We start from the raw sequence: 72,089 nt of genomic DNA, 5'->3' as shown, positions 1-72,089 counted from the left end.
CTTTGCCACCCCAAGGGCTGTAGCACACCAGGCTTCTCCATCCATCACCAACTACTGGAACCTGCTCAAACTCAGGTCCATTGAGTCGGTGATGCCATCCAATCATCTCACCCTCTGTCGTCCTCTTCTCCTCCTGCCTTCAATCTTTCCCAGCAGACTGAAGCAAAGATGGGGGCTATTTGAATTGGGCAGTTTGGGGACATCCAGACAGCAGAGTCCTGTGGCTTCTTGGTTCTCTAAAGGACGATGTTAATAAAAGCAGGAAGATGGAAAAAGGAGCAAAGCTTTGAGCATCACAGACAGATGAACCAGGGGAAAAGGGGGAGGGTGAGAGGACAACAGGCGGTTTCTCACCATGCAAATTGACAAAAGTTCAACGAAAGCATCGAGTGATACAAAATGTTTCCATCAAATTGAGGATGAGAGGTTGGAAAATGAGTGCTCATGCAGTGTTGTGAAAGCATAAAGTGATGCAACTTTCTGAAGGACAAGTTGACACTATCTAGTAAATTTATAAATGCATGGAGCCAATTGGCAAGACCTTGCTTGGAATTTGCATTGCAGAAGAATTTATGCAATTTCACCAATATTGTCTATATGATGTTCACTGCAATAGCTTTTTCCCATCAGCCTAGAAAATCTCTTGGGCTCCTAACCCACACTACCCTTCCCCCATGTAACCCCTGTTCTCAGTTCTCTCAGTAAAGATTAGTTTTGCCTCATTTAGAACTTTCTATAAATGGAGCCTAGAGTATGTACACATGTAGTTGCTTTACAATGTTGTGTTACTTCCTACTGTACAGCAAAGTATTTCAGTTGTGCATAAGTTTCCTTCACATTTAGGTCACCAAGGAGCACTGAACATTGTTGCCCGTGCTAAACAGATAGTTTTCATTAGATATCAAGGCAGTTTTCATTAGTTATCAATGCATTATTCTCCAGAATATACAAACAGCACATGTAGCACAGTATACCACCCCCCCCAAAAAAAACCTCATTGAACTCCTTATTGCCAAATTCAGACTGAAATTGAAGAAAGTGGAGAAAACCACTAGCACATTCAGGTATGACCTAAATCAAATCCCTTATGACTATACAGTGGAAGTGAGAAATAGATTTAAGGGACTAGATGTGATAGAGTGCCTGATGATCTATGGATGGAGGTTCGTGACATTGTACAAGAGACAGGAATCAAGACTATCCCCAAGAAAAAGAATTGCAAAAAAGCAAAATGGCTGTCTGAGGAGGCCTTACAAATAGCTGTGAAATGAAGGGAAGTGAAAAGCAAAGGAGAAAAGGAAAGATATACCCATTTGAATGCAGAGTTCCAAAGAATAGCAAGGAGAGATAAGAAAGCCTTCCTCAGTGCTCAATGCAAAGAAATAGAGGAAAACAATAGAGTGGGAAAGACTAGACATCTCTTCAAGAAAAGTAGATACCAAGGGAACATTTCATGAAAAATTGGGCTCAATAAAGGACAGAAATGGTATGGACCTAACAGAAGCAGAAGATATTAAGAAGAGATGGCAAGAATACACAGAAGAACCATACAAAAAAGATCTTCGCGACCCAGATAATCACGACCCAGATCACACACGATGGTGTGATCACTCGCCTAGAGCCAGACATCCTGGAATGTGAAGTCAAGTGGGCCTTAGCAAGCATCACTATGAACAAAGCTAGTGGAGGTGATGGAATCCCAGTTGAGCTATTCCAATCCTGAAAGATGATGCTGTGAAAGTGCTGCACTCAATATGTCAGCAAATGTGGAAAACTCAGCAGTGGCCACAGGACTGGAAAAGGTCGGTTTTCATTCCAATTCCAAAGAAAGGCAATACCAAAAAATGTTCTAACTACCGCACAATTGCACTCATCTCACACAGTAGTAAAGTGATGCTTAAAATTCTCCAAGCCAGGCTTCACCAATACGTGAACTGTGAACTTCCAGATGTTCAAGCTGGTTTTAGAAAAGGCAGAGGAGCCAGAGATCAAATTGCCAACATCTGCTGGATCATCTAAAAAGCAAGAGAGTTCCATAAAAACATCTATTTCTGCTTTATTGACTGTGCCAAAGCCTTTGACTGTGTGGATCACAATAAACTGTGGAAACTTCTTCAAGAGATGGGAATAACAGACCACCTGACCTGCCTCTTGAGAAACCTATAGGCAGGTCAGGAAGCAACAGTTAGAACTGGACATGGAACAACAGACTGGTTCCAAATAGGAAAAGGAGTACGTCAAGGCTGTATATTGTCAACCTGCTTATTTAATTTATATGCAGAGTACATAATGAGAAATGCTGGGCTGGAAGAAGCACAAGCTGGAATCAAGATTTCCAGGAGAAATATCAGTAACCTCAGATACGCAGATGACACCAGCCTTATGGCAGAAACTGAAGAGGAACTAGAAAGCCTCTTGAGGAAAGTGAAAGTGGAGAGTGAAAAAGTTGGCTTAAAGCTCAACATTCAGAAAACTAAGATCATGGCATCTGGTCCCATCTCTTCATGGGAAATAGATGGATAAACAGTGGAAACAGTGTCAGACTTTATTTTTTGGAGCTCCAAAATCACTGCAGATGGTGACTGCAGCCATGAAATTAAAAGACGCTTACTCCTTGGAAGGAAAGTTATGACCAACCTAGATAGCATATTCAAAAGCAGAGACATTACTTTGCCAACAAAGTTCCGTCTAGTCAAGGCTATGGTTTTTCCAGTGGTCATGTATGGATGTCAGAGTTGCATTATAAAGAAAGCTGAGCACTGAAGAATTGATGGTTTTGAACTGTGGTGTTGGAGAAGACTCTTGAGAGTCCCTTGGACTGCAAGGAGATCCAACGAGTACATCCTTTAGGAGATCAGTCCTGGGTGGTCATTGGAAGCACTGATGCTGAGGGTGAAACTCCAATACTTTGGCCACCTCATGAGAAGTGTTGACTCATTGGAAAAGACCCTGATTCTGGGAGGGATTGGGGGCAGGAGGAGAAGGGGACAACAGGGGATGATGTGGCTGGATGGCATCACTGACTCGATGCACATGAGTTTTGGTGAATTCTGGGTGTTGGCGATGGACAGGGAGGCCTGGCGTGCTGCGATTCATGGGGTCACAATGAGTCTGACACGACTGAGCAATTGAACTGAACTGAATAGGAAAAAAGATTAAAAATAGAAACATATGGAGTCTAAACAATTTGCTTCTGAATAACCAAGAAATCACAAAAGAAATCAAAATATGCATAGAAACGAATGAAAATGAAAACATGACAACCCAAAACCTATGGCATTCAGTAAAATCAGTGCTTAGGGGAAGGCTTATAGCAATACAAGCTTACATCAAGAAATAAGAGAAAAATCAAATAAATGACATAACTTTATACTTAAAGCAACTAGAAAAAATAAATTAAGAACCCCTGGGTTAGTAGAAGGAAAGAAATCATAAAAATTAGTGCAGAAGTAAATAAAAAAGAAGCAAAGGGGACTATAGCAAAAATCAACAAAACTAAAAGCTGGTTCTTTCAGAAGATAAATAAAACAGACAAACCTTTAGCCAGATTCATCAAGAAAAAAAGGGAGAAGAATCATATCAACAAAGTTAGAAATGAAAAGGGAGAAATTAAAACCGACAACTCAGAAATACAAAGGATCATAAGAGACTACTATCAGCAGCTATATGACAACAAAATGGACAACTTGGAGGAAATGGACAAACACTCAGAAAAGTACAACCTTCCAAAACTGAACCAGGAAGAAACAGAAAATCTTAACAGATCCATCAGAAGCACAGAAATCAAAACTGTAATAAAAAATCTCCCAACAAACAAAAGCCCAGGACCAGATGGCTTCACAGGTGAATTCTACCAAAAATTGAGAGAAGAGCTAACACCTATCCTACTCACACTCTTCCAGAAAATTTCAGAGGAAGGTAAACTTCCAAACTCATAATATGAGGCCTCCATCACCATAATCCCCAAACCAAAGATGCTATAGAAAAAGAAAACTATAGGCCAATATCACTGATGAACCTAGATGAAAATTCTTCAACAAAATTCTAGCAAACAGAATCCAACAACATATTAAAAAGATCAGACATCATGACCAAGTGGGCTTTATCCCAGGGATGCAAGGATTCTTCAATATTTGCAAATCAATGAATGTAATACACCACATTAACAAATGGAAAAATAAAACCCATATGATTATCTCCATAGATTCAGAGAAAGCCTTTGACAAAAGTCAACATCCATTTATGTTAAAAGCCCTCCAGAAAGAAGACATAGAAGGAACATACCTCAACATAATAAAAGCCATATATGATAAACCCACAGCAAACATTATCCTCAATGGCAAAAATTTGAAAGCATTTCCCCTAAAGTCAGGAAGAAGACAAGGGTGCCCACTGTCTCCAATACTACTCAACATAATTTTGGAAGTTTAGCCATAACAATCAGAGAAGAAAAATAAATTAAACGGAATCTAGATTGGAAAAGAAGAAGTAAAACTATCACTGTTTGCAGATGACATGATCCTCTACATAGAAAACCCAAAGACACCACCAGAAAATAACTAAAGCTAATCTTTAGCATATTACAAAGTAGAGACATTACTTTGCCAACAAAGGCCCGTCTAGTCAAGGCTGTGGTTTTTCCAGTAGTCATGTATGGATGTGAGAGTTGGACTGTGAAGAAAGCTGAGCACGGAAGAATTGATGCTTTTGAACTGTGGTGTTGGAGAAGACTCTTGAGAGTCCCATGGACTGCAAGGAGATCCAACCAGTCCATTCTAAAGGAGGTCAGTCCTGGGTGTTCTTTGGAAGGAATGATGCTAAAGCTGAAACTCCAGTACTTTGGCCACCTCATGCGAAGAGTTGACTCATTGGAAAAGACTCTGATGCTGGGAGGGACTGGGGGAAGGAGGAAAAGGGGACGACAGAGGATGAGATGGCCGGATGGCATCACCGACTCGATGGATGTGAGTTTGAGTGAATTCCGGGAATTGGTGATGGACAGGGAGGCCTGGTGTGCTGCAATTCATGGTGTCGCAAAGAGTTGGACATGACTGAGCCACTGAAATGAACCGAATCTATGAATATAGTAAATCTGCAGGATATAAAATTAACACACAGAAATCCCTTGCATTCCTATACACTAACACAGAGAAAACAGAAAGAGAAATCAAGGACACAATCACTTTCACCATTGCAATGAAAAAAATAAAATATTTAATAATAAATCTACTTAAGGAAACAAAAGACCTATATACAGAAAACTTTAAAACACTGATGAAAGAAATCAAAGATGACACAAATTTATGGAGAAATATACCATATTTATGGACCTGAAGAATCCATGTAGTGAAAATGAGTGAACTACCCAAAGCAATTTATAGATTCAATGCAAGCCCTATGAAGCTACCAATGGTATTTTTCAGAGAACTAGAGCAAATAATTTCACAATGTGTATGGAAATACAAAAAACCTCCACTAGCCAAAGCAATCTGGAGAAAGAAGACAGAACTGGAGGAATCAACCTGCGTGACTTCAGACTAAACTACAAAGCTACAGCCATCAAGACAATATGGTATTGGCACAAAGACAGAAATATAGATCAATGGAACAAAATACAAAGCCCAGAGATAAATCCACCCACCAATGGACACCTTATCTTTGACAAAGGATGCAAGAATATACAGTGGAGAAAAGACAATCCCTTTAACAAGTGGTGCTGGGAAAACTGGCCAACCACTTATAAAAGAATGAAACTAGAACACTTTCTAACACCATACAAAAAATTAACTCAAAATTGATTACCGATCCAAATGTAGGACTAGAAGCTACAAAATTCCTGGAGGAAATCATAGGCAAAACACTCTTTGATATAAATCACAGCAGGATCCTCTATGACCCGCCTCCCAGAATAATGGAAATAAAAGCAAAAACAAACAAACAGGACGTAATTCAATGTAAAAGCTTTTGCACAACGAAGGAAACTATAAGCAGGGTGAAAAGACAGCCTTCAAAATGGGAGAAAATAATAGCAAACGAAGCAACTGACAAAGAATTAATCTAAAAAATATACAAGAAGCTCACTACCAGAAAAATAAACGACCCAATCAAAAAATGGGCCAAAGAACTAAACAGATAGTTCTCCAAGATGATGTACAAATGGTTATCAAACACATGAAAAAATGCTCAACATCACTCATTATCAGAGAAATTAAAATCAAAACCACAATTAGGTACCATCTCATGCCGGTCAGATTGGCTGCTATCAAAAATTCTACAATCAATAAATGGAGAGGCTGCAGAGATAACGGAACCCTCTTACACTGTTGGTGGGAATGCAAACTAGCACAGCTACTATGGAGAACAGTGTGGAGATTCCTTAAAAAACTGGAAATGGAACTGGCATATGACCCAGCAAGCCCACTGCTGGGCATACACACTGAGGAAACCAGAACTGAAAGAGGCATGTGTACCCCAATGTTCATGGCAGCATTGTTTACAATAGCTAGGACCTGGAAGCAACTTAGATGTCCTTCAGAAGACGAATGGATGAGAAAGTCCTGGTACATATACACAATGGAATATTACTCAGCTATTAAAAAGAACAGATTTGAATCAGTACTAATCATGTGGATGAAACTGAAGCCTATTATATGGAGAGAAGTAAGTCAGAAAGAAAAACACCAATACAGTATATTAATGCATGTATATGGAATTTAGAAAGATGGTAACGATAACCCTGTATGTGAGACAGCAAAAGAGACACAGATGTATAGATCAGTCTTTTGGACTCTGTGGGAGAGAGAGAGGGTGGGATGATTTGGGAGAATGGCATTGAAACATGTATAATATCATATATGAAACGAATCGCCAGTCCAGGTTCGATGCAGGATATAGGATACTTGGGGCTGGTGCACTGGGATGACTCAGAGGGATGGTACGGGGAGGGAGGTGGGAAGGGGGTTCAGGATGGGGAACACGTGTACACCCGTGGCAGATTCATGTTGATGTATGGCAAAACCAATACAATATTGTAAATTAATTAGCCTCCAATTAAAATAAATAAATTTAAATTTTAAAAAAAAGAAAAAAAAAGAGAAAAGAATCAAATCCACAAACTTAGAAATTAAAAAAAAGAGGTTACAACAGACAAAGCTGAAATACAAAGGATTATAAGAGACTATTATGAACAACTCTATGGCAATAAAATGGATAACATGGAAGAAGTGAACAGATTCTTTAAAAAGCTCAATCTTTCATAACTGAACCAGGAAGAAAAAAAAAAAACTAGGCACAATCCACTTAAAAGTTCCAAACCGAGGCAGTGATCAAAAATTTCCCCAAAGACAAAAGACCAAGAGCAGATGGCTTCACAGGTAAATTCTAAACATCTACAGATGAGCAAATGCCTATCCTCTAAAACTAGTTCAAAGAATTGCAGAGGAAGGAACACTTTCACATTTATTCTATGAGGCTACCATCACCCTGATACCAAAACCAGACAAGGACAACATGAGAAAAGAAAACTACAGGTCAATATCACTGATGAACATAGATGCAAAAAATCCTCAACAAAATTTTAGCAAACAGAAGTCAACAACATATCAAAAAGCTCATACACCATGATCAAGTTGGGTTTATTCCAGAGATGCAAGTATTCTTCAATATATGCAAATCAATCAATGTGATAGACCATATTCACTAAATGAAAGACAAAATTCGTATGATAAACTAAATAGATGCAGAGAAAGCCATTAAATTTAAAAATTTTAAATTATTAAATTAAAAACAAATAAAACTAAAAAAAGAGAAAAAGTTGAAATGACTCAAATGTCCATCAACTGGTGATCGAATAAATAAAACATGCAATGCAGTAGTATTCGCTCATCAAATGTGTGGAGTTCTTATACATGCTATAACATACTATAGCTCCAAAAAGATTACATTAATTAAAAGAAGCCAGGAACAAAACGCTGCCTGTTGCCTTATCCCATTCATGTGAATGCATTTGTCCCAGATTAGATAATTCTCTGAAGACAGGAAATAGAGGAGTGGATGCCAGGGCCCAGATGAAGGGGGAAATGGAAAATGTCTACCAACTGGACAGTGTTTCCCATTGGAGTGATGAAAATATTCTAGAATGAGGCAGTGATGATGGTTGTGCAACCTATGAATAAATAACAAATCAATGAATTATACAGTTTAACTGGTAAATTCATGGAACATGGACAACATGTCAATAAATAAAAAGTGTTTTTAAAAAAACTGCTGAACTTAACTTCTATGTCCTGGAATATTACCCTTGAAAAATAAAGGAGAAGTAGATATTATCATAGGAAAAAAATTAGGGAATTTATTCTCAGCAGATATCTGGTCTGTAAGAAATGTTACAAGAAGTTATTTACACAGGATAAGATAATATTGAAGAGAAACTATGAGTTAAGAAAGAGTGTCATGCTGAAGTTTGTCAGAAAACAACAAAATTCTGGAATTATCCTTCAATGAAAAAATGAATTAGAAGAAGCATAAATGAAGGAAAATTGGAATGAAGGTTTCTTTCTTATTATTAATTGGTAAAGGATAAATGCTTGTTTGGGCTTCTCCATCTCTACTTTTTACGGATTATGAATCTTCATAATTAAAATGGGTTTCATGTATATAAGACATATTTTGGCTCAGCAGTATAGGATCCCCCTGCAATGCAGAAGCCATAGCAGACACAAGATCCATCTCTGGGTCGGGAAGATTCCCTACAGAAGAGCATGGCAACCCACTCCAGTATTCTTGCCTGAGAATCGCTGTGGACACACGAGACTGGTGGGCTTACAGTCCATGGGGTGGAAAAGAGTTGGAAACGACTGAGCAACTAAACAACAACAGACACACCTTCCTAAGTAACTCTGAAGATACGAGACATAGATGAGAAAATTCTCAGCCTAAACAAAGCAAAACAAAATGCTTAGACAGTAGAACTGAATTATAAAATACCTAGAGAGTAGAGCTGAAGTACAAAAGATTTTAGACAATAAAATCTCTCCCAACAGTAGTGTAAGCAGTGTGATCCACACAACAGAGAAGAGTAATTTTTAATACCCACTCAACAGAACTTTCTAGTCACATTCAGAAATTAAAGGAAACAAAAATGCTCAGAAAATAAACATGGTATAAAATTTATTGATCATTTTATGTCTAATTATGACTGTAAGAGTGTAAGGGAAATTTTAAGAAAAAACATCTGCAAAATATGCAGTTTTAGAAACACCAATGAATGTAATTTTATTTTCTTTTTTCCATAGTCTCAAAATAACTGAAAAGTAAGAAGGAATTTCACTTTAAAGCATATTTTTCCAAATTCAGCAGGAAATTTTATGTTCAAATATAAAAAAGATTTTGTACTTTTCAAGCCAAGAAAGTTTGTACATTGCAGTGACTACTTTCTTTCACTGATTTAGACATAAATAAAAGCACATCGTGTGTCTTTACCTTGACTGTCTGTGGTATCACTATGTATTTAGAATCAACTGTTTGAACGTGGGGTGTATATTAGTACATTCCTTCAGGGACTGCAGGCTGTGCAGGAAGTGGTCCCAAGGCCTTGCAAACCATTAAGGATGCTCTGTGGAATGGAGAAATGGTAACATGGCAGCCTGTGTTGGCGACAAATGTTTAACAGAGTCTTCTCTTAATTAACCCCCTCATAGAAGACAGTGAATTTTTAAAGATAAGTACTAAAACTGTGGCCGTATGAAATTACATATATATGTACACACCTATCTACACATATGTGTGTGCATATGTGTATATATATAGACTAAAATTTTGTACCTTGTGAATAATAAATAAAATATTAAAACTTGACATATATCACAACAAACTTTTACAACTTAAACCAACAAAATTTGGTTTTGCAGGGGAAAAATATTTAATTACTGACACTATTTAAAAATTCTGAAGTATGGAGATGGTAATAAAAATAGAACCAGCTTTTACTTGGTTTTATTCTTGTAATAAAACTCTTCATGGGCAATGCCCCCCAGTATTGCCTGCACTGGATGTGGGCCACTCCCTCTGCCCGGACTGTGGAAGGCCACTGTTACATTCTAAATTCCTTAGCTAAAAAGGTCCTAATCATTATTGGCTTTGTGACCTCCAAAAACCACCATTATTTCCCTTGCTTTCATCCCTCCTTCCTGCCCCCTCTTTCTTTCCTTTTCTTTCGTATTATACAATTGTTAAAGACTGCTTTCCATTTATAGTTATTACAAAATACTGGCTATATTCCCCATGTTGCACAATACATCCGTGAGCTCATCTTACACCTAAAACTTTCTACCTCCAACTCCTCCAACTCTGTATTGCCCCTTCCCCTCCTCCCTCCTCGCTGATAACCAATAGATTGTTCTCTCTATCTGTGAGCCCCTATTTTTGTTATATTCTCTACTTTGTGGTATTTTAAGGTTCTAGAAGTGATATCATACAGTATTTTTCTTTCTTATTTTATTAAGTATTATACCTTACATGTTGCAGCAAATGGCATTATTTCATTCCTTTTATGGCTGAGCAGCATTCCATAGGTCTTCCTTGGTGTCTCCAGGGCAAAGAATCCGCCTGTCAAGAAGGACATATGGGTTCAACCCCTAGGTAAGGAAGATCCCTTGGAAAAGGAAATGGCAACCCGCTGGAGTGTTCTTGCCTGGAAAATTCCATGGACAGAGGAGCCTGGAGTGGTAGGGTCCATAGGGTCGCAAAGAGTGGGACATGACTTAGTGACTGAACAATGAGTGTCCCATAGTATATATATAGGGATTCCCTGATGGCTCAGATGGTAAAGTGTCTGCCCAAAATGTGGGAGACCCTGGTTCGATCCGTGGGTTGGGAAGATCCCCTGGAGAAGGAAATGAAAACCCACTCCAGTACTCTTGCCTAGAAAATTCCATGGATGGAGGAGCCCGGTGGGGTACAGTCCATGGGGTCGCAAAGAGTCGGACACGAGTGAGTGACTTCCCTTAATGATTTCCCTTAGTGACTGAACAACAACGACTGTCCCATAGTATATATATACCACATCTTTATCCATTCATCTGTCTATCATCTGATGGACATTTAAGTTGCTTCCATGTCTTGGTGAATGGTGTGCTTCAAGGAACATTGGGGTACATGTGTCTTTTAAATTAACATTGTGCTTTTTTTTTTTTAATATACAAGAATGACACTGCTAGGTCATGTGTTGTTACATTTTTCTTTTTTTTTTTAATTTTATTTTATTTCTAAACTTTACATAATTGTATTAGTTTTGCCAAATATCAAAATGAATCCGCCACAGGTATACATGTGTTCCCCATCCTGAAACCTCCTCCCTCCTCCCTCCCCATACCATCCCTCTGGGTCGTACATATTTCATTTTTGAGAAATCTCCTGCCGGGGTCCAGCCCCGGCTGATCCAGGGAGTTCGAAGTGGGGACAGCGTTGGCGAGGATCAGGATACAATAGCTTCAATTAGATATTAATTAGAGATATAAAGAGTAATAGAATGAGGATAGCTCAGTAGGAAAATTCAGTGGAGAAAAGAGGCTGAGTCGCTTGGTTTACGCGGGAGACCAATAAAACTTCAAGACAAGAAGTTTGCACCACTTACGTAGGCCACAGGCGTCCTTCCGTTTTCCCGAAGGAGAAGAGACACTGAGGCCTCCCCGGTCGGATCTTAGAAGCCCAGGCATAATTAGTAAGCATGGCGGGTTCTGCACTCCAGATGGAGACTCAGCCAGAGTTAGAGAGAGAGAGAGACATGGGGAGACCAGTCTTTTGAGGAACTTATCCCAATTCTTTATTTTCCATGGTCTACTTTTATACACTGAGATGTTATGCAAAAGTCACGTGGGGTCAGCAGTCCTGACTTTTATCAAAGTCAGGTGCTTCATACAAATGTATACAGAGGTCTTAGGGATGTTACATCATCTTCTGGCCAGGGGGTCTGCTGACAATTTATGACCTTCTCCTTGTGACAGCAGTCAGTCAACCAGGACACTCATTTCTCCAGGGGTGATTATTCTTAAAACAGACGCCACCCAAATAAAGTTACATTGCTATAGGGTGAGGGTGTAGTGGGTTTTAGTTAAGGAAAGAATTTACTTAGCCTAAAGTCTAACGTGATAAATATCAAAGGTTTATACTTATTTCTATATATTCATTAATGTGTGTAAGGGCAGGGGATGTGGAGACTTAGCAACAAACATTGGCTCAACAAATGAAAAACCCTTCACCAATACAATTTCTAATCAGCCCACTATACTTATACTAATAATTTTCTAACTTCTTTAAGGAACCTGTTTTTAGAAGGTTTAAAGCATCTCGTGCCTCTCACGGTTGGGAGGCTGTGAGCAATCACACGTGGCCGGACAAGCCTGTCAGGCAGGCTAGAGAACCTTCAGAGGAGTTTGTAGGTTGAAACACTCCTATCACGCCCAGGAATTTTTATTAACTGGAGCTCTAAGTTAACTCCTTCTCCGAAAGAGGTGGTGGGGCACAGCCCCCCGTAAAGTCAGAGGTGTAGGTGAGAGCACAAAGTAGTAAAGTAGGCAGGCTCTGGTTATGGGGGTAGATGCTCGAGGATTTACAGGGGGACTCCTCAGGCTCGATCCCGCCTTTGCGTATGTCGAGCCTCCTTCCTCATGACCTTTGCCACGGGTAGAGTGCCTCACGCTGGCCCCCAACAATCTCCGTACTGAAAACCACAAATATCTTACTTTTAAGAACTACCTTTTAGCAAGCAAGTTTGAGTTTTTGAGGCTGCTAGTTGCTGACATCATACCTTGAGGTGTAAAAAACACTACTGTGAGGTAGGTGCCAAAGGGGCAACTACTTTGTATGCCTTTTTTATCAAATAGCACTGCCACCCCTCATATGGCACAGCTCCCCAGCTAAGCTCCCAACTCTGCAGTCACACACAGAAACACAAAGTCTTCTTCCTCTTCTCCCATGGGAAGTGTATCTTTCGGGCTCAGTCTGGACCCAGTTCTTCCTCCTCTTTTCTGGCTAACTGGACCTTTTGGTCCCATCTCCAACTCCACAGGACACATCTCCCTCCCTCTTCACACATTTATCCCTTCCCTGTCCTCTCTGCCCCACGCACCCCCCCTCCACTGCTTCTCAGAGAGCTCAGAGACACATAATTCCACATTAGGTTGATTTTATTTAAAGTTCATTATTAATGTATGCTGTTGGTATAAGATTCAACGTCTGTACTGTTGGCCATTTCTCAGCGGCGAGACCCTTGAAGATTTCTGAGGCCTCTAGCCATGCTCTGAAGTCACTGGCTGCCCACTGGTCTAGCTGGAATGGCAGGGGTCCCCACGATCCCTGGGACCTCCTCCGGTTATTCTGATTCAGCTCCTCATTCACCTTGGAACACTGGCTACAGATTTTTGAGCCTTTGATTTTCTTCAGTTTCTTTAGGTGGGTGTTTCTGAGAAGATTCCTTGGTCAGCTTTGGTTGAATGTGCTTATTTACCCTCACGGTTACCCAGGCCACCTGGAGAAAACAAGAGAGTGAGTACAGAATGGCACTGGTTTGAGGAAGAGGGTGAAGATGGATGGGAATGATGGCTCCAGGAGAAGGGGTGTGGGCAGAGAAGAGGTATATGCCAGGCAAAGACAGGGGAGGGGTTCTTATGGGGAGGTGTCAATGGGCAAGAGGAGCTTGGGTGCGTTCAGGTCACCTTGACACATCTTTTGGACCTTAGCTGATAGGGGGTTTTCATCTTCTCCTCCTAGGTATCTGGAGTCCACTGTTCCATAACTGCTGTAGAGCCTTGTGGCTTCCCAGTCACCTTAGTCATTTTGAAAACACCCAGTGGTCTGCTCCAGAGCCCCCAAGCACCCTTATATATACCCCTACCCAGGGGGGCATATCCTTATGCTTTATGAGGTCAGCATGTCACTTCCCCAGGCAATGGTGGCCCTGGGTGAAACTTGACATCACAAAGCCCCATCCTGACAACATTAGGAAAGGATGCGGAGCAACTCAGATGATTTTGTGGGAGAAATGAGGCATTTTTAATGCCCCTTAAGAGCCCTTCAAATTCACCTCATCCTCATCTCTCTCAGACAACTCTCATGGGTTACATGACAGGGAGCATGCATCCCCTCCAAACCTTGCCTCACAGCCACAGTACTCAGGCTTTCATTCTGTTCTCTCTCACCTTTCACCATTATCTAGTTTTTAATATCTTGCCTAAAATCCCTCCATGATAATTAGGCTGTATTGAAGTGTTTACAGAAATCAGAATCATTCCACTTTCCTCCTACAAGGTGGTCTTAAAGCACCTTGAAGACCATTTAATTCTGGGCCATCTTCCAGAAACCTTTTCCATCCCACCTCCTTTTCTCAGTGTTCACATAGCTCTCCTCAGTTTTCTCGTTTCCAGTCTGAAACCCCAGTCTTCAGGCCGTGAGACTGCACTGAATACACTTGCCCTTCCTCCACTTGGAGCTGCCTTGTTTCAAGACTAGGATTCATGGTCATCTCACTAGGTGTAGCTACCCAGGCTTTGGTTTTAAGAGGGTGATTGGGCTGAAGCAGATAAATGCATGCTTCAGGTTGGGCTGGATGATCCCAAGATGGAAATGACCACCTGCGACTGACTAGTATTCCCAGGAAAGGGGTGGAGCTTGCCCAGAGGTGTGTGAGCCTGGTGTGCAAAGGTCTTATCAACGTGTGCCCTCACACATCTCTTTTCTCATCTTATTTTCCTGCTGGCATCTCCATTGGAGCTAACCTCACAGTCGAGACCACTATGGAATTCATTTCCATGAAGAGCTACCACAAGTTTCCAGCTCTTTGGAGGAAACACTGAGTAATCATGTCCTGTCCATCCAGTTCCCACGGTCTCTCATTGAGGTGGTTGGTACTGGAGGAAAGAGGAAGGAGTTGTGTGCTTCACCGCAGTCCTTGTGTTATGAATTGACAAGCAGGGTCATCCAGCCTAAGGTGTGCCCCTGGGGACACAGTTTTTGGCTTCGTGGGGCTTCCTGTGTTTCCTGTGAAGTGCTTACTTTATGGTGTCCACGGGTTGCTTATTCACCCAGGATGCATCACACTGCTTAAAATTTTATGAGGTAGAACAAACCCAAAAGAGCTCTTAAAAATTTTTTAGAAGAACCTAAAACATGATAGGAGAATGTGAAACAGACACGAGCAAACATTTTTAAGAAAGATGTAGCACTGGCCATTCACTTTATTAAGAGATGTTTAAAAGACATGAGCAGCCAACTGACAAGAAAAATATGGGACTAGACCTAACCACATTAAAAATATATTTAATCTCACTACGGTAAGAACAATCATATTAAAATTCCCATGACAAACCAAACTAACCCAGAATTGGCATAGATTTTAGAGACTGCAGACAGAGACATTAAAATACTTGGAATAGTTGTGTTTTGTATATTATAAAATTAAGTAGAGATATGGAAATAATAAAATAGATGCATTTTCATCTTATAGACATGAAATCTATAGAGTCAGATGACAAACACAGTGGATAGAATAAATGACTGATTAGACAGGGCAGCTGGAGAAAATTGTGCACTTGAAGAGGTAGCAAAAGAAAGTGTCCAGAACGAAGCACAGACTACACTAATATGTACAAAGTATGACACAGCATAATCTATTGATTTTTGTCCCCCTATGAGTCCAGCATTGGTTAAACATTTGAAAATCAATCAGTGTAATTCAACTTACTAAAGAACTAAAAATGAAACACAGTAGGGTCATCTCGATAGATGCTGAAAAACAATTTGATAAAATCAAACATCAATTCCTGGGTTGGGAAATCCCCTGGGGAAGAAATAGGCTACCCACTCCAGTATTCTTGGGCTTCCCTGGTGTCTCAGCTGGTAAAGGATCTGCCTGGCAGGCAGGACACCTGGGTTCCATCCCTGGGTTGGGAAGATCCCCTGGAGGAAGGCATTGCAACCCTCTACAGTATTCTTGCCTGGAGAATCCCTAAGGCCAGAGGAGCCTGTTTGGCTTACACTACACGGGGTTGCAAAGAGCTGGACACAACTGAGCGACTGAGCACATACTGTGAAAAAACTCTTAGCAAACTAAAATTAGAAAACTTCCTTATCCTGATGAAGGTAATAAACTGTATAACTAACATCACCCTTTATGTTAGAACACTGAGTGTTTTACTTCTAAGATCAGAATCAGCAAAAGTTGTCCCCTCTCATTATATTGAATTTCTGTCCGTGAAGTCCTATAAGACAATGATAATGAAGTTATTCAGTTTGGAAAAGAAGAATTAAATTGTTTTTATTTGTCAGTGACATTTATGTAGAATACCCAATGAAATCTACAGCAACAACAGAATAAATAAAACTAAGAATTAATTTAGGCAATCTTGCAAGATATACAGATGATATATAAAATTTAATTAATTGCTTTTTTATATGGCAGGATGGATAATTGAAAATTAAATTTAAAAAATAACAGTAACATTGGAGTATGAGAAACTTAAGAAACTGACAAAATATATGAAAGGCACAAGGCCAAATAATGGACAAAAAATTTGAACATGAAATTCACTAAACGATATACAGATGGCAATTAAGCATGCAGAGCACACCAAAAGGATGGTTCTAATGAGAGAACAGACAACAAGTGTGATAAGGATGTGAAAAAAATTGAACTTTCAGGTACTGCTTCTGGGAATACAAAATGGGACAGCCCTGGTGGAAAACACTTTCAAAGTTGCTTAAAAAGTTAAACATTGGGTTACCATATGACCCAGCAATCCCACTCCTACATTTATACCAACAAGAATGAAAAAACAAGGACTTGTACATGAATGTTCATAACAATCTTATTTCTAATAGTCAAAAAGTCGAGATGAACCAGATGGCAGAGGGGTAGGTGGATGTGGAATACATCTTGTTCCACATACATCAGGAATACACCTTCAGACACAGAAGTGTTTGCAGAACACCAGTTGAGTGTGGACAGGAGTACCTGATCAGTGGAAAAGAATATATCAAACCACAAATCTCAGTAGGATGAAGGAACTAGGGGGAAAAACAGGAGTGTTAGTAGGACTGGACCTGCCCTTGGTGGGTGGGAGAACTGAAGTAGATGTCCGATCCCGACATGGGAGCAACTGTCTGGATCAGAGGAGAAACATTTAAGGCTGAGAGTGAACCAGCTGATCTGTGGCAGCTTAAATTGAATGAGAATAAGACAGTCCTCACCACAGCCAAACACACCACAGACACAGGGACACAGGTCCCCTAGAAGGCACAGCAGCTTGGAGCTGGTGTTTGGGGAAGGTGGAACAATCCCAGGGCGAGGGCTGCTGTTGACTGTGGAGAGACAGATTAATGGGATGTGAGGGAAGAGATCAGGGTGGGAAATGCCTGTGGAGGATTACCAGGCAGAATGGAAACAAGGCGATACTGCTGAGTTGGTCTAGGGGGTGCAGCCATCATCATAGCCTCTTTCTCCCTACATGTCAGCATTGGCAGCTAAACAGTAGAGAGGCTGGCCCATCAAGCACCTGACTCACAGGACTACAGAGTAGGACCCCAGCCAGGTGGCCCCTCTATGTGCCTGGTGCCCTAATAACAGAGAATGACCCCAGGCAAGGGAGCCCTCTAAATGCCTGAAAGAGCAGAACTATGGAGAAAGTCTGGCCAAAGAGTCCTCCTGAGCGCCAGCTACAAGATGCTGGAAAAAAGACTCTGATAGGGTCATAACTCCTGCAGCAGAGGCAGTCCGTGTCCCTGCACAGTTGGCGCCTCCAGGGTACCCACAAGCCAAGAAGCTGCGCCACCTTCATGCTCAACTCTCATTAGGGCAGAGCTGCCACAGGCAAAAAAGTCTTGCGCCTATGCGGGCAGGGTCACTTCAGTAGTGCCCGACACTTTGCGACCCTGTAGACTGTGGCCTGCCTGGCTTCTCTGTCAGGGAAGGGGCTTCTACAGGCAAGAATACTGGTGCATATTGGCCAATACTGGTTGACATACCCTTCTAGAGCACTATATTTCCTGCTGCCCTAGCTGCCAACTCCCCTGAGTATCTTGTGCTGCCAGAACCCCTGTGACCCAAGCAACTGCACCTCCACATCTGGCCTCACAGGGGCAAATCCAAGTCCTGCAGGGTAGCCTCAGGAGAAAAAACCCAGGGGATAATCCACAGGCAGAGGTGGAAATAAAATCACAATTGAAACCCAGGGGCAGTGTTGCTAAGGAAGAAGACCCTGTAAAACCCGCAGATTAAGTCTACACCATCAAGTAGGCAGACTCTGTGTCTATGGAATATATAAAAAGACATTGAAAGCTCCCAAAAAAGAAAATGCACTGGTTCTGATAGCTGTGAACACTGGAGGCAAGAAGACATAGGAGTCGGACCAGATTAGAATCTGAGCTGCCCCCAAATCAAGTCCAGAGATCAGCACAGTTTTGGAGGGCATCCTAGAGAGATGAGGTGGACTGTGACACCCAGCAAGGGAAAAGACTCTGATAGAAGTGATGGAAGAAAAACAGGTTTTATTTTTATGGTTTGACTTCCTCTATAGATATATCAATAACCTCAGATATGCAGATGACACCACCCTTATGGCAGAAAGTGAAGAGGAACTCAAAAGCCTCTTGATGAAAGTGAAAGTGGAGAGTGAAAAAGTTGGCTTAAAGCTCAACATTCAGAAAACGAAGATCATGGCATCTGGTCCCATCACTTCATGGGAAATAGATGGGGAAACAATGGAAACTAACAGATTTTAATTTCTTGGGCTCCAAAATCACTGCAGATGGTGACTGAAGCCATGAAATTCAAAGATGCTTACTCCTTGGAAGAAAAGCTCTGACCAACCTAGACAGCATATTAAAGAGCAGAATCATTACTTTGTCAACAAAGGTCCGTCTATTCAAAGCTATGGGTTTTCCCAGTAGTCATGTATGGATGTGAGAGTTGGACTATAAAGAAAGCCAGCTGCCGAAGAATTGATACCTTTGAACTGTGGTCTTGGAGAAGACTCTTGAGAGTCCCTTGGACAGCAAGGAGATCCAACCAATCCATTCTAAAGGAAATCAGTCCTGAAGATTCATTGGAAGGACTGATGCTGAAGCTGAAGCTGAAGCTCCGATACTTTGGCCACCTGATGTGAAGAACTGACTCACTGGAAAAGATCCTGATGCTGGGAAAGATTGAAGGTGGGAGGAGAAGGGATGACAGAGGATGAGATGGTTGGATGGCATCACCGACTCGATGGACATGAGTTGAGCAAACTCTAGCAGTTATTAATGGACAGGGAAGCCTGCCATACTGTGGTACATGGCATCACAAAGAGTCACACACAACTGAGCGACTGAGCTGAACTGATAAGGGGAAAGAATATGAAGAAGAATAGATATCTATATCTGTACCAGACCAGCTGAAATGTAAAGGATGCTGATGGAGGCTGGTTCTGACCCTCAAGACTTCAATCAGCTGAAGCTTGGAGTCTGCCACAGCCCAAGACCCTTAATGAACATGTCTGTAAATTTACAGTGTTAGTCACTCACTCATGTCTGACTCTTTGCAACCTCATGGACCACCAGGCTCCTCTGTCTATGGGATTCTCCAGGCAAGAATACTGGAGTGCGTTGCCATGCCCTCCTCTGGGGATCTTCCCCACCTAGGGATTGAACCCAGGTCTTCTGCTGTGGGCAGATTGCTTACCGTCTGAGCTACCATGGAAGCTTGAACATGCCTGTTCCCATAGATTAAAGCTTCCCCGCCTTTGCGGTTTAGAGAGACACTGCTCTGGAAAGCTGCATGGTGTTCTCCATAGTTCTGCAAGTAATACACTTTTCCTTCCCATGAGCTTTGGCTGGGTTGTATCTTCTGGCTCAACACCCACCAAGATGTAAACTCACTTTTCTGGTAACGTTTCTCCATCCAGAGTCCCAACCACCACTAGATACTAATTCTACAGTCAGTCGTCTTGCTTCCAATACATGGAAATCAGCTTATTTTTCTGTGAGCAAATCTACCTAACGGCCAGAAACAGTGTCCCTATTTTATCTCGTGAAGCTAGTAGGTGTCAAGCAAACTCAGCTCTGTGGATCCATTGTCCTCCAGTTCGATGCCTCGTTTTACAGAAAACACTTGCAAGACTTTGAGGTTTTATTTATATCTCATTTCTGAACGCTTTTGATACCTACATTAAATACACAGATTACTCATCAGTGCCACTTCTACTTTGAGGTTAAAAATCCTCCAAGTTTTTTCTAACATACCTATTCCATGCGTTTCATTTAAATCTTTGACCATACGTTGTTTATCTTGTGTCTCATCAGAATTTAGTTAATTACACCGTTTTCCCCTGAATAATGCGGTACTCACCCCATAGGAGATCTTGTCAAAACTGGATTTGACAAGGTAGGGCACAGGTGGGCCTAGGAGAAAGTCCAGGAGCATGACTGCCATCTGGTGGAGCTGAGATTCTAGTTGAGGGCACTGGAAGGAAACATCCAGCCTGAGGACATGCCTCCCACTTGAGGATACAGGCCTAAGAGGCAATGCCTGAAAACAAGCAAAGAAAATGGCCAAAATGCGCCTGTGCGCTGGAGACTTCTTGACAGAAACGGCCCCTGAGCAGCCAATCCCTGAGCGGTTGGGTGGGGCCTCCTTCTCTCTCCACACCCTTCCAGCACCTATTGGCAGGACTGCCTCCATCACAACGCCGATTGGTTGCTTGTGCCTGACAGGGTACAGGCCAGCTGCTCGCCCTTCATTTCACCTCAACGAGGGAGGACTCCATGCCATCGAGCTCTGAACGAGCCTAGGACCGGGGTTGGCAGCGCTGCAGGACAGCTGGGAGACTTACCGGAACACACCCTGCACAACCCTCACAAACCCTTACCCTGACGGCTTCAAATTCCAGGGTGAGAGGCTCCAAATCCCATCAGCTTTGAAGAACCTGGGTCCTAACTTGAAGGGAGCTCGCATCTCGTCAGCTTCAGGGACTACAAGTCCCTTCACCCCCAGAAACACCAAATCCCCTAGTGCTGTGACCCTCAAATACCTAGAGTAACCCCAGTTCCCCTCAGGCTGCTGCTGCGTCACCTCAGTTGTGTCCGACTCTTTGTGACCCCAGAGACGGCAGCCCACCAGGCTCCCCCGTCACTAGGACTCTCTAGGCAAGAACACTGTAGTGGGTTGCCATTTCCTTCTCCAATGCATGAAAGTGAAAAGTCAAAGTGAAGTCGCTCAGTTGTGTCCGACTCTTAGCGACCCCATGGACTGCAGCCCACCAGGCTCCTCTGTCCATGGGATTTTCCAGGCAAGAGTACTGGAGTGGGGTGCCATTGCCTTCTCCTCCCCTCAGGATGAGGCACCCTCAAAATAGTACCCGCAGAGAGACTAAATTTCCTTGACCTCGGAGACCCTGAATACCTCAGCCTGGGAGCTCTTAAAACTCTTCATCCTCAAGACTCCCACTGTCCTGCCTGTCAGAGACCTAAAGCCCCTTAATAAGAAACCTCCAATTTCCTAAGCCTCAAAGATCCCAAGTTCTCTCACCCTGCACATTCTACATCAGCCAAAACATCCCCAGTCTCCTCTGTCTGAGGATCCCAGTTCCTTCAGCCCCCGTGTCGCAGATCTCCTCAAGCAGAGCGACTTGTCTCTGAAACGTAGAACCCATGTTATGCCCAGATTTTTCCGAGTTCCCAGGCGGAGATCTTCAAAACACTTCTTGGAGAAATATTCCCTCTCGTGCACTGGAACAGAGCCCTGATTTCAGCCTGACCCCAGTCCAGCAGTTATGGGCTTCTAAGTCTCCTCAGGACTCCCTCTGTCATCCACAGACACGTCCCTCCCAGTGCCTTTCCTCAGAGGGCCTGAATTGTAGGGAACCATAGAAACCAAATCTAGTTCACATTAGGCTGGCCTGTCATAGCTGGTCAGGATCCGTCCCTCTCACCAACACCCTCACTCCGACTTTCCCCACACCTTCCTACCCTGGACACTCCACCCAAGGAAGACAGACCAGGCTCTGGACAGTGGTCTGGGCCATCTCAGCATCTTCTTCTCCCACAGGCACCTTGGCATTGAGGCAGTCCCATGGCCATGAGCCCAAACAGGTCTCCAGAGAACAGCACTGAGGGAGATGCTGGGAGAACAGAATGGAAGCCCATGGTGAGAGGCGGAGGTGGCAAAGCTGGGCTCTAAGCCAGCTCTATAGGAAGGACATGGCGCTGGTCCCTGAAGGATCACAAACTGCTTGCCTGGGCAGCTGAGTGAACTTCTCTGTGAATGTACACAGGATGGGAATGCCTGGTCCTCTCTGAGATGGTGGGGAGGAGTGGGACAAAACAGGACACTAGCATCACCAACTGCTCTGTGTCCAGGGAGAGTTAGGAAAATGCTCAGTGTTTGTTCAGTTAAGCAGGACACAGGCAGGAAGGAAAGTCTTCATCCCTGTCTCAAAGAGACCATCCAGTAGCTTCAGGCTACTCCCTGCACAAAAGGTGGAGGAGAAGTCAGCTCTAAGGTCTGACATATATTAGTAAGTCACTGATGGAATCTACTATTTTCCTTAAGCCAAAGATGCTTTCAAAGACATTTCCATATACTTCACCAAGGAAGAATGGGCAGAGATGGGAGACTGGGAAAAAATCCGATATAGGAATGTGAAAAGGAACTACGAAGCGCTGATTGCTATAGGTAACACGAAGTGCTGGGTGCCTGTGAGCCTGGGAAACATGAAACAGGTCTTCACCCTTAGTGTTTACTTGGCCCTCTCTTAGGTGGCTTCTTCTGCTCACAGTCCCTTTTGTGTGGAGACTAACCTGAAGGGAATTTTTATTGTTTTGTACCAAAGTGGGGTTGACCCTGTCAGTGCAGAGCTCACATCTTGCCTTGTTCTACATTCTTCCAGCCCATCCTACTGATTTCCCTGACTATGTGACACTTTCCATCGCTTCTGTGCTTTGTGCCTCCTTCTTAGAACATATATTTTGCTTCTTTCCAGGTTTTCAGAGCCACTCAACCAGGTTTCATGCATCACCGCAGGCAGGTCCTCAAACCCCAGGTAGATGACACTGAGGATTCTGATGAAGAATGGACACCAAGGCAACAAGGTGAGGGGCCAGAAGGATTTAGAGGTGTCTTCAAGAAACCAGCCTGGGCTTAGGTCTCAACTGCATCTCAGCCATTAGCAAAGAAAACATAATTTTCAGCATTCTAAAGTGGTTGTGGCTGAGTATTGACATGAGCCTGAATGAAGGTGAAGGTATAGGTTTTCCAGTGTTTTATGTTTAAAATTTATCATTCTTTGTAAAAAGAATTATTTTTGCGAAACATCCTTAATGAAAGGCAATTAAACATACCCTAGACTATAAATTCACTTAGCTCTTGACTATAGGTTTAAAAAACAAAACACAAATAGGATTGTTTTCTTATTTTCCTTTTTGGAATGGTTGTTGTTCATGCATGGAAAGATATTTGAATGTTGATTTTCTACCATGTAACTTTCTGTGCAGGTTTTGTGTGTGTGTGTGTGTGTGTCTGTGTGTGTGTGTGTGTGTAATTTAAAAAAATTTTCGAGACAGCAAAAGAGACACTGATGTATAGAACAGTCTTATGGACTCTGTTGGAGAGGGAGAGGGTGGGAAGATTTGGGAGAATAGCATTGAAACGTGTAATATCATGTATGAAACGAGTTGCCAGTCCAGGTTCAATGCACGATACTGGATGCTTGGGGCTGGTGCACTGGGACGACCCAGAGGGATGGTATGGGGAGGGAGGAGGGAGGAGGGTTCAGGATGGGGAGCACATGTATACCTGTGGCGGATTCGTTTTGATGTTTGGCAAAACTAATACAGTGTTTCAGGTTTAAAAATAAAATAAAATTGAAAAAAAATTTTTTTCTGCACGTAAAATCATGTCCTCTGTGAGCAGACATAATTTTACTTCTTTCTTTTCAACTGGAAGCCTTTTGTTTCCTTTTCTAATCTAATGCCCTGCCTAGGACTTCTAATATTATATTTAATAGAAGTATTGAGAATGGGCATCCTTGCCTTTTTCTCTTGATCGTAGAAGTTTTCAGCTTTTCATTGATGACTATGATGTTAGAGATAGACTTTTCATATATGACCTTTATTATATTGCAGTCACTTCCTTCTATTTTTACTTTGTTAAGTATTTTTGTCATGAAAGTCTAGTAAATTTATTAGATACTTTACGGGCATCAGATGCAGCACAGATGAAGTTTCATATTTTTTAAATTTTAATAAAATTATATTATGCTCCCAGTGGAAGCATAGGAGTTGATGATACAGAAATCACTTTCCATTCCTCCTTTGGTAATCCTTGTCCTTGTCACTCTCTGGCTCAGAATTTTGTGTCCTTAATTAGAATGCCCAGAGTTTGGAAACATTTACCAACCAAAACACTGATTCTCATCATTTTTTAGGTAAACCTTCTGGGATGGCCTTCAGAGGGGAGCCCAGTAAACACCAGAAGGTGAGTGTCTCCCAAATCCTGTTGACAAAAGAATCCTCCTCACGGATCCAGTCACAGGTGAGAATAGGAGGAAACACAGAGATCCTGGAGACTGCTGCCTTCCTGTCCTGAATCCTTAGCACAATGTCTGATATCATTACCGTCTTTATAGTTAGTAAGAACAGCAAATATAGTAGGCTGTTCTATTGTTACATTATTTTCACAATATTTCAGACTTTAAGCATTTTATGTGAATAAACTTACTTAAACCTTAAAACAATCCTACAGTACCTATAAGTAGGTATATAGCTATCACCATTATAGATCAAGAAACTGAGGTAAAAAAAATGTTTGATTATATTCGTGGGATCACAGTATCACTGGTGGTACAATCTAATGCAAAGCCCCTTCTCTAATCCCCTTACAAAGTCGTTAGAACTTCCATAGTTCTATAAAGTTTCTTCATACATCTTTATATCATTCATCTGAGAGATGTTTTCAAACTCAGTTCTTTTGTGCTGTGCTAGTGAGGGATATCCGACTAAGGGAAGCTTAAGGACATGTTGGGTAGTTTGTAGAGTGGACGGTCCAGGATGAAGAAGGTGACATGATCCCTACCTCAGAGACTCCTACTCCAATAAGAGGAAGTAACTTGCAGCTCTGACAAGCTTCAGGTTTATGACTCAAAAACAACAAATAAGAAAATAACTGAAGGGCTTCACATAGGTTACCAGCTTTTGAGTAGAAACTCATCATCTGGACATGATTTCAAATGCTCATTCTTGTAGGAGGAAGTAACAAGTCCTTCCTCTGAGCTCTGATTAGACAACTCTCCTGTTTGGAATCATTTGTTTAGCCTGCCCCTGTTTTGTGAGCTTTGAGAGCATAGCCCATACTCGTTAATTCTCAGATGTCCAGGCCCAGCTCAAAGCCCCTAAGGGCCCTCTGAATGTTTTGTGAATGAGTGACTCCACATTTAAACATTCATCTAGGAATAAGAAGGTCAAGGAATACTGAGGGTGGTATTTGTGAGCTAGACTTCAAATATAGAAGCAGTCAAGGGGATATATTGATGGCAGGGATGTACACTCACATTCATACTGTATTAAAGAGCTCACACAATGATTTGTTGAATGTTATTAAACTTCATGTCCACTATAACATTAAGAATCAGCATGTATACCAATTTATAGATCAGGAAACTGAGGAGAGCCCACTAGTCGTACAGCCTTCTTCAAGGAGAATTGATGAGGCCAGCTATTTTAATTCCAAACATTGTCTCTAGGACATGGCAACCTGAAACTTTCAGCTCATTTTCTTTATTGTCTGAATGTGTTTCTGCAGATCATCTTTTCTCTTCTCAATCTCACTACTTTGTCACTTTATTTTCCAGATGCCTTTTGTCCCCTCTGTAATTTTCCATACTTCCTCCTCCATCTAAAGTCCACTAATTAGTAGAAAACCTCACGGATTTCTCTATGAGCCCTTACCCTCTTCTTTCCCTGACCTCAAGCTATTCTCCCTGCGTTGCTCTCACTTTTATGCAGAAAGTTGAAGAGAAAGAATCTTAAGATATGAATTCTAGTTTTGATTCACTACCCACTTAGGTCCTTTTTTTACACTCCAGTGTTCAGAGCCCCCCTCCACCAGGTATTTCCAAGAATTGTCAAAGTATTAACTAAAGTCATGCATGTAAAAACACTTCATACAGTCCTAAAGAACTAAAGAAATACATGTTGTCTTTTACTCACATGGAAGAGGTTGTCCAGGGGACCATTAAATAAGGTATCTAGTTTGAAGAAATTGCCGGGAGCAGCAAAATTTCTGAAGAAAAGTGGCTCCAAACAGGCTCAGAAACCAGTGCCCCCTTCCAGAGAAGCGAGGACCCCTGGAAAGCACCCCAGACACAAAGTTGGTAAGATAAAGTTTGTGGAGTTCCTCTAATTAGTTCCTCTAATCCCTGTAGAAAAGCTAATAAGTATGGCCTAGGTGTGGGGTGTGGACTTTGGGTAGGCGTGGGTTTAAGCTGGACTGATCTGAGGCATAAAGTTAGCACTGGGGCCTTGGGAAAATCTTATACATTTTCTGAGGTCCTGATTGCTCATCTGTAAAGTGAAGCTGAGCATACGGTGTTTGGAAGGATTACATGAAATGCACAAGTGCTGACACCTACAAGAAGTTCAATAAATCCAGCTGTGATGATAGGGACCACACTTTGTTAGTATTTATACACAGACCTCTGCTCAATGCTTTACGTGTCATGCCCTTCACATATATTTTCTGAGTAGATGTGTCAGTGAACTATTTCCTAAGTAAGAAGGTTGGGAAGTTAAACCTACTAACAGGAAGTGCGGGAAGCTAACACTGAACTGGGCATCTGTGGTCAGTGTGGAGCCTCAGTCTTCTGAACCAGTAGTTAAAGGGAGAAGAAACAAAGTATAGAGAAGGGACTTCCTGGTGGTTAAGTGGTTATGACTCCACACTTCCACTGCAGGAGGTGTGGGTTCCATTCCTGGTCAGGGAACTAAGATCTCACAAACCATACAGCATGGCCAATAAATAATGTATCATTAAAACATAAAAGTACAAAAGTAAAAGTTTGAAAAATAAATGTGAAAAAGTTTTAACAAACTGTATAGATGGACAAGTAGGAGATCTCACCCTTTCTGGTAAAACAGGGACTAATTCTCCAGACCCCACCAGCCTTGCTTAGCTTCTGTTCTCCATGTTAGAACTCAGAAGAAAGGAGACCAAAGTGAAGAGGTACAGCATACAAGAAAGAAAGGGCCATGTGTACCAAGAGGTCAGCGAGCCCCAGGATGACAACTACCTGTGTGAGTGACCCTGCTGGCCCACTCATGGAGAAGGGGTTATGAGACCTTGGTACAATAACCTCACCTCACCATTTGGTCCCCCAATCATCCCCTTCCTCTAGGACTTGGGGTACAGGATCAAGGCCAAAGGCCGTGAGTGCCCCAGCTCTTTCTGAAGGTCTTTACAACCAGCAACATCACTATACCTCCCCTCATCCCTGTTGCTCTCACCTCCAGATTGTGAGGAATGTCAGAACTTCTTCATCGACAGCTGTGCTGCCCATGGGCCCCCAACCTTTGTAAAGGACTCTGCAGTGGAAAAGGGGCATGCCAACCGCTCAGCCCTCACTCTGCCCCCTGGGTTAAGTATCAGGCCATCGGGCATCCCTAAGGCTGGGCTTGGAGTGTGGAACGAGGGATCCGATCTGCCACTGGGCCTGCATTTTGGCCCCTACGAGGGTCAGATCATATACAATGAAGAGGACTCCCACAGTGGATACTGCTGGATGGTGAGAAATAGCCTTCTTTCCCTGTCCTCTGGCTCTAATCGTTTGTGTGTTGTGGGGGTGTACTTCATGTCTACATGCAAGGACACGGATGGTGATGACATGGTCGGCAATGACACAGTCAGCCCTGTGTACTGTGTGCACTGGGCATGAACACAGTATTTCTATCCAAAGGTCAGAGGAAGGTGGGAGGCAGTGGTACAGGCACACAAGACTTCTATCTAAAGATCAGAGGAGAGCTGGGAGACAGTGGTACAGGCATACAGAAATGACCCTTCACTTGTGCAGCCCTTGCCTTCAATGTGCCAATAGACTCAGACTTGAAATGATTACTAAGGAGCTTACTGTGTGGTCCGACTGGCAGTTGAATCCATGCAGGCTGAAGAGCACCAATGCCAGCAGGGGAAAGTTCTTCTATTACTTACTACCAAAAGAATAAAATAAAATAAAGTAAAAGAGAGAAGAAAGCTTGTATCTCTTTTCTGACACTCAGGTCACCAAAGGGAGAAACAGCTACGAGTATGTGGATGGAAAAGACACGTCTTTGGCCAACTGGATGAGGTGGGTGCAGTGAGCCTGCAGTTTGTAGATGTCGCTCCTCCCTCAAACCCACACCCCTTTCCTTCTCAGCCCATCTCCCTCGGTAGCTTTCACATCTTCTTGCCTCTTTTCCCTCCATATCATGCTCTTTCATTTCAAAAGACATTAGAAAGAAAGAAAGAAAAAGATAGCATGTGCCCTCAAAATATGTCTATATGCTCAACAAAACTGAGGCACTTGAACACAACTTGAGGAGTCTAGATTCACCAGGGACACTTTACCTCACTTAATTGACACTTACCAAACACTCTGTGTCCCAGTTTAGACAGTGAACTTCATTACTGAAGCAGATCACATAACCCATGTCCTTTTGGAGAACATACTGAAGACAGACATTAACCAATTGATTTTAGGAATAGTAACCTTACTTTTTCTATTTTTGAATAATTGCACAGCACCAGGATAACCTAACATGGGAGACCTTGAGTCCGTGTGGGCAACAACCTCCCCAGGCTCGGTTCCAGTGAGAAGTGGGCCCTGAGGCCTGAGAAGGAATGGGGAGCAGGATGGCCGTGAGCATGGCCATTCTCTGAGGGCCTCTACTTTCATCAGGGCAGGCAGAAAGTGAATAAACTATTACTGTTCTCTGTCTCAAGCTATGTCAGAGCACTCTCCATGTTTCCATGGGAGAGGGTGGGCAAGTGAATAGGACCCTGGATACATGTTGGGAGATTGGAGAAAAGCCTCTGGAGAGAAGGAAGGCTGGGGTGAGTGCTGAGGGGTGCATGCTAGCCTAGGAGTACCAAGTCCTGTTGAATGAAAGAGAACTTAATTTAGAGTTTAGGGGAGCTGGAGGTCACCAGTCTTATGGACAGTCCAGGTGAAGACAAGTCTGGAACTGGGCTCTGGACAATGGCTAATTAGGTAAGGAGAGAAAAGCATTCCAGCCAGGAAGAGGACTGGAAACAGGATCTGGAAATAGGAATTCACACAGCCAGGTCTAAAGTGTGTACAGAAGGTCCCCATGAGGGGCAGTGGGAACCATGGCAGCCTCAGAGCCTGAAGGCAAGGAGCTGGGCGTGGTCCAATAGTGGAAGGGTCTCCTCACCTGTGGTTTCTTTCCCTTTCCTGGCCTTGATCCCAGGTATGTGAACTGTGCCCGGGATGATGAGGAGCAGAACCTGGTGGCCTTGCAGTATCACGGGCAGATCTTCTACCGAACCCGCCAGGTGGTCAGGCCGGGCTGTGAGCTGCTGGTCTGGTACGGGGACGAGTATGGCAAGGAACTCGGCATCAAGATGGACAACAGGGGGAAGAGCAAGCTCTCGGCCCGGAGAGGTGAGCGTCACCCCTCTTCCAGCGCTCCACCCCATCCTGGGGAGCTTCCTTGGTCCGATTCTGAAGCAGAGTCCAATCCAGTCTAAAGTCAGTCAAGTTGCAATTAAAATGCCTCAGAATTTGATTCATTTCATAAGACTGTTAGGAAAAATATTTATATTAAAAATATTAGTTGTAATTTTCAATATTTCATGCAAAAAATATGTAACATCACCTTCTGCTGAAAGGCTTAGAAGCAAAAAGCAAGTTTTTTTAGCACCTACCAGCTCTCTCACCTTTACCAGTTTCTTCCTCATTTCCTCCACATTTCTAAGTGACATGCATACAGTGATTTGCATTCAGTTACTGTTTCAGTTTGTTGTCATGTGAATTCATACTTTGTGCCAGACAGGGCTACACACACTGAAATAGACAGAACCACTGCCTTGGGGCAGCATGGGCTTCATACCAGACAGGGGCTGGTGCTCTGAGGAAAACCAGTGCATGAAAAGTGCCTCGGATCAGCATGAACAGAGTGGGGTGTGGCGGAGGATGGTGGGGCAGGGTCTCTGCAGAGATAACACCTATGGATTCCAGGATTCCAGGCAAGGGAGCAGCCAGTGCTGCAGCCTCAGGGCCTGGAAGAGAGGCCATGTCAGTGGTTGCAGGAGGAAGCACAGAGGGAGAGGAAGGAGGCTGGATGGAACACAGAAGCCTCAGCGTCAATGTCCATGTGCAGGCCTTAGGGTCTTCCTGGGTGACACAGAACAACCATGTGGCTATTAGCTCCAAGCGGCATGTTCTCTGTTCTAAGATGATGTTTCAGTTAATTTTTGGGAAGAGACAGCAGTGGGGAGTCCCCTCAGAGGTCAGTTCATTGCCAGACATGAGGGGAAAGTGGCCTGGGTAAAGATGCTTGGGAGTGAGGGTGTGGAGTCTGGCTGGAGATGTATTTTTAAGCAAGACTTCCTAGTGCACGTTAAATGGACTAAGACTGTGTGAAATTAGAGGTATGAATATTGGTGAGGCTTGAGAAAGGACATGTCTTTATTGTATGATGTATAGAAAACAGAGAGGAGCAATTTATGAACCAACCGGGGCAGCAGGAGCCAGAGACCTGTAGTCAGTAGGACCTGGGCCTCTTGGTCTCGTCCAGTCTCAAACCCACTTCCTGTAGAGTGGTTTCTTTGAAAGGCTGCTCTTTGAACAAGAAGCCTCAAATACAGCTTGACTCACACCTGCTCTAACCACGCCCTGTGCTGCCTCACATATGCAGAGAGCTCTAGGCCAGGTGCCCCTAACTTAATAGACCCTTTCCCCTCACACGGAGCCATTCAGGAAGATTCCACCTAAGTCATCAAGAGTCTTATCTCTCAGTAGGGTAAAATACCTGTGGCCACTGTGACACGACTTTTCAGATACTTACATGCAGGGAAAGGTCCCTGCAGATCCACCTGTATCAGGAGAGACGCTGCCTCTGATGCTACTGAAAGGTCCCTAGGCTGGGTGGTATGTAGAAAAGGCCCTTGATGCAAGCTTCCTGGATTTCTGTAGATGTAGAGAATAAGAATGGAATGGAAAAGTGGACTGTAAAGACACACTTGATGGGAGACAAATCGTGCACCGTCAACACTAAGATGATTACTGGGGCAGGCTTTACCATGGCAAACCAGCTACCTGACTAAAACTTCCTCTTTCAGCAGAACCAAAGCCCAAGATCCACCCATGTGCCTCCTGCTCTCTGTCCTTCTCCAGTCAGAAATTCCTCAGCCAACATGTCCAACGCAATCACCCCTCTCAGATCATCCTGAGGCCATCTATAGGAGACCACCTCCAACCAGAGGATCCCTGCCCAGGCAGTCAAAATCAGCAGCAGCAATATTCTGATCCACACAGACCGAGTGGCAAACCAGAGGGTCGAGAGCCCAAGGAAAGGCCCCATCCTTTGCTGAAAGGCCCCAAACTTTGCATAAGGCTGAAGAGGATTTCAACGGCCTCTTCCTACACACCCAAAGGACAAATGGGAGCTTCTGAGGTGCATGAGAGAATGGCCGAAGAGCCCAGCACAAGCCAGAAGCTGAATCCAGAGGACACAGGCAAATTATTCATGGAGGCAGGGGTCTCAGGGATTATAAGACTCGAGTACGGAGAGCATGAGCAAGGCTCCAAGGATAGGTCAAGTCTAATCACACCTGAGAAGATACACACAGGGGAGAAGCCCTATGTTTGCAAGGAGTGTGGGAAAAGCTTCATTTGGAGGTCAGATCTCACCAAACATAAGAGGACACACACAGGGGAGAAGCCTTATGTTTGTGGGGAGTGTGGGCGAGGCTTCAGTGAGAAGTCAAATCTCACCAAACATAAGAGGACACACACAGGGGAGAAGCCCTATGTTTGTGGGGAGTGTGGGCGAAGCTTCAGTTTGAAGAAAAATCTCATTACACACCAGAGGACACACACAGGGGAGAAGCCCTATGTTTGTGGGGAGTGTGGGCGAAGCTTCAGTTTGAAGAAAAATCTCATTACACACCAGAGGACACACACAGGGGAGAAGCCCTATGTTTGCAGGGAGTGTGGGCGAAGCTTCAGTGAGAAGTCACGTCTCACCAGACATAAGAGGACACACACAGGGGAGAAGCCCTATGTTTGTGGTGATTGTGGGCAAAGCTTCAGTTTGAAGTCAGTTCTCATCACACACCAGAGGACACACACAGGGGAGAAGCCTTATGTTTGCAGGGAGTGTGGGCAAAGCTTCAGTGTGATGTCCAGTCTCATCAGACACCAAAGGACACACACAGGGGAGAAGCCCTATGTTTGCAGGGAGTGTGGGCGAAGCTTCAGTGTGATGTCCAATCTCGTCAGACACCAAAGGACACACACAGGGAAGAAGCCCTATGTTTGCGTGGAGTGTGAGTGAGTCATGACCAATAAACCACATCCTAGCCACAGGAGGATTACTGCAGCCACCCCATGCCTCAGCTCTAAGGGGGCCTCAGAGCAGGTTTATGATCTGTTACTGTCACCAAGAGTATGAGGAGAGACTTCCCAGATGGTCCAGTGGCTACTACTCCAATGCGTAGAGCCATGTTCAATACCTGATTTGGGAACTACCTCCCACATGCAGCAACTAAGACACAGTGCAGCTATGTAAATAAACACATAAGCAAATATTTTACAGAAGCAGTGTGATGAACACAGAATTAATTGATTAAACACACCTTCCACTTTCATGACAGGAGAGGAGGTAGATAAATAGCAGATGGTTTCTTAAGTGTTCTGTAGATATTCATGCCAATTGCCTTCACGGTTTTTTGTACTTCTTCTAATAAATTTTGTCTCCAAACAAATATGAAGCCCAGACTACGTACTCACCCCCCCCTTATTACTGACAGCAGTGGGGTCCAGTGATAGTGAACCCCTGGGAAGGCATTGTTCTGGAGCCAACTCAGTTAGGTCACTGGACAGTCACTTCCAGGGTCCAGGGAGAGGAATCTAGGATTTGAGACAGACTCATCAGGGAAGAGAAAACTCTGGCTTCCTGGGAGGTGTGGCCTCTCCTCCCTATAGACCTAGACTCTACTTTGGCCTCTCCTGGTTGCCCTCTGTCTTCCTCTGACTTCTGTAGCCCCAAAAGTGAAGGCCACGTGCATGTGTATGTGTGCATGTGCATGTGCCTCGCTCAGCCTGGGCCACCTGGTCTCCCTCACTCTGTCTTTGCCACTTCAGCAGGGTCATCACAGCATCTGGACTCCAAACACGACCACAGGGGTCCAGTTCTCAGCTCTGCCCTCAGCATCTGTGTGACATGGGACAAGATGCTCAACCTCTCTGTGTCTCTATTCTCATCTGTGATACAGGGTGGGAGCACCAGCGTTTTGGTCTGTTGCATAAGCACAGGCAGAATCTGGCAGAGGCTGGCTGAGAATGCAAGCCCCACCATTGCTGTTATTTGTGTTTTTTTTCTTTAATCTTTTAAAATTTTTAATTGAAGGATAGTTGCTTTACAGAATTGTGTTTTCTGCATGTCCTTCAGCCCCCACATCTTCCAGGTCTTCAGAGCTAGACGAGGAAGGGGCTGTTTAGGCACTTAGCTGCCCTGATGAGGACATGTGAGGTCAGGGATGCTAAGGGAGCACAACCTCCCTTCCCACCATTGCCGTTCTTACTGAGCTGGGCAGCCCCAGAGCCCCTCCACACAGACAGGCAGTGCTGACAGTCGTCCACCCTGCGGACAACAGAGCCTGGAGCCACGTGTGCAGGAAACTCCTGTCCAGACCCCATCCCACCCCCCACCTGGAGGGTCCTTGAAGCCCACACTGTGGCTTCTCTAATGCACGGGTCTTGTACCTGTGCCCACGTGCTTTGGTCAATGCTGTTGCAACCTTGAAATTCTTAACTATGAAATAGTTCATCCTTACACTTCCCTTTTATGAGTGAAGTCTGATGGACCATAGGGTGCACTGTGAGCAGAGCAGATGCACACAGCACAGCCCCCAGGGCTGACCAGGCTGCACGTGGTGACAAGGTGGACAAAAAGTCCACACCCGCAGGTGAGTGAAGGTGGTGACTGCACCAGGAAGCCACGCTTGCTTAGACCCAGAACTGAGTTCCAACACAGAGTGGAGGCAATGGTGTTCTTAGCAGTTGACCACACCCTTCCCTCTATGAAAAAAAAAAGAAAAAAAGAAAAAAAAATCTAGGCAAAAAGCCTACAGCACCCAGTATTCCCAGGTGGTCTCCCATCCAAGTCCTAACCAGGCCTGACCCTGCTTAGCTTTGGAGATCAGCTGAGATCGGGTGCCTTCAGGCTGATATGTGCAGAGACATATGCCCAATATGCTACTGGAGATGAGTGGAGAAATAACTCCAGAAAGAATGAAGGGATGGAACCAAAGCAAAAACAATACCCAGCTGTGGATGTTACTGGTGATAGAAGGTCCGATGCTGTAAAGAGCAATATTGCATAGGAACCTGGAATGTCAGGTCCATGAATCAAGGCAAATTGGAAGTGGTCAAACAAGAGATGGCAAGAGTGAATGACAACATTCTAGGAATCAGCGAACTGAAATGGACTGCAATGGGTGAATTTAACTCAGATGACCATTATATCTACTACTGCGGGCAGGAATCCCTCAGAAGAAATGGAGTGGCCATCATGGTCAACAAAAGAGTTCGAAATGCAGTACTTGGATGCAATCTCAAAAACGACAGAATGATCTCTGTTCGTTTCCAAGGCAAATCATTCAATATCACAGTAATCCAAGTCTATGCCCCAACCAGTAACGCTGAAGAAGCTGAAGTTGAACGGTTCTATGAAGACCTACAAGTCCTTTTAGAACTAACACCCAAAAAAGATGTCCTTTTCATTATAGGGGACTTGAATGCAAAAGTAGGAAGTCAAGAAACTCTTGGAGTAACAGGCAAATTTGGCCTTGGAATACGGAATAAAGCAGGGCAAAGACTAATAGAGTTTTGCCAAGAAAATGCACTGGTCATAACAAACACCCTCTTCCAACAACACAAGAGAAGACTCTATACATGGACATCACCAGATGGTCAACATAGAAATCAGATTGATTATATTCTTTGCAGCCAAAGATGGAGAAGCTCTATACAGTCAGCAAAAATAAGACCAGGAGATGACTGTGGCTCAGACCATGAACTCCTTATTGCCAAATTCAGACTTAAATTGAAGAAAGTAGGGAAAACCACTAGAGCATTCAGGTATGACCTAAATCAGATCCCTTATGATTATACAGTGGATGTGAGAAATAGATTTAAGGGCCTAGATCTGATAGATAGAGTGCCTGATGAACTATGGAATGAGGTTCGTGACATTGTACAGGAGACAGGGATCAAGACTATTCCCATAGAAAAGAAATGCAAACAAGCAAAATGGCTGTCTGGGGAGGCCTTACAAATAGCTGTGAAAAGAAGAGAAGCGAAAAGCAAAGGAGAAAAGGGAAGATATATAAACATCTGAATGCACAGTTTCAAAGAATAGCAAGAAGAAATAAGAAAGCCTTCTTCAGCGATCAATGCAAAGAAATAGAGGAAAACAACAGAATGGGAAAGACTAGGGATCTCTTCAAGAAAATCAGAGATACCAAGGGAACATTTCATGAAAAGATGGGCTCGATAAAGGACAGAAATGGTATGGACGTAGCAGAAGCAGAAGATATTAAGAAGAGATGGCAAGAATACACAGAAGAACTGTACAAAAAAGATCTTCACGACCCAGATAATCACGATGGTGTGATCACTGACCTAGAGCCAGACATCCTGGAATGTGAAGTCAAGTGGACCTTAGAAAGCATCACTACAAACAAAGCTAGTGGAGGTGATGAAATTGCAGTTGAGCTATTTCAACTCCTGAAAGATGATGCTGTGAAAGTGCTGCACTCAATATGTCAGCAAATTTGGAAAACTCAGCAGTGGCCACAGGACTGGAAAAGGTCAGTTTTCATTCCAATCCCAAAGAAAGGCAATGCCAAAGAATGCTCAAACTACTGCACAATTGCAGTCATCTCACACGCTAGTAAAGTAATGCTCAAAATTCTCCAAGCCAGGCTTCAGCAATATGTGAACCATGAACTTCCTGATGTTCAAGCTGGTTTTCAAAAAGGCAGAGGAACCAGAGATCATATTGCCAACATCCGCTGGATCATGGAAAAAGCAAGAGAGTTCCAGAAAAACATCTATTTCTGCTTTATTGACTATGCCAAAGCCTTTGACTCTGTGGATCACAATAAACTGTGGGAAATTCTTCAAGAGATGGGAATACCAGACCATCTGACCTGCCTCTTCAGAAATTTGTATGCAGGTCAGGAAGCAACAGTTAGAACTGGACATGGAACAGACTGGTTCCAAATAGGAAAAGGAGTTCGTCAAGGCTGTATATTGTCACCCTGTTTATTTAACTTATATGCAGAGTACATCATGAGAAACGCTGGACTGGAAGAAACACAAGCTGGAATCAAGATTGCCGGGAGAAATATCAATAACCTCAGATAGGCAGATGACACCACCCTTATGGCAGAAAGTGAAGAGGAACTCAAAAGCCTCTTGATGAAAGTGAAAGTGGAGAGTGAAAAAGTTGACTTAAAGCTCAACATTCAGAAAACAAAGATCATGGCATCCGGTCCCACCACTTCATTGGAAATAGATGGGGAAACAGTGGAAACAGTGTCAGATTTTATTTTTCTGGGCTCCAAAATCACTACAGATGGTGACTGCAGCCATGAAATTAAAAGACGCTTACTCCTAGGAAGAAAATTTATGACCAACCTAGACAGCATATTCAAAAGCAGAGACATTACTTTGCCAACAAAGGTTCGTCTAGTCAAGGCTATGGTTTTTCCTGTGGTCATGCATGGATGTGAGAGTTGCACTGTGAAGAAGGCTGAGCACCGAAGAATTGATGCTTTTGAACTGTGGTGTTGGAGAAGACTCTTGAGAGTCCCTTGGCCTGAAAGGAGATCCAACCAGTCCATTCTGAATCAGCCCTGGGATTTCTTTGGAAGGAATGATGCTAAAACTGAAACTCCAGTACTTTGGCCACCTCATGCGAAGAGTTGACTCATTGGAAAAGACTCTGATGCTGGGAGAGATTGGGGGCAGGAGGAGAAGGGGACGACAGAGGATGAGATGGCTGGATGGCATCACTGACTCGATGGACGTGAGGCTGGGTAAATTCTGGAAGTTGGTAATGGACAGGGAGGCCTGGCGTGCTGTGATTCATGGGGTTGTAAAGAGTCGGACACGACTGAGAGACTGATCTGATCTGATCCCTCTCTGAATGAACTCTACTCTGTCCTGATCCTTCCAGAATGGGTTCAGGAGCCTGAAGTCCAATCGGTCACCAGAGGACACCAAGTGGTGAGTGGGCTATGGGGCAGGGAGGGGTGGGAGGTGGTAACTCCAGGACTGGGGCAAATGGCCCTCAGTTCCCTCCCTGTTCCAGGCTTGTGAAGTGTCGCTACATGAACCGTGTCAGTAATAACCACCCACTGTTATTTTCTCGTTTCTTTCATGCTTTCCTAAAGGAACACGTTTGTCTGCTTGGTTTCCCTATTGGAAGGGAAGCCACGTAAACTCTCCATCTTCCATGGCTTGTGGCTGGGGCCACAGGAGTGAGAGAGAGTTAGGGGTGATGCAGGCAGAGGGGTTTCAACTGAAATACAGTGGAGACCCAGAAGCTTGCAGGGGCTTCTCACCTGTACCTCCCACCAGAGCAGGGCCTGGAATCCCCTGGAAGCCTGAGCAGGTCAAAGCTTCTCCATCCCCTCCCCTCCCCTCCCCTCTCCTCCCCTCAAAAAGCTGGATCCTGGGCCAGCCCACAACACCCCCAAAACCCCCATCACCCACAGGCCTTCACAGGCCCTCCCTCACAGAAGTGGGAAGGCCTGCATGGCGGCAGCGATGGTGTGTGACCCCAGAGCTTGGGGTCTCAGCTGACCTTGAGCAAGGGGGCTGGTGCTTTACACACCCTCCCAGCCCAGAGAGATGCCAGCAGCCACAAGCCACGAAGTGAAGCAGAGGTGAGGAAGAGGGCTGTTGATGTGAGCTGTCTGAGGTCCCATCCTGTCCCCATGACAGTGGCCAGGCCTCACCTGACACTATGACTGCGCTGCATGGGCAAACAAGACAGCAGCAGTCACAGTGACAGGACAGCCAGCTGCCTCCACTGCACGCTCCACTCGGACCTCAGAAGCCCCATAGCTGTACCTGACCCACCTGGCACTGCTCTGCTTGGCTGCCAGGGCTCGGGGACCCTGGGTGAGTAAGTGAGGGCAGAGCACCAGAGGCCAAGCCTGTTTTCAGCTGCCAGACCTGCCCTGGTCGCCAGACCCATGAGCCCAACCAGTATCTGAAGCCAAGATGCCTTTGGGAGAATGACACCACAGACGCTGACCTCAGAGCTCAGACTCCTGAAAATTTACTAAACAGGTTGTTTTTAGTCTTTTTTTTTTTTTAAGTAGGAGGTTGGCAGGAAGAGGGAGGGGAATGACTTCCTTGGTGGTGCAGTGGTTAAAAATCTGCCTGCCAATGCAGGAGACATGGGTTCATCCCTGATCTGGGAAGATCCCACATGCTGTGGAGCAACTAATCCTGTGCACAACTACTGCAGCCCAAATGCCTAGTGCCCATGCTTCCCAACAAGAGAAGCCACCACAGTGAGAAGTTCAAGCACAAGAACTAGAGAGTAGCCCCCACTCCCTACAACCAGGGAAAAGCCCGCATAGCAACAAAGACCCAGCACAGCCAAAAATAAATAACATTTTTTTTAAAGTAGGATGCTGCAGCATTCCCTGCTGGTCCAGAGGCTAAGACTCTGAGCTCCCAACACAGGGGGGCCGGGTTCAATCCCTGGTCAGGGCACTAGATCCCACATGCCTCAACTGAATACCCTGTGTACCACAACTAAGACCCAGCGCAGCTGATTAAATAAATATTTCAAAGTAAGAGGTGGGGCGGTCCTAAGATGGTGGAGGAATAGAAAGAGGAGACCACTTTCTTCCCCACAAATTCATCAAAATATCATTTGAATGCTGAGCAACTTCCACAAAACAACTTCTGAACGCTGGCGGAGGACACCAGGCACCCAGAAAGGCAGCCCATTCTCTTCAAAAGGAGGTAGGACAAAATGTAACAGACAAAAAGAGAGACAGAAGAGTTAGGGAAGGAGACCCGTCCTGGGGAGGGAGTCGTGAAGGAGGAGAAGTTTCCAATCACCAGGAAACCCTCTTACCAGGCCTGTGGGGAGTTTTGGAATTGCAGAGGGAAACATAAGTGGGAGGGGAAAAAAATTCCACAGAATATGTGCCTTAACCACAACTCCCAGCGGAGAAATAGCCTAGACACTCACATCTGCCACAGCAAGCAGGAGAGGCGTGGGTTGCATGCTTAGGGTAAGGACTGGGCCTGAATGCCCTGAGGACAATCTGAGGGAGCTAAGGTGAGATAGCAACCCAAACTGTGGGATAGCCAGAGAGAGAGAGAATTTTCCTGTGAAAGCTCTAACCTAAGGCACAGTCTGGCCACTTCACAGAACAAAGGACTGAGTGAACACCAAAGGAGAGCTAGCTAGCTGTGGACTGGCCCCTCACCCTGCCGGAGGCAGAGAGGCAGGTGGGCGACAGCCAGAGGTGGAAGACGAGGGGCAATCTCTGCCCCAGAGATGGCATCCTGCACCAAACTGTGAGCAGGCTCCTACTTGCTAACCACATGTTCCTGGGATCCTGGACGATTGGCATCTGCCAGGAGGGTCGCAACCTGAGATCAGCCCCCCAGAAGAGACATACAGCACACCTGAGACAGCACTCTTTTGGCACACATGGGACACCGAGCAGCCGGGACCAGGGAGGTGATTAAGACACATGGCCCACCTGGGGCAGTGTGCTTGCCAAGCACCTGGTCGCCTGAGCTGCTTGGACCTGGGAAGGGCACAAAACGCAGGTCCGACTGAGTCTGTGCCTTTGTGGAGTACCCGAGAACCTGAACCTGAGCAGCTCAGACCAGGGAAGTGCATGAAATGCAGGGCCAACTTTGGACAGTTCCCCTGCAGAGCAACCTGGAGCCTGAGCAGTGTAGACTGGGAAAGCACAGGCCATCATGAGCTGGGGCAAGCCCCATGTGGTCCATACACCATGAGTACTCCCCTCACATGCCAATGATATTTGTTTGCAGTGCTCCTCCCTCTCCACAACACAACTGAACAAGTGAGCCGAAATAAGTGACCCCTTCAGTCCCTTGTGTCACGGTGGAAATTAGACACTGAAAGGACTTGCAAACAGAGGAAGGTAAAATAAATAAAGAAGAGGGAGCCGCTCTGGAAGTGACAGGTGCAGCAAATTAAAACCCTGTAGCTAGCATTGACTATGCATTGGAAGGGGCCTATAGACCTTGAGAAGAAGTATAAGCTGGAACAGGGAATTATCCGAAACTGAACTGACCCCACCCTGCCGGCAGCAGCTCCAGAGAAATTCCTAGATATATTTTTACAATTATAATTTTTAAATTATTTTATTTTTAAGTTCTTTATTACTCCTTTAATTTTCATTTTTAAAACCTACTATTACTTTGCAAAAAACCTATTTTTTAAAGCAAACCATATATATATATATTATAATTTTTGTGATTTTTTTCTTTAATATTGTGTTTTTGAGAATCCAACCTCTACTCTAGGTTTTTAATCTTTGCTTTTTGGTATTTGTTACCAATTTTGTACCCTTAAGAATCTAATCTTCAGTACCCATTTTTTCTTAGGGGTGTGAATACTGGCTTGATTTCTTTCTCCCCTTTTGACTCTCCCTTTTCTCCCCCATGTCACCTCTATCACCTCCCTCCCCCTTCTCTTCTCTACTTAACTCTGTGAAGTGTATTCTCAGCTGTGGAGAACACTTAGGGAACTGATTACTGGCTAGATTGCTCTCTCCCCTTTTGACTGACCCTCTTCTCCTCCTGGTCACCTCTGTCTCCCTCCTCCCTCTTCTCTTCTCCATATAACTCTGTGAACCTCTCTGGGTGTCCCTCACTGTGGAGAATCTTTTCACCATTAAGCTAGATGTTTTATCATCATTGCTGTATGGATGGAGAAGTCTTGAGGCTACTGTAAGAATAAGACTGAAAGCCAAGGGCAGGAGGCTTAAATACAAAACTTGAGAAAACCAGAGAACTCCTGACTCCATACCTGCACTGAAACAAAGCTCCACCCAAGAGCCAACAAGTTCCAGAGCAAGACACACCATGCTAATTCTCCAGAAATGCAGGAATATAGCCCTGAGCATTAAAATACAGGCTGCCCAAAGTCACACCAAACCCATAGACACCTCAAAACTCACTACTGGACACGTCATTGCACTCCAGAGAGAAGAGATCCAGCTCCACCCACCAGAACACTGACAAAAGCTTCCCTAACCAGGAAATCTTGACAAGACACTAGTCCAACCCCACCCACAGGGAGGAACATCCACAATAAAGAGGAACCAAAAACTTCTAGCATACAGAAAGGCCACCTCAAACACAGCAATCTAAACAAAATGAAAAGGCAGAGAAATATTCAGCAGGTAAAGGAACATGGTAAACGCCCACCAAACCAAACAAAAGAGGAGGAGATAGGAAGTCTACCTGAGAAAGAATTCAGAATAATGATAGGAAAGATGATCCAAAATCTTGAAAACAAAATGGAGTTAAAGATAAAGAGACTGAAGGCAAGGATTGAGGAGATGCAAGAAATGTTTAACAAGGACCTAGAAGAAATAAAAAAGTGTCAATCAATAATGAATAATGCAATAACTGAGATCAAAAGCACTCTGGAGCGAACCAATAGTAGAGTAACTGAGGCAGAAAATAGGATAAGTGAGGTGCAAGATAGAATGGTGGAAATATATGAAGCAGACAGGAAAAAAGGAAAACGAATGAAAAGAAATGAGGACAACCTCAGAGACTTTTGGGACAATGTTAAATGCCCCAACATTCGAATCATAGGAGTCCCAGAAGAAGACAAAAAGAAAGGCCATGAGAAAATACTTGAGGAGATAATAGTTGAAAACTTCCTTAAAATGGGGAAGGAAATAACCACCCAATTCCAAGAAACCCAGAGGGCCCCAAACAGGATAAACCCAAAGAAAAACACCCCAAGGCACATATTAATCAAATTAATGAAGATCAAACTCAAAGAACAAACACTAAAAGCAGCAAGGGAAAGCAACAAGTAACACACAAGGGGATTCCCAAAAGGATAACAGCTGATCTTTCAATGGAAACTTCATGCCAGAAGGGAAGGGCAGGACATACTTAAAGTCATGAAAGAGAAAAACATACAACCCAGATTACTATACCCAGCAAGGATCTCATTCAAATATGAAGGAGAAATCAAAAGCTTTACAGACAAGCAAAAGCTGAGAGAATTCAGCACTACCAAACCAGCTCTTGAGCAAATGCTAAAGGATCTTCTCTACACAGGAAACAGAAAAGGTTTATAAACTTGAACTCAAAACACACAGTTACTGTAGAAGTGAAGTTTTGAGAATAGAGGGCTATTACTCTAAAACCTATGACATTAGTGTTGGTCGTTCAGTCGTGTCCGACTCTTTGTGACTCCATGGACTGACCGCATGGAGCCCACAAAGCTCCTCTGTCCATGGGATTCTCCAGCTAAGAATACTGGAGTGGGTTGCCATGCCTTTCTCCAACTATGATATTAGAGGGGGCTGTTACTATAGAAGGGGAACTATCACTGTACAGGGGAGAGTATGACAATAGAAGGGGAGTATTACTGTAGAGGGGGGACCATGACAACAGAAGGGGACTATTACTGTAGAGGGGGGACTATGACAACAGAAGGGAACTATTACTATAGAGAGGGGACCTTAAGAATAGAGACAACCCCTGTCCATGGAGAGCAGTAAACACAAATATAAAGGTCCAGGCATGTGTTTGCCATGAAAGGAGTCCTGATGGCATGCAGACCACCAGGACACCCACCCATAACAGGAGAGAGGGGACACTCAGACCCTGACTGGAGGCATTCCCAGCTTCTTAGCTGCTCAGGTGGGTGCTTCATCCTGGGAGCCTGTCCAGTCACTTTTACTGCAGCAACACTCATCAGATCGAGAGACCGCCTCCAGGGAGTGACGGGCATGTGACCTTGGGCCTGGACTCCATTGCCCCTAGGGTGGAAGCCCCCATACCTGGAGCCCACAGGCTCAACTGGGCCCCTCTCAGCCCCAAAAGGAGGGGGCTGGTGCACAGTGCGAGGAAGGGGGACCCTCTGGATGGGGTCGCCAGCTCTAGCCTCAGGGAGAACAGACTTGAGCTGCTGGGGTCTGTCTGTTGGTCCCTGTCTCCCCGCTCCCTTGCTCCTCCTCAAACCCCCACTTAACCTCCTGTGTCTCTCTGCTCCCTCGCCCTACTTCTGTTTGTCTCTTTTCATGTCTCTGTCCATTTCTTTCTGTGTCTCAGTTTCTCCGTCTCTAGAGCACTTCTCCCCTCTTCACCACCCCATCCTCCTTTCTCTTGGAGAGAAGTCCACAGGTACAAGTTTCTCAGAGCCACGCCTCCATGCCGCCAGCACCGGGTCTTCTGTATGTCCTGTTTTAATTATGCAACACCCCATTTCCTCCCCCAGATTGCCCAGGCTCGGCCTCTTATGGGCTGGCAGGTGAGCTTGCCCGGCTCCTTCCTGTGCCACCAAAGTGAACTCCAACTGGTTGTCGGCACTGAGTTCTTGGCTCTGGGACATGCCCCTGCACCACCTCTCCATCCCAGGTGAGGCCCCATAGGCTCGACTCAGCGGAGATGCGGCTGCAAGATGGGTCCAAGTGTGGGAAGCCTCAGAGCCAAACATGCACACATGCAGGCACACACATTCACACTGAACACACACACGCATGCACACACACACACACACATACTGCACACACACACATACACACACCAGCACCTTCCCTTGTCTGTCCACTTTATCCCATTCAACCCAGAAGGTATATGAACCCCCGAGAGCCTACCTTCAGGACACATGCTGGCCTCCCTGGGGGGCAGGGTTGTGTTTTTCTCAGCCACTCTGTCCTACTCCTGGGGACCCCTCAGCTTTCCACCCACGTTTTCCATCAGAGCTTGTGCAGCACTTTCTGCACTTGAGCCTGGAGGGCCCAAAGTTTAAGGGGGCCACCCGCCCCCAAAACAACTCGATAAGTGATACCAGAACTATCTAATTAAAATGAGGAACCTCTGACTCCAGCCAGTTTGGTTGCAAAAAGTGCTGCAAAGCTCAGCTATGGGCGGGCATCTGGATTTGGGGATGGCCAGTGGTGACCAGGCAGGCAGGCACTTCCAGGGTGACACTGCTGTGCTCAGGCCATCTGAGGGGTGGCCACCAGACACCGTGGCCTGGGAGGGGAGGGTCCCTGCCAGACAGCACCCTGCTCACCTCCTCAAGGTGTAAACGTGCCCCATTCTCCACCGGCACTCCTCTGGCCGTGCAGACACTGGGCCCTGCCCTGGCTCTGTGACACTGGACACTGCCCGCTGGGAGCGCACATGGACAGTTGGACAAACAGGAAGTGCTGTTTTCTATGGAAGGCAGCTTTAGACTTTTTCTCACCCTCTCAACAGCTGTGGGGTTCTATGCCGGCCATCCCACCCTGCCTGGGAGGAGGGGCCCCCACACGGCTCTTCCCTTGAGAGTGTGGAGCAGACAGGAAACCGTGGACCCAGTCTCTCGGCCCTTCCGGGTGCTTCCCCGTGGGGAAAGCTGTGGGGACCCCACATGGAGGAGGCTTCCGAGTCTTCAGGACCACAGAGTGGCCCTTGGCCGCTCTCCTTCCCATACCCCTTACAAAATAACTCGATGCCTCTCCCCCAAGCCCGGGCACCACTCATCTGCTTCTGTCTTTGTAAATTTGCCTGTTCTGGACATCTTTTATAAATGGACAGGTAAAATGTGTCCTTCTGTGTCTGCTTCTCTCACTGACCATCGTGTGTTCAAGGTCCATCCACAATGTAGCCTGTGTCAGAACTTCACTCCTTTTCATGGTGACTCATACACCACTGTGTGCATGGGCCACATGCTGCTGACCCACCCATCCATCCATCCACCCACACACCCACCCATCCACTCATCTATCTGTCCATCCACCCACTCACCTATCCATCCACTCATCCATCCAACCACCCACTCATCCATCCATAAATCCACCCATCCAGCATCCATCCATCCATCCATCCATCCACAAACCAATCCATCATCCACCCATCCACTGATTGATCCATCCACCCACTCACCATCCATTCATCCATCCATCCATCTACTTATCTATCCACCCATCCATCCACTCTTCCATAACATCATCAAATCAAATTATATTATGAACTTGTAAATCCTCCTTCCTATCCCTTGACCCTGAGAATAAATAAGAAAAGAAAAAAGAGAAAGAAATAAAGCTAGTCCAAACCTATGTTCAGAGACAGAAGGGAAGATTTCTGGATTGTTCCCAGGTGACTGCTAAAGTGTGAACCTCTCCACACTGTCTCTGAAACAGATCACACAGATTTAAAAGGGAAAAGAATAAGTAAAACCACACATAAATGACCACAACATTGGCGTCATAAAAAGCCTGAAAATACTATGAATAACTTCAAAGTACTTGTAACTAGAGAAGGTCTCTCTGTGCTCAGTTGTGTCTGACTCTTTGCAGCCCCATGGACTGTACCCACCAGGCCCCTCTGTCCATGGACTCTCCAGGCAAGAATAATGGAGTAGGTTATCATGCCCTTCCCAGGGGATCTTCCCAACCCAGGGATCACCACTGCATCCTTTATGCCTCCTGCTTTGGCAAGCAGGCTCTTTGCCACGAGCACCACCTGGGAAACAACAAACCATAAAATCAAAAGCCACTTTAAGCCTTTCCTGTCCAAAAACGGGATTCCTTAAATAAATTGACTTTCACTTTCTCACATCTGCAGAGACCCCATTTGGAGACAAGATTCAGTCCCCAGGACTCAGTGGATATGACTTTCGGGACTCCCCCATACCCCGCGGTGCTATAGCTGTGCATCCTTAGGGCAGCTTGGGGGCACAGAGGACAGGCTCAGGGGGTGATGTGTCCCCCGCCTGGTTTGCCTGCAGGGAGCCACAGCATGATGACCTACTGCCTGAACAAGAAGTCACCCATCTCTCACAAGGAGTCAAGGCTGCTGCAGCTTCTGGGCAAAGTGCTGCCATGTATCACCCTGCCCATGGTGCTCAAGAGGTCCACCACCCAGGTGAGGGTCTGCGGGCACGCCTGGGCCCTGGACCCAGCTCCAGCCGCTAGTGTCACCCACAGGGGGCGGTGTCTTTATCCCTCTTGGGGAAACGAGATTGAGAATAAACCTGCTGTAAAGCAGAATTGCTGTTTAGTTGCTCAGTCATGTCTGACCCCATGGACTGTAGTCTGCCAGGCTTCTCTGTCCATGGGATTCTACAGGCAAGAATACTGGAGTGGGTTGCCATGCCCTCCTCCAGGAGATCTTCCCCACCAAGAGAGCCTCCCAGAAAGGTAGGAAAGGACACAGCTTTACTGTGGAACCAGCCTGAAGCAGAACGGGGACCCATGGACTAACAGCATCACCGTCTGAAGTTACAGAGGCTGGGGGACCTGGGAAGGGAAGGGGAAGGCTGGGTTCTGCCCTTTGTGCAGCTGAGCTGACACCAGAGCTCCTTCCTGGTCCCAGATAAGCAATAGCTGAGTTTCCATGTCCTCTGAGGTGGGTTTACGTTTGCACCCCAGCACCCCCTCCAGGGAGACTTTCTTGGTGGCACAGATGGGAAAGAATCAGCCTGCAATGCGTGGGACCCGGGCTAGATCCCTGGATCGGGAAGATCCCATGGGGGAGAAAATGGCACCCCACTGTAGTATTCTCACATGGGAAGTCCCATGGACAGAGGAGCCCAGCAGGCTAGAGTCCATGGGGTCACAGAGAGTCAAGACGACTGAAGCAACTGAGAACACACGCACGCACTCACACCCCTCCCCTGTAGTGCTTCTCCAGGGTGGATCAGGGGTTTTATGGGGTGCAGAGAAGCCGGGATGGGAGGCAGTCATTGTGGAGGATGAAGAGGAGTCAATGTTGGGGGCCCTGTCTGTGCGGTGGGGGCACCCAATTGACAGTGGTCCTGTCACTGGCACACACGTTACCCAGGGGGTGGATGCAGGATGGGGTAGAAACCCACCTGGGCCCAGGTGCCCTCAGGAGCAGGGGCCCACCTGGGCGGGACAGATGGCCCCTGCCTTCCTGTACCCGCACTTGAGGGGCACTCATATTCCTGGTTTTTCTCCTCCTGGGCTGGTCCTCCCAAGAGGACAAGAGGCTGTCAAGCACAGCTCTTACCTGTGTGATTGCTTCCTCCTGGGAGGTCCCCGGTTGCTGGAATCCTCCTCAGGGGATCTGATTGGCAGAGAGCCAGGGCTGGAATGTGGACAAACTACATTCTTGCTTGCATCAGCTGCCTACAGCCTGGCCTTAAGAGCTCACACCCAGAGGAGGGAGCGAGCAGCAGGAGGTCCACCAGAGCCCGGGAGTCCTGCAGGACTGGGGTCCCTCTGCTCAGAGGGTCCCTTGGTGCTGGGTCCCTTTCTTCTGCGTCCCTCCAGGGCAGGGTCCCCTCCATACTGGGGGACCTCAGTGCCATGGTCTCAAGTGGTATGGCTCCCAAAGAGACCTGGGTGTGTGTGGGGTGGGGGGCACAGGTGGTGGTCTTTCAGGGGGTGTTTAAGATCAGCGGCTGCAGCAGCACTGCATTTAATCCTTGTAGAGGTGGATGGCAAGTGCCTGACTATAGCTGACAATATTCATATGAGTCTTTGTTTTTTTTTTTAATTTGGATTGGGGGGTGGAGCTGTGACACCCTTTCCCATTTTTTATCCTTATATCTTTTTCTTTTTCCATTGTGACTCTGTGTAGAGAACACAGTACCATTTTCTGCGACTAGTTTATGTTAATATTAGTTTTTGCTTTTTCTTTTATTTTGGATAGAGAGAATCTATTATTTTCTTCCCCATTTTTTTATCCTTGTGTTTTTTTCTTTTTCCATTATGACTCCTTGTAGAGAACACAGTACATTTTCTGCTACAAATTTATATTAGGGCTTCCCTGGTGGCTAGTTGGTAAAGAATGTGCTTGCAATGAGGGTGATGTGGGTTCGATCCTGGGTTGGGAAGATCTGGAGAAGGGAAAGGCAACCCACTCTGGTAATCTTGCCTGGATAATTCCATGGACAGAGGGGTCTGGTGGGCTACAGTCCACCGGATCAAAATGAGTTAGAAACAACTAAGCAACTTTCACTTTTCAATGTACGTTAAAGTTATTTTTTGCTTTTTCCTGTCTTATTTGTGTCGTGGACAGATGTTTTGTCCTTTTGTTCTCTTCCCTTGATTCCTTCTTGCCTTTCCTAGTGCTGTTTGTGGGGGTGGGCACAGATCTCTGTGGGTCTAGTGTGTCCTCATGTCCAAGGGTCCAGCTTGGGTGTCATGGAACCTTGGCATTGAACCCACAGGGAGCTTCCACCCAGGGACTGCCTGAAGGAGTGTGAGGCTGGACTCTGCAGGAACACCCCCCCAAGACCACAATCTTGACCCGGGCTCTGTGCTCCACATGACCACTGACCCTGGGGACCCTGTTCCCAGAAGTAGTGCCTCAACCCCAGCAGCACCAACACGGTTGATTTCACAGTGGCCAATGTGGCCCTCAGTTGGGCATCCTCAGTGCATGCCCAGCCCCTGAGTGGGGCTGCCCTCTGTGCCCAGCACAGATGACTGACCTCTGTGTGCAGGTTCTGAGCATCATGAAGCACCTGGATGCTGGTGTGAGGACCTGCAGTTGGCGCACATGGAGGAGGGCACTGAGAGGAACCTGCACTCTGGCCACATGGTGTACATGACAGCCCTCATGGAGGTGGGGGTGGGGGCAGGGTTACGGACGGGGGGGTCCGCCAGCCAGGGACACCACGTCTGGTCCAGGCAGGAGGGGGAGGGCCTCTGAGGGGATGGGCACACGTCCACTCAGATGGACACACAGTCACTCCAGACAGGAGAGGCTGAACTCTAAGGGGACAACACAGGTCCACTCCCATTAGAGGACACTGACCTCTAATGGGACGGACACACGTCCACTCCAGGCATGAGAGGGAGAACCTCTGGCATCAGTCACTCAGAATTCCCAACCAACACGCGTTTCTGAACTCACACCTGCACCCCTGGCCTCTGGGGTGTCTCCCAGAATTTGGCTATACCAGGTCCCTGACACATCTTTTCCTGTGTCCAGTTTTGGGGTGTCCAGTCCATTCTCTCGGCTGCTGGCCAAGTCACTTAAAGTCTCACACTGGCCTCGGCCCCCAGTGCCCCCACCACAGAACCTAAAGACCCTTGGGGTCTGGAGGTTCTGTCCTGGGCCTCAGTGTGCATGTACCCTGCTGGCCTTGCATGCTCCCTGGAGTACAGACTTCACACAATGTTATAAGCAATGCTCTCTGCTGCTGTGCATGCACACACACATGCATATCCATGCACACAGAGACCCTGAACACATGCACACCTGTGTGTGCACTTGTACCTACTGGAGTGTGTACACACACACACACACACACACACACCAGCACACCAGAGCAATGCCACGGTTCCCCACTGCCACTCAAGAGAGGCTGGGTCCCTTGGGACCAGGCGCCATGCTTTATGTCTTTGTGTGTCAGGACACCACAACCCGTCTGTAGAGTGGCTGTGCTGGGGGAATTCCCCACCCATGACCCTCTGTCTCTCACTACAAGGCCCTTCACCCCACCCCCACCCAGGACATGCTCATGGAGATCTCAGAGTGGCTGGAGAACCACCCACAGGAAGTGGTTAGCCTGGCATGCAGGAACTTCGAGGGCGTGATGGAGGACCTGCATGATGAGTACCTGATGGGCTGCATCAAGAACATCTTTGGGGACATGCTGTGTCCCCGTGGGGTGTGAGCAGGGGCCACAGGCTCCCCATGCTCTTGGCAGCGGGGGTGGTGGGAGTACTAGGCCTCACTGTAATCAAACTACCCGCTTGCTGCATGAGGCTGATTCAGGCACCAGGTGATGCTGCTCATGGAACCCCCGTAATCCACCCACCACTCTCTCCACTCAAACACCCCAATGACCAGCCCATCACTGGTCACAGGCACCCCCAATAATCCACCCTGCCTGGTCTCTATTCAGACATCCCCAAAATCCATCAATCATGCCTCACGATGCCCCAGTAATCCACCTGCTGTTTTCTATCAAAAACCCCAATAATCCATCCACCTCTGTTTCCACTCAGGCACCCCAATAATCGACCCATCACTGCTCAAGACACCCAAGTAATCTACCCACCACTGTCTCCACTCAAACACCCCCAAAATCTACCAATCACTGCTCAAGACACCCCAATAACCCACCATCACCATCTCCACTCAGACACCCCAGTAATCGACCCACTAGTGTCTCTACTCAGACATGCCAATAACCCACCCATGACTGTCTCTTCTCACAGAGAACCCAATAACCAGCCCATCACTGCTCATAGACACCCTAATAATCCACACATCACTGTAGCTTCTCGGACACCCCCGATAACTGACACATTATGTCACAAGGCACCCCAATAACCCCTGTGCACATGTCTCATGGGCACCCAGATGATTCTCCCCCTAGGAGGTGCTGACTCTGCACCAGCTGTGGTCCCAGGGCCAGCAGGTCATCCTGTCGTACAAGGACGAGGCATCCATGAGTCAGCATGCAGAACTGTGGCCCGGTATCCCCTACTGGTGGGGGAACCAGGTGAAGCCCTGAGACCTCGTCCACTACCTGGAGCTCATGAAGAGCTGCAGCCACCCAGGGGAGTGCTGCCTTCAAACCGGGACACCTGGTCGCACACATGTCCTCGTGCATGGGTCTGGCTTTGTGTTCAAGTGGAGAAATGGAACAGGACGTATTAGGGGACGTTATTCTGTTCAGCACATGGGGACCAGGGCGTGGATATCCTTGGGGATGTTACTGTGTCCACCACAGGGGTTAGGATGTAGACAGGATGTGGACATCCATGTGAACATTATTGTGTCCACCACACGGAGCCAGGACATGGACATCTTTGGGGTCACTCTCCAGCCCACCTGCCCTTTGTAACAGGAGAAATTCATGAGTCAACACCCCTGTGAGCCCCTGCTGTCTGAACTTTGGTCTCTGTTGGACATCTGAATCTCTGACCTCTGCGGAGGCCAGAGTCTGGGTGAGTGATGGCACAGCTTGGTGACTGCGTGGGCAGGTGACCCCATGGGTTAGGGGTCTCATGGGTGGGTGACTGCGTGGGTGGGTGACCCCATGGATTACTGGTCACATAGGCCGGAGACCGTGTTGGTTGGAGACTGCGTGGGTGGGTGACTGTGTGGGTGGGTGACAAGTTTGAGTTGCTGAGTGCAGGGTGGGTTACCATGTGAGTTGCTGACCTGGTGAGTGGGTGACCGCATGGGCGGGTGACGGTATGAGTGGGTCGTCATGTGGACAGGTGAGCGCATGCCCTCACAGGTTAGTGACCCCATGGGTGGGTGCCCACAGGGGTTGGTGGCCAGTGGAGGGATCAATGCATGGGGTAGTGACCCCATGGGTGGGCGACCACATGAGTCAGTGCCCACACGGTTTGGTTGGCCACATGACTCCATGGGTTAGTGGCCGCATGCCTGGGCAGCTGACCCAACAGCCTGCACCATGAACAGCAGCCCCTCTCTTGTCCCAGGCAGGCTGTGGGTGGCCAGCATCAACCTCACAGAGAACCTGGAGTTTGTCCGCGTCCACCCAGCCTGGTCCCTGGAGAAGCTGACACAGTGGGGGCTCCCCTACCTTTGCGCATGGGTGTGGGGCCATACTAACACCTTCACAGGCAACTTCATCTGGGCCGAGTGGTTTGTTGGTGACGTCATCGGGTTGAACTGGAAGCTGCTTTGGGGCTGACAGATGGTGCGTGTGTGGAGCTGGGCATCACAGAGGCCGCGTCTCAGTCACGTCCTGCGACGTTACCGGCCTGAACCAGAAGCCACCTCGGGGCTGAGGCACGGCGCACTGAGGAGCTGGGCGTTGCGGAGGCCGCTCCTCGTTCGCATCCTGTGACATCACTGGGCTGAACCAGAAGCTGCTTCGGGGCTGAGGGATGACGCATGGGTGAAGCTGGGTATCACGGAGGCTGCGTTTAAGTCACGTACTGTGATGTCACCGGCCTGAACCGGAAGCCACCTTGGGGCTGCTGGTGGGCACGTTGAGGAGCTGGGCTTTGCAGAGGCTATTCTCAGCCCTGTCTTGTGGGGCTTGTCATCCGTCCACGCGTCCACTGAATGTGGGTGACTGCCGAGGTGGGGCCAGGTGGCAGGGTCCATGGTCTCCTCGGTCCTCCGTGTGTCTCTCGGCGACTGCAGGGTGTGAGGTGATGATTAAAGGTGAGTGCATGATTTGTACAATCACATCCTCAGGGAGACACACTTGGTTCTCGGGTCTGTGGCTTCCCCATGGGAGAGGCTGGGGTGCCCCCTCTCCCCAGGCACTGAGACTAGCAGACGGTGACCCCCAGCTGGGGAGGGGAGGAGGCACTATGACATAGTGTCCATAGGAGGAGACTGAGCGCATAGTGATCTCACTGAGAAATCCCTTTTATTAGATAAGGGGCTTCCCTGGTGGCTCACTTAAGAAGGCCTTTTTATCTCTCCTTGCTAGTCTTTGGGACTCTGCATTCAGGTGGCTGTATCTTTCTGTGTCTCCTTTGCCTTTCTCTTCTCTTCTCATCTATTTGTAGGGCCTCCTCAGACACCCACTTTGCCTTTTTGCATTTCTTTTTCTCGTGGATGGTTTTGATCACCCCCTCCTGTACAATGTTAGGAACCTCCATCCATAGGTCTTCTGGTACTCTGTGTGCCAGATCTAACCCTTGAATCTATTTGTCACTTCCAGTGTATACTCACAAGGGATTTGAAAAAAGCAAAGAAACAGAGGAAAACAATAGAGTGAGAAAGAGTAGAGATCTCTTCAAGAAAATGAGAAATGCCAGGGGAACATTTCATGCAAAGACAGGCACAATAAAAGACAGAAACGTTATGGGCCTAGCTAAAGCAGAAGAGATTAAGAAGAAGTAGCAAGAATACACAGAAGAACTGTTAAAAAAAGTCTTAATAACCTGGATTACCATGATGATGTGATCACTCACCTAGAGCCAGACATCCTGTAGTGCAGACACGTGGGCCTTAGGAAGCAGCAGTACAAGCAAAGCTAGTGGAGGTGATTAAACTGTACCTGAATGCTTTCAAATCCTAAACGGTGGTACTGTTAAAGTGCTGCACTCAATACACCAGCCAGTTTGGAAAACTTGGCTGTGGCCACAGGACTGGAAAAGTTCAGTTTTCATTTCAATCCCAAAGAAGGGCAATGCCAGACAATGTTCAAACTACCACACAACTGCACTCATTTCACATGCTAGGAAGGTAATGCTCAAAATCCTTCAAGCTAGGCTTCAAGAGTATATGACCCGAGAACTTCACAGTCCACACATTCAAACCGTTGATACTAAATGCACAGTGATGCCATAAAGATGGTCAAGGCAAAGACACACAATGTGATTTTATTTATGTCTAAATCAGTGAAACAAAATATTCACTGCAAAGTACAAGCTTTTTATCATGAAAAATCCTATGTTTGAATATGAAATATCCTGCTGAAATTGAAAAATACATTTTAAAGTGAAATTCTTTGTCAGCTATTTTGAGACTATGGGAAAAAAGAAAATAAAATTACGTTCATTGGGGCTGCTTCAGTTCAGTTCAGTCGCTCAGTCGTGTCCAACTCTTTTCATTGGGGGCTGCGTAAACTTTCACAGATTTTTTTTCTTAAAGATTCCCTTACAGTTTTGCAGTCTTAATTAGACATAAAATGATCAGTAGATTTTATACTATGTTTGTTTTCTGAACATTTTCATTTCCTTTAATTTATGAATGTAACTAGAATGTTTTTCTATTAAGTGAGTATTAAAAATTACTCCTCTCTCCTGTGTGGAACACACTGCTTACCCTACTGTTGGGAGACATTTTACTGCCTAAAACCTTTCATAATTCAGCTCTACAATCTAGGTTTTTTTGTTTGTTTGTCTTGCTTTGTTTAGGCTGAGAATTTTCTCATCTATTTTTAGTATCTTCAGAGTCTCTGTTAGGCATACGTCTGCTGTTGTTTCCTTGCACAGTCATGTCCCAACTCTTTGCCACCCCATGGACTGTAAGCCCACCAGTCTCTTCTGTTCACAGGGATTCTCCAGTCAAGAATACTGGAGTGGGTTGCCATGCTCTCCTTCAGGGGATCTTCCTGACCCAGAGATGGAATTCGCACCTGCTACGGCTCCTGCATTGCAGGCGGATTCTTTACCACTGAGTGAAAGGAGATCATGTATACATGAAACCCACCTTAATTATGAAGACTCATAATTGGCGAAAAGCAAAGATGGAGAAGCCCAAACAAGCATTCATCTTTTACCAATTAATAATAAGAAAGCAACCCTTCATTTCAATTTGTCTTCCTTTATTTTTTCAATTAACTTTTCATTGAAGGATGATTGCTTTCCAGAATATTGGTGTTTTCTGTCAAACTTCAACATAACAGTCTTTCTTAACTCATAGTTTCTCTTCAATATCTTCTTATCTTGTGTAAATAACTTCTTTTAACATTTCTTACAGACAAGGTATCTGCTGAGAATGAATTCCCCAATTTTTTGTTGATATGAGAGTATCTCCTTCTCCTTTGTTTTTGAAGGATAATATTCCTGGAAGTAGAAGTTAATTTCAGTAGTTTTTTTTTTAAAGCATTTTATTTATTGACATGTTGTACCTGTACCATGGATTTACTAGTTAAGCTGTATAATTCATTGATTTGTAACTTATTCATAGGTTGAATAACCATAACCACAGCCTCATTCTAGAATATTTTCATCCCTCCAATGGGAAACACTCTCCAGTTGGCAGACATTTTCCATTTGCCCCTTCATCTGGGCGCTTTCATTCACTCCTTTGTTTTCGGTCTTTAGAGCATTACCTAATCAGGGACATACGCATTCACATGAACAGTATAATGCAATACACAGCCTTTTGTTCCTGGCTTCTTTTAATTAACATAATCATTTCAGAGCGCTAGCATGTAATAGCTTGTATAAGAACTCCATTCATTTGATGGCCAAATAATTTTGCATTGCATGTTTTATTTATTCGATCACCAGTTGATGGACATTTGAGTTATTTAAACTTTTTAAACTTTTTTTAGTTTATTTCTTTTTAAACTTTATTTTTAATAATTTAAAATTAAATTTAATGGCTTTTTCGGCATCTATTTAGGTTATCATATGATTTTTAGCTTTCCTTTGGTTAATATTGTCTGTCACATTGATTGATTTGCAAATATTGAAGAATCCTTGCATCCCTGGAATAAACCCAACTTGATCATGGTTTTTGATGTGTTGTTGAATTCTGTTTGCTAAAATTTTGCTGAGGATGTTTTTGCATCCATGTTCATCAGTGATATTGGTCTGTAGTTTTCTTATTTAGTCTTGTCCTTGGTTTTCATATCAGGGTGATGGTAGCCTTGCAGAATGAGTTTGGAAGTGTTCCTTCCTCTGCAGTTTTTTGGAAGAGTTTTAGAAGGATAGGCATTTGCTCCTCTCTGAATGTTTGATAGAATTCACCTGTGAAGCCACCTGGTCCTAGGCTTTTGGCTTTGGGGAACTTTTCGATCACAGCTTCGATTTGGAGCTTGTAATTGGGTTGTTCACAATTTCTATTTCTTCCTGGTTCAGTCTTGGAAGATTGAGCTTTTCTAAACATCTGTCCATTTCTTCCAGGTTATCCATTTTATTGCTGTAGAGTTGTTCATAATAGTCTCTTATAATCCTTTGTATTTCTGCATTTTCTGTTGTAACCTCTCCTTTTTCATTCCTAAGTTTGTTGATTTGGTTCATCTCTCTATTGTTCTTGATGAGTCTGGCTAAAGGTTTATCAATTTTGTTTATCTTCTCAAAGAACCAGCTTTTAGTTTATTAATCTTTGCTGTTGTTTCTTTCATTTATTTTTCATTTATTTCTGTTCATATCTTTATGATTTCTTTCCATGTACTAATTTTGTCTATTTTTTTGTTGTTGTTCTTCTTTATCGGTTGTTTTAGGAGTCAATTGAGGTTGTCTATTCGATGCTTTTCTTGTTTCTTGAGTTGGGGTCATATTGCTACAAACTTCCCTCTTAGAACTGCTTTTCCTGCATCCCATAGGTTTTCAGTGGTCCTGTTTTCATTGTCATTTTTTCCTAGAAAGTTTTCCATTTCCATTTTTATTTCTTCAGTAACCTGTTGGTTATTTAGAAACATGTTGTTTAATCTCCACGTGTTTGTGTGTCTTACAGTTTTTTTCTTCTACTTGATATCTAGTCTCATAGTGTTGTGGTCAGAGAAGATGCTTGATACAAGTTCAATTTTGTTAATTTTACTGAGGTTTGATTTGGGACCCAAGATGTGGTCTATCCTGGAGAATGTTCCATGTGTACTTGAGAAGAAGGTGTATTCTTCTCCATTTGGATGGCATGTCCTCAAGATATCAATGAGATTCATCTCATCTCATGTGTCATTTAAGAGATGTGTTTCTGTATTAATTTTCTGTTTCAATGACCTGTCCATTGGTATGAATGGGGTGTTAAAGTCGACTATGATTGTTTTACTGTCAGTTTCTCTTTTAATGTCTGTTAGTTTTTGTCTTATGTATTGAGGTGCTCCTGTGTTGGGGGCATAGATGTTTACAATTGCTATGTCTTCATCTTGTATTGATCCCTTCATCACGATGTAGTGTCCTTTAACTATTTTAATCTTCTTTAGTTTAAGATATGATATGAGGATTGCTATTCCATCTATCTTTTGATTCCCATTTGCATGGCATATATTTTTCCATCCTGTCACTTTCAGTCTATATGTGTCTTTAGGTCTGAAGTGGGTTTCTTGTAGACAGCATGTACATGAGTCTTTTTCTTTTAAATTAATGTATTTATTTTAATTGGAGGCTACTTACTTTGCAGCATTGTGGTCGGTTTTGCCATATATTGAGTTGAATCAGCCATGGGTGTTCATATCTTCCCCATCCTGGAACCCCGACCACTTCTCTCCCCATCTGATCCCTCAGGGTTTTCCCAGTGCACCAGCTTTGTGTGCCCTATGTCATGTATCAAAGTTGGATGGGTGATCTATTTCACATATCGTAATATGCATGTTTCAGTGCTAGTCTCTCAAGTCATCTCACCCTGGCCTTCTCCCACAGAGTCCAAAAGTCTGTTTCTATGTGTCTGTTTTGCTGTCTCGCATATATGGTCATCGTTGCCATTTTCCCCATATATATGCGTTAATATACTCTATTGGTGTTTTTCTTTCTGACTTACTTCACTCTGTAAAATAGGCTCCAGTTTCATCCACCTCATTAGAACTAATTCAAATGCATTCTTTTTATTTGCTGAGTAATATTTTATTGTGTATATTTACCTCAGCTTTCTTATCCATTTGTCTGCCAAAGGACATCTAGGTTGCTTCCATGTCCTGACTATTGTAAACAGTGCTTCGATTAACAATGAGGTACACATGTCTGTTTCAATTCTAGTTTCCTCGGTGTTTATGTCATATGGAAATTCTATTTCCAGTTTTTTTTTTAGGAATCTCCACACTGTTCTCTGGAGTGGCTGTACTAGTTTGCATTCAGTCAAAGAACTAGTCAGTTCTTTGCATCAGGTGGCCAAAGCATTGGATTTTCAGCTTCAGCATCAATCCTTCCATGTATATTCAGGACTGATTTCCCTTAGGATTGACTGGTTTGATTTCCTTGCAGATCAAGGGACTCTGCAGAGTATATATGTGTATGAATCAATATTTCTTGTGCTTATGCTGCCCTCTCATGGAGAAATAGAAGAATGCTAATGAATGTAACTTATAAAATCCAGATGTATTCTCTCATATGTATATGTGTGTAAGAATAAATATTTACGGTGTTTATGCTGCCCTTTCGTGAAGAATGCTTATGAATGTAATTTATAAAATCCAGATGTGTTCTCTCATATGTGTATGTCAGTTCATATGTATATGTTAGTTGCTCAGTCGTGTCTGTCTCTTTGTGACCCCATGGACTGCAGCACACCAGGCTTCCCTGTCCATCACCAACTCCCAGAGCTTAGTCAAACTCATGTCCATCGAGTCCATGATGGCATCCAACCACCTCATCATCTGTCATCCCCTTCTCCTCCGGTGTTCAATCTTTCCCAGCATCAGGGACTTTTCCAATGAGTCAGTTCTTCACATCAGGTGGCGAAAGTGTGTGGGTATGAATAAATATTTACTGTACTTTAGCTGCCCTCTCATTGAGAAATAGAAGGATGCTTATGAATTTACTTCATAAAATCTGAATGTATTCTCCCCTATGTATCAGTTCAGTTCAGTCGCTTAGTCGTGTTTGACTCTGCGACCCCATGAATTGCAGCACGCCAGGCCTCCCTGTCCATCACCAACTCCCAGAGTTCACTCAGACTCACGTCCATAGAGTCAGTGATGCCATCCAGCCATCTCATCCTCTGTCGTCCCCTTCTCCTCCTGCCCCCAATCCCTCCCAGCATCAGAGTCTTTTCCAATGAGTCAACTCTTTGCATGAGGTGGCAAAAGTACTGGAATTTCAGCTTTAGCATCATTCCTTCCAAAGAAATCCCAGGGCTGATCTCCTTCAGAATGGGCTGGTTGGATCTCCTTGCAGTCCAAGGGACTCTCAAGAGTCTTCTCCAACACCACAGTTCAAAAGCATCAATTCTTCGGCGCTCAGCCTTCTTCACAGTCCAACTCTCACATCCATATATGACCGCAGGAAAAACCACAGCCTTGACTAGACGGAGCTTTGTTGGCAGCGTAATGTCTCTGCTTTTGAATATGCTATCTAGGTTGGTCACAACTTTCCTTCCAAGGAGGAAGTGTCTTTTAAATTCATGGCTGCAGTCACCATCTGCAGTGATTTTGGAGCCAAAAAAATAAAGTCTGATACTGTTTCCACTGTTTCCCCATCTATTTCCCATAAAGTGATGGGCCTGGATGGCATGATCTTTGTTTTCTGAATGTTGAGCTTTAAGCCAACTTTTTCACTCTCCACTTTCACTTTCATCAAGAGGCTTTTTAGTTCCTCTTCACTTTCTGCCATAAGGGTTGTGTCATCTGCATATCTGAGGTTATTGATATTTCTCCCGGCAATCTTGATTCCAGCTTGTGCTTCTTCCAGTCCAGCGTTTCTCATGATGTACTCTGCATAGAAGTTAAATAAGCAGGGTGATGGTATACAGCCTTGACGTACTCCTTTTGCTATTTGGAACCAGTCTGTTGTTCTATGTCCAGTTCTAACTGTTGCTTCCTGACCTGCATACAGATTTCTCAAGAGGCAGATCAGGTGGTCTGGTATTCCCATCTCTCAGAATGTTCCACAGTTTATTGTGATCCACACAGTCAAAGGCTTTGGCATAGTCAATAAAGCAGAAATAGATGTTTTTCTGGAACTCTTTTGTTTTTCCCATGATCCAGTGGATGTTAGCAATTTGATCTTTGATCCTCTGCCTTTTCTAAATCCATCTTGAACATCAGGAAGTTCATGGTTCATGTATTGCTGAAATCTGGCTTGGAGAAGTTTGAGCATAACTTTACTAGCATGTGAGATGAGTGCAATTGTGTGGTAGTTTGAGCATTCTTTAGCATTGCCTTTCTTTGGGATTGGAATGAAAACTGACCTTTTCCAGTCCTGTGGCCACTGCTGAGTTTTCCAAATTTGCAGGCATATTGACTGCAGCACTTTCACGGCATCATCTTTCAGGATTTGAAATAGGTCATATGTATGCTGCTGCTAAGTCACTTCAGTCATGTCTGACTCTGTGCGACCCCATAGATGGCAGCCCACCAGGCTCCCCCGTCCCTGGGATTTTCCAGGCAAGAACACTGGAGTTGGTTGCCATTTCCTTCTCCAATGCAGGAAAGTGAAAAATGAAAGTGAAGTCGCTCAGTCGTGTCCGATTCTTCACGACCCCATGGACTGTAGCCCACCAGGCTCCTCCTTCCTTGGGTTTTCCAGGCAAGAGCACTGGAGTGGGGTGCCATCGCCTTCTCTGATGTATATGTGGGTGTAAATAAATATTTACTGTGCATATGATGACCTCTTGAGGAGAAACAGATATATGCTAATGAATGTAATTTATAAAATCCAAATGTAGTCACTCATATGTGTATGTATGTATGCTGCTGCTGCTGTGTCACTTCAGTCGTCTCCGACTCTGTGTGACTCCATAGACGGCAGCCCACCAGGCTCCCCCATCCCTGGAATTCTCCAGGCAAGAACACTGGAGTGGGTTGCCATTTCCTTCTCCAATGCATGAAAGTGAAGTTGCTCAGCCATGTCCGACTCTTCGTGACCCCATGGACTGCAGCCTACCAGGCTCCTCCGTCCATGGGATTTTCCAGGCAAGAGTACTGGAATGAGTTGCCATTGTCTTCTCTGTGTGTATGAATAAATATTTATTGTGATTATGCTGCCATCTAGTGGAGAAATAGAAGAATGATTGTGAATGTATAAAATCCAGATGTCTTCTTTACATGTTGAAAATGATACTGTATAACTTTGTTAAAAATTAATATATGCTCATAACAGAAAATATAAAGTTGGTAGAAAAGTACAAAGAAAGAACAAAATCACCCATGATCTCATTTAACATTGGCTCAGAATTCTGAGTTCCTGGGACAGGGAGATAAAAAGATGAGGGTGTGCTAGTTCTTTTATTATAAAATCATCTTTTCTGCTATTAGAATGTTAACATAGAACTTGGTTTTGATACGTGATTCTTGCTTTGTTTATTATCTTTAAGTCTCTGCTTTTACAAAGACCTAGTAATTTGACTCCCTGTTTAGAGACTGTTTGCTTCAAGGTTGTTTTGTTTTTCCCATTTTGGCTATAATTAAAAAAATGTTGCATGTCATGGCTGTGGTAAATAGTGATGCAGTGAACATTGGGGTGCATGCATCTTTTTTTTTAATTTTATTTTATTTTTAAATTTTACATAATTGTATTAGTTTTGCCAAATATCAAAATGAATCCGCCACAGGTATACATGTGTTCCCCATCCTGAACCCTCCTCCCTCCTCCCTCCCCATACCATCCCTCTGGGTCGTCCCAGCGCACCAGCCCCAAGCATCCAGTATCGTGCATCGAACCTGGACTGGCAACTCGTTTCATACATGATATTTTACATGTTTCAATGCCATTCTCCCAAATCTTCCCACCCTCTCCCTCTCCCACAGAGTCCATAAGACTGTTCTATACATCAGTGTCTCTTTTGCTGTCTCGTACACAGGGTTATTGTTACCATCTTTCTAAATTCCATATATATATATATATATATATATATATATATATGCGTTAGTATACTGTATTGGTGTTTTCTTTCTGGCTTACTTCACTCTGTATAATAGGCTCCAGTTTCATCCACCTCATTAGAACTGATTCAAATGTATTCTTTTTAATGGCTGAGTAATACTCCATTGTGTATATGTACCACTGCTTTCTTATCCATTCATCTGCTGATGGACATCTAGGTTGCTTTCATGTCCTGGCTATTATAAACAGTGGTGCAATGAACATTGGGGTACACGTGTCTCTTTCCCTTCTGGTTTCCTCAGTGTATATGCCCAGCAGTGGGATTGCTGGATCATAAGGCAGTTCTATTTCCAGTTTTTTAAGGAATCTCCACACTGTTCTCCATAGTGGCTGTACTAGTTTGCATTCCCACCAACAGTATAAGAGGGTTCCCTTTTCTCCACACCCTCTCCAGCATTTATTACTTGTAGACTTTTGGATCGCAGCCATTCTGACTGGTGTGAAATGATACCTCACAGTGGTTTTGATTTGCATTTCTCTGATAATGATTGATGTTGAGCATCTTTTCATGTGTTTGTTAGCCATCTGTATGTCTTCTTTGGAGAAATGTCAATTTAGTTCTTTGGCCCATTTTTTGATTGGGTTATTTATTTTTCTGGAGTTGAGCTGTAGGAGTGGCTTGTATATTTTTGAGATTAGTTGTTTGTCAGTTGCTTCATTTGCTATTATCTTCTCCCATTCTGAAGGCTGTCTTTTCACCTTGCTAATAGTTTTCCTTTGATGTGCAGAAGCTTTTAAGGTTAATTAGGTCCCATTTGTTTATTTTTGCTTTTATTTCCAATATTCTGGGAGGTGGGTCATAGAGGATCCTGCTGTGATGTATGTCAGAGTGTTTTGCCTATGTTCTCCTCTAGGAGTTTTATAGTTTCTGGTCTTACGTTTAGATCTTTAATCCATTTTGAGTTTATTTTTGTGTATGGTGTTAGAAAGTGTTCTAGTTTCATTCTTTTACAAGTGGTTGACCAAATTTCCCAGCACCACTTGTTAAAGACATTGTCTTTAATCCATTGTATATTCTTGCCTCCTTTGTCAAAGATAAGGTGTCCATATGTGCGTGGATTTATCTCTGGGCTTTCTATTTTGTTCCATTGATCTATATTTCTGTCTTTGTGCCAGTACCATACTGTCTTGATAACTGTGGCTTTGTAGTAGAGCCTGAAGTCAGGTAGGTTGATTCCTCCAGTTCCATTCTTCTTTCTCAAGATTGCTTTGGCTATTCGAGGTTTTTTGTATTTCCATACAAATTGTGAAATTATTTGTTCTAGCTCTGTGAAGAATACTGTTGGTAGCTTGATAGGGATTGCATTGAATCTATAAATTGCTTTGGGTAGTATACTCATTTTCACTATGTTGATTCTTCCAATCCATGAACATGGTATATTTCTCCATCTGTTAGTGTCCTCTTTGATTTCTTTCACCAGTGTTTTATAGTTTTCTATATATAGGTCTTTAGTTTCTTTAGGTAGATATATTCCTAAGTATTTTATTCTTTCCATTGCAATGGTGAATGGAATTGTTTCCTTAATTTCTCTTTCTGTTTTCTCATTATTAGTGTATAGGAATGCAAGGGATTTCTGGGTGTTGATTTTATATCCTGCAACTTTACTATAGTCATTGATTAGTTCTAGTAATTTTCTGGCGGAGTCTTTAGGGTTTTCTATGTAGAGGATCATGTCATCTGCAAACAGTGAGAGCTTTACTTCTTCTTTTCCAATTTGGATTCCTTTTATTTCTTTTTCTGCTCTGATTGCTGTGGCCAAAACTTCCAAAACTATGTTGAATAGTAATGGTGAAAGTGGGCACCCTTGTCTTGTTCCTGACTTTAGAGGAAATGCTTTCAATTTTTCACCATTGAGGATAATGTTTGCTGTGGGTTTGTCATATATAGCTTTTATTATGTTGAGGTATGTTCCTTCTATTCCTGCTTTCTGGAGAGTTTTTATCATAAATGGATGTTGAATTTTGTCAAAGGCTTTCTCTGCATCTATTGAGATAATCATATGGTTTTTATTTTTCAATTTGTTAATGTGGTGTATTACATTGATTGATTTGCGGATATTGACGAATCCTTGCATCCCTGGGATAAAGCCCACTTGGTCATGGTGTATGATCTTTTTAATGTGCTGTTGGATTCTGATTGCTAGAATTTTGTTAAGGATTTTTGCATCTATGTTCATCAGTGATATTGGCCTGTAGTTTTCTTTTTTTGTGGGATCTTTGTCAGGTTTTGGTATTAGGGTGATGGTGGCCTCATAGAATGAGTTTGGAAGTTTACCATCCTCTGCAATTTTCTGGAAGAGTTTGAGCAGGATAGGTGTTAGCTCTTCTCTAAATTTTTGGTAGAATTCAGCTGTGAAGCCGTCTGGACCTGGGCTTTTGTTTGCTGGAAGATTTTTGATTACAGTTTCAATTTCCGTGCTTGTGATGGGTCTGTTAAGATTTTCTATTTCTTCCTGGTCGAGTTTTGGAAAGTTGTACTTTTCTAAGAATTTGTCCATTTCTTCCACGTTGTCCATTTTATTGGCATATAATTGTTGATAGTACTCTCTTATGATCCTTTGTATTTCTGTGTTGTCTGTTGTGATCTCTCCATTTTCATTTCTAATTTTATTGATTTGATTTTTCTCCCTTTGTTTCTTGATGAGTCTGGCTAATGGTTTGTCAATTTTATTTATCCTTTCAAAAAACCAGCTTTTGGTTTTGTTGATTTTTGCTATGATCTCTTTTGTTTCTTTTGCATTTATTTCTGCTCTAAGTTTTAAGATTTCTTTCCTTCTACTAACCCTGGGGTTCTTCATTTCTTCCTTTTCTAGTTGCTTTGGGTGTAGAGTTAGGTTATTTATTTGACTTTTTTCTTGTTTCTTGAGGTGTGCCTGTATTGCTATGAACTTTCCCCTTAGGACTGCTTTTACCGTGTCCCACAGGTTTTGGGTTGTTGTGTTTTCATTTTCATTCGTTTCTATGCACATTTTGATTTCTTTTTTGATTTCTTCTGTGATTTGTTGGTTATTCAGCAGCGTGTTGTTCAGCCTCCATATGTTGGAATTTTTAATAGTTTTTCTCCTGTAATTGAGATCTAATCTTCCTGCATTGTGGTCAGAAAAGATGCTTGAAATGATTTCTATTTTTTTGAATTTACCAAGGCTAGCTTTATGGCCCAGGATGTGATCTATCCTGGAGAAGGTTCCATGTGCGCTTGAGAAGAAGGTGAAATTCATTGTTTTGGGATGAAATGACCTATAGATATCAATTAGGTCTAACTGGTCTATTGTATCGTTTAAAGTTTGTGTTTCCTTGTTAATTTTCTGTTTAGTTGATCTATCCATAGGTGTGAGTGGGGTATTAAAGTCTCCCACTATTATTGTGTTATTGTTAATTTCTCCTTTCATACTTGTTAGCATTTGTCTTACATACTGCGGTGCTCCCGTGTTGGGTGCATATATATTTATAATTGTTATATCTTCTTCTTGGATTGATCCTTTGAGCATTATGTAGTGACCTTCTTTGTCTCTTTTCACAGCCTTTGTTTTAAAGTCTATTTTATCTGATATGAGTATTGCTACTCCTGCTTTCTTTTGGTCCCTATTTGCATGGAAAATCTTTTTCCAGCCCTTCACTTTCAGTCTGTATGTGTCCCCTGTTTTGAGGTGGGTCTCTTGTAGACAACATATGTAGGGGTCTTGTTTTTGTATCCATTCAGCCAGTCTTTGTCTTTTGGTTGGGGCATTCAGCCCATTTACGTTTAAGGTAATTACTGATAAGTATGATCCCGTTGCCATTTACTTTATTGTTTTGGGTTTGAATTTACACACCGTTTTTGTGTTTCCTGTCTAGAGAATATCCTTTAGTATTTGTTGGAGAGCTGGTTTGGTGGTGCAGAATTCTCTCAGCTTTTGCTTGTCTGAAAAGCTTTTGATTTCTCCTTCATACTTGAGTGAGATCCTTGCTGGGTACAATAATCTGGGCTGTAGGTTATTTTCTTTCATCATTTTAAGTATGTCTTGCCATTCCCTCCTGGCTTGAAGAGGTTCTATTGAAAGATCAGCTGTTATCCTTATGGGTATTCCCTTGTGTGTTATTTGTTGTTTTTCCCTTGCTGCTTTTAATATTTGTTCTTTGTGTTTGATCTTTGTTAATTTGATTAATATGTGTCTTGGGGTGTTTCGCCTTGGGTTTATCCTGTTTGGGACTCTCTGGGTTTCTTGGACTTGGGTGATTATTCCCTTCCCCATTTTAGGGAAGTTTTCAACTATTATCTCCTCAAGTATTTTCTCATGGTCTTTCTTTTTGTCTTCTTCTTCTGGGACCCCTATGATTCGAATGTTGTAGCGTTTAATATTGTCCTGGAGGTCTCTGAGATTGTCCTCATTTCTTTTAATTCGTTTTTCTTTTATCCTCTCTGATTCATTTATTTCTACCATTCTATCTTCTAATTCACTAATCCTATCTTCTGCCTCTGTTATTCTACTATTTGTTGCCTCCAAAGTGTTTTTAATTTCACTTATTGCATTATTCATTATATATTGACTCTTTTTTATTTCTTCTAAGTCCTTGTTAAGCCTTTCTTGCATCTTCTCAATCCTTGCCTCCAGGCTATTTATCTGTGATTCCATTTTAATTTCAAGATTTTGGATCAATTTCACTATCATTATTCGGAATTCTTTATCAGGTAGATTCCCTATCTCTTCCTCTTTTGTTTGGTTTGGTGGGCATTTATCCTGTTCCTTTATCTGCTGGGTATTCCTCTGTCTCTTCATCTTGTATAAATTGCTGAGTTTGGGGTGTCCTTTCTGTATTCTGGCACTTTGTGGAGTTCTCTTTATTGTGGCTTTTCCTCGCTGTGTGTGGGTTTGTACAGGTGGCTTGTCAAGGTTTCCTGGTTAGGGAAGCTTGTGTCGATGTTCTGGTGGATGGAGCTGTATTTCTTCTCTCTGGAGTGTAATGAAATGTCCAGTAATGAGTTATGAGATGTCTATAGTTTTTGGTTGACTTTGGGCAGCCTCTATCTTGAAGCTCAGGGCTGTGTTCCTTTGTTGCTGGAGAATTTGCTTGGTAGGTCTTGCCCTGGAACTTGTTGGCCCTTGTGTGGTGCTTGGTTTCAGTGTCGGTATGGAGGCGTTTGATGAGCTCCTGTCAATTAATGTTCCTTGGAGTCAGGAGTTCCCTGGAGTCAGGGTTTGGACTTAAGCCTCCTACTTCCAGTTATCGGTTTTATTTTTACAGCAGTTCCAAAACTTCTCCTTCTATACAGCACCATTGATAAAACATCTATGTTAAAGATGAGAAGTTTCTCTACTGTGAGGGTCACTCAGAGAGGTTCACAGCATTACATGGAGAAGAGAAGAGGGAGGAGGGAGTTAGAGGTGACCCAAATGAGATGAGGTGGAATCAATAGTGGAGAGAGTGGGCTAGCCAGTAGTCACTTCCTTATGTGCACTCCACAACTGGACCACTCAGAGATGTTCATGGAGTTATACAGAGAAGAGAAGAAAGAGGAAGGAGGCAGAGGTGGCCAGAAGGATAAAAGGGGGAAATGAAAAGGAGGGAGACAGATCCAGCCAGTAATCAGTTCCCTAAGTGTTCTCCACCGTCTGGAACACACAGAAATTCACAGAGTTGGGTAGAGTAGAGAGGAGTTAGGGAGGAGATACAGGCGACCTGGTGGAGAAAATGGAGAGTCCAAAGGGAGAGAGAGCAGTCAAGCCAGTAATCTCGCTCCCTAGTGAAAAATGGGTCCTGAAGATTGGGTTCTTAAAGGTACAAAATTAGTAACGAATACATAAAAGCAAAAATTAAAAATCTAGAGTAGAGTTTGGAATTTCAAAAATACGATGTTAAAGAAAAGAAGAGGGAAAAGAAAGAGAGAAAAAACGAACAAAGAAAAACAAACAAGGTCGCAAAAATTATAAAGAAACTACAGGTACAAAATTGATAACTAATACCAAAAAGCAAAAATTAAAAATCTAGAGTAGAGTTTAGAATTTCAAAAATATAATGTTAAAAAAAAAGAAGAAGAAAAATAAAGAGCGAAAACAAACAAACCAACCAAAACAATGTCGCAAAAATTATAAAGAAAATACAGGTACAAAATTGATATCAAATACCAAAAAGCATAAATTAAAAATCTTGAGTAGAGTTTGGAATTGCAGATATATGATGTTATATAAAAGAAGAAGAGAAAGAAACAGAGGGGAAAAAAAAGTCACAGAAATTATAAAAAAAAAAAACTATAGGTACAAAATTGATAATGTATACCAAAAGGCTAAAATTAAAAATCTAGAGTAGAGTTTGGAATTTCAAAAATACAATGTTAAAGAAAAGAAGAAAAAGAAAAAAAAACACGGTCAAAAAATTATAAAATATATATATGAAGTTTGCTGAAGAAGAAAAAAATAGGGTCTTTTTTTTTTTGCAAAGTAATAGGTTATAAAAGTGAAAATTAAAGGACAATAGAGGACTTAAATTTTTTTTTAATTAAAAAAAAAAGAAAGATTGATCGTAAAAATAGTAAAAATATATCTAGGTCTTTCTCTGGTTTTGTTGTGAGTATTGTGGGTTCAGGTCATTTTTGGCTAGTTCCTTGGTCCGACTTATATTTCTCAAGATCTATAGGCCCCTTCCTATGTAGTCCATAGTAACCACAGGGTTTTAATCTATGGCCTGTAGCTTCCAAGGTGTTTCCCTCTGTTATAGCTTCTTCTGTTTGCTGGTCTCTTCAGTGTCTGATTTCCACCCTGACACAAAGGGGACGGTGGAGGACACTTTTTTTTTTTTTTTTTTTTTTTTTTTTTAGGCTCACTTGTTCAGTCGCACTGTGGGGAGGGAGGAAGTGATGCTGCAAACAAATAACGCTGGCGTGCGCTCACAGTGCCTCAGCCACACTGGGTCTGCCCCCGCTCACGGCACGTGTAGCCTCCCTGCCCGCACTGCTCGGGCTCTAGGTTGTTCCGCCGGGAACAATCAGAGGCCGGCCCTGGGCTGACCTCCCAGGTCCAAGCTGCTCAGGTTCAGGCACTCAGGTAGTCTTCAGAGGCGCAGACTCGGTTGGGCCTGCGTTTTGTGCTCTTCCCAGGTCCAAGCAGCTCAGGTGATGAGGTGTTTGGCGAGCGCCAATGCTGCGACTTATCGCCTCCCCGCCACTCGGTTATCTGGGTGTAAAACCGGCGCACCTTCTCAGGCAGATGTTGACCGTCCAGACCCCCAAGAAGTTTTAGGTAGCAAAGAAGCCTGCTTACAGTTTTATAGATAGTGTCTCTCTGGGGCTGCGATTGCCCCCTTCTGGCTCTGGCTGCCTGTCACCGGAGGGGGAAGTTCTGCAGCCAGCTATCTCTGTTCAGTCCTTTGTTCCGTGCGCAGGCCTGGCGGTGTCTTAGGTTAGGGCTGGCTTTTCACGTGGTAGATATCCCACAGTCTGGTTTGCTAGCCCAAATTATTTCGCTCAGATAGCGCTCAGGACATTCGGGCCAGATTCTTACTCTAAGTGATGCAGCCCGTGCCGCGCTTCCCTGCCCAGCCCCTGCTTGCTAATGGCGTGTGCAGGCGTCTGTGCTGCTTCTCCACTGGGGGAGTTACCGTAGGGCTCGCAATCTGTGATTTTTAATTGTTTATTTATTTTTTTCTCCCTGTTATGTTGCCCTCTGTGCTTCCAAAGCTCAGCACAGATTCGGCAGTGAGAAGGTTTCCTGGTGTTTGGAAACTTCTCTCTTTTTAAGACACCCTTCCCGGGAAGGAACTCCGTCCCTCCCTCTTTTGTCTCTTTTTTTGTCTTTTACATTTTTTCCTACCTCCTTTCGAAGAGTTGGGTTGCTTTTCTGGGTGCCTGATGTCCTCTGCCGGCATTCAGAAGTTGTTTTGTGGAATTTACTCGACGTTTAAATGCTCCTTTGATGAATTTGTGGGGGAGAAAGTGTTCCCCGTCCTACTCCTCCGCCATCTTGGCTCCTCCTCTGCATTGCATCTTTTTGAATTAAGGTTTTCTCCAGGAAAATGCCCCGGAGTAGGCCATATGGTCACCGTATTTTTTGTTTTCTAAGGAGCTGCCATAGAGTTCACTATATCGGTGGTACCAATTTACATGCCCTCTGACAATGCAAGAGGGTTCCCTGTTCTCAACGCCCTCTCCAAATTATTGTTTGTAGAGTTTTTGATGAGGGCTATTTGGACTAGTGTGAAGTAATACCTCATTGTAGTTTTGATTTGCATTTCTCTGATAACTAGTGATGTTGAGCATCTTTTCAAGTGTTTGTTGGCCATCTGTATGTCTTCTTTGGAAAAATGTCTATTTAGATCTGCCCATTTATTGAGTGTTTGTTTTTTTTTTTTTTAATCCTGGGCTACATGTGCTGTTTGTATATTTTGGAGAGTAATGCCATGATAACTAATGAGAACTCTCTGTATAGCACAGGTAACTGTCCTCAGTGCTATGTGGTGACCTAAATGGGAAGGAAACTGAAAAAAGAACGGTGCATACATATATATACAAACACACACATACATGCAACTGATTTACTTTGCTGTACAGCAGTAAGTAACACAACACTGTAAAGCAACTACATGTGTACATACTGTAGGCCCCATTTATAGAAAGTTCTAGACGAGGCAAAGCTCATGTTTACTGATAGAACTGAGAACAGGGGTTGCATCAGGGAAGGGGAGTGTGGGGAAGGGGCCCAAGAGTTTTTCTGGAATGGTGGGAAAAAATATTGCAGTGAACATCATATATGTAATCTTCGTGAAATTGCATAAATACTTCTGCAATGTAAATTCCAAACAAGGTATTGCTAGTTGGCTCCATGGGTTGATAAAAGTATTGCTGCTGCTGCTGCTGCTGCTTAGTCGCTTCAATCGTGTCCGACTGTGCGACCCCATAGATGGCAGCCAACCAGGCTTCCCTGTCCCTGGGATTCTCCAGGCAAGAACACTGGAGTGGGTTGCCATTTCCTTCTCCAATGCATGCAAGTGAAAAGTGAAAGTGAAGTCGCTCAGTCGTGTCTGACTCTAGCGACCCCATGAACTGCAGCCTACCATCTGTGGGATTTTCTAGGCAAAAGTACTGGAGTGGGGTGCCATTGCCTTCTCCGGATAAATTTACTAGATACTGTCAAATTGTCCTTCAGAAAGTTGCATCACTTTATGCTTTCACAACAACACATGAGCACTGATATTCCAACCTCTCATCCTCAATTTAGAGGAAACATTTGGTATTACTCAATGCTTTCATTGAACTTTTGTCAGTTTTCATGGTGACAAGTCATATTCCATTATTGTTTTGGTTTGCATTTCTTTTTACCAATTAGGTTCAACATTTTCTCCTGTTTTCTGGTAATCTTTATTTTTCTTCTGAGTAATTTGCATTTCTTTCTTCCCTTTGTTTACTTCGTGTTTGTCTTCTATTGGGTTTTTCATCTTCTTTTCTTATTTTAACTTTTGAACTCTGCATAAATTAGGTAAATGTGCCCTTTGTCAGCTCTCTTCCAAATATTTCTCAATTGCCATTTTATAATTCCTTGTTTATTAATTATTTACCCATGCAGGAATTTTTCTGCAAAGTGTTAATTTTCCCTTTTTAGCTATTGGACAAAGATCAGTTGAATTAAGAAATTTAAATAACTGAGAAAAACTCCAGGGAACTAGAAGGTGTATGTTGAAAGATTGCAGGGAGGTGGGGCAACTCTCTCTGGGTTTATCTGTATGCCTTTCCATATGTACTTTTCAATGAACTATTTGCTTTACCGTGAAACACACACACACACACACACACACACACACATATATAAAGAGAAAAAATGAAGTGAAGGTGGGTAGCGCCATGATGGGCCAAGATGAAGCCAGGATGGGTGGGGCCGCACCTTGGTGTCCCAAACATAGGAGTAAGCCATAGGTTTGGTCAGACCTGTGAAGCCAGTGGGGACACGTCTCTAGAGCTGTGATTGGAGGACCCTGTGATCCCCAACAGGTGCTCAAAGCCAAGATCACCAGGAGGGGAGCACAAGCAGAGCGATGATGCTGCCCAGGAGGCCTGTCACCATTGGGCCAGAGGCAAAGTGATGCTACTTTTATTATTGAAACTGTAGTCTGTGGATATTGGGAAAAGAACTTGGTCAGGGCATGGAGTGTGAAAAAGTAAATAAAAACCATGTTTACTCTCACTACGGTTCATATTTTGGGGCTTCCTTGGTGGCTCACTGGTAAAGAACCCGCCTGCCAATGCAGGAGTCAGGAATTAGAAACCTGGGTCAGAAAGATCCCCTGGAGAAGGGATTGGTAACCCACTCCAGTATTCTTGCCTGGAGTATCCCATGGACATAGGAACCTGGTGGACTACAGTCTATGGGGTTGCAAAAAAATCAGACATGACTGAGTGACTGAGCACACAATATTTTACCCTATCTCCTTGGCATCT

The 72,089-nt window shown here is 44.2% G+C and overlaps 1 protein-coding gene and 1 pseudogene across 1 annotated transcript; both read left to right on the top strand.

The window, feature by feature from the left end:
* Positions 1–22,102: 22,102 nt before the first annotated feature.
* On the top strand, positions 22,103–32,571 carry LOC129640249 (histone-lysine N-methyltransferase PRDM9-like). The gene is made up of 10 exons (XM_055565453.1): positions 22,103–22,178; positions 22,583–22,709; positions 23,015–23,115; positions 24,450–24,499; positions 26,237–26,393; positions 27,211–27,312; positions 27,529–27,800; positions 28,291–28,358; positions 29,482–29,675; positions 31,358–32,571. The coding sequence occupies exons 1-10, from the start codon at positions 22,103–22,105 to the stop codon at positions 32,569–32,571; spliced, it is 2,361 nt and encodes a 786-aa protein (XP_055421428.1).
* Positions 32,572–43,806: 11,235 nt separating this feature from the next.
* LOC129639913 (PI-PLC X domain-containing protein 1-like) lies at positions 43,807–52,149 on the top strand (annotated as a pseudogene).
* Positions 52,150–72,089: the final 19,940 nt, after the last annotated feature.

Source organism: Bubalus kerabau, chromosome X (assembly GCF_029407905.1).
Source record: "Bubalus kerabau isolate K-KA32 ecotype Philippines breed swamp buffalo chromosome X, PCC_UOA_SB_1v2, whole genome shotgun sequence".
NCBI classification, from domain to species: domain Eukaryota; kingdom Metazoa; phylum Chordata; class Mammalia; order Artiodactyla; family Bovidae; genus Bubalus; species Bubalus kerabau.
Note: the sequence above shows the minus strand (reverse complement) of the source record. Positions and strands in the feature narration are given on the sequence as shown.

Excerpts from the sequence above, each read along its gene's own strand:
- LOC129640249 (XM_055565453.1), top strand. The coding sequence starts at position 22,103 with ATGAGCCCAAACAGGTCTCCAGAGAACAGCACTGAGGGAGATGCTGGG. Across the intron at positions 22,710-23,014 it reads ATTGCTATAGGTAACACGAA|AGCCACTCAACCAGGTTTCA; the intron begins GTGCTGGGTGCC and ends CCAGGTTTTCAG. Across the intron at positions 28,359-29,481 it reads TCTTTGGCCAACTGGATGAG|GTATGTGAACTGTGCCCGGG; the intron begins GTGGGTGCAGTG and ends CCTTGATCCCAG.